At 41.9% G+C, this 72089-nt stretch overlaps 1 protein-coding gene across 1 annotated transcript; it reads right to left on the reverse strand.

Moving 5' to 3' along the window:
• Positions 1-10442: 10442 nt before the first annotated feature.
• On the reverse strand, positions 10443-30221 carry TXN (thioredoxin). The gene is made up of 5 exons (XM_081238444.1): positions 30072-30221; positions 19399-19503; positions 18892-18951; positions 11193-11258; positions 10443-10711 (listed from the first exon to the last, which is right to left on the reverse strand). Exons 1-5 carry the CDS (start codon positions 30093-30095, stop codon positions 10649-10651), a joined length of 318 nt encoding a protein of 105 aa, XP_081094570.1. The 5' UTR covers positions 30096-30221; the 3' UTR covers positions 10443-10648.
• Between the last annotated feature and the right edge of the window lie 41868 nt (positions 30222-72089).

Raw genomic sequence — 72089 nt, forward strand, 5'->3', positions numbered from 1 at the left:
TAGAGCTGCAATGAACATTTTGGTACATGACTCCTTTTGAACTATAGTTTTCTCAGGGTATATGCCCAGTAGTGGGATTACTGGGTCACATGGCAGTTTTATTTGTAGTTTTTTAAGGAACCTCCATACTGTTCTCCATAGTGGCTGTACCAATTCACATTCCCACCAGCAGTGCAAGAGTGTTCCTTTTTCTCCACACCCTCTCCAGCATTTATTGTTTCTAGATTTTTTGATGATGGCCATTCTGACTGGTGTGAGATGATATCTCATTGTAGTTTTTTTTTTTTTTTTTTTTGCGGTACACGGGCCTCTCACTGTTGTGGCCTCTCCAGTTGCGGAGCACAGGCTCCGGATGCGCAGGCTTAGCAGCCATGGCTCACGGGCCCAGCCGCTCCGTGGCATGTGGGATCTTCCCGGACTGGGGCACGAACCCGTGTCCCCTGCATCGGCAGGCGGACTCTCAACCACTGCGCTACCAGGGAAGCCCAATTTTTTTTTTTTTTCCGGTACGCGGGCCTCTCATTGTTGTGCCCTTTCCCGTTGCGGAGAACAGGCTCCGGACGCGCAGGCTCAGCGGCCATGGCTCATGGGCCCAGCCGCTCCGCAGCATGTGGGATTCTCCCAGACCGGACCGGGGCACGAACCCGCGTTCCCTGCATCGGCAGGCAGACTCTCAACCACTGCGCCACCAGGGAAGCCCCTCATTGTAGTTTTGATTTGCATTTATCTAATGATTAATGATGTTGAGCATTCTTTCATGTGTTTGTTGGCAGTCTGTATATCTTCTTTGGAGAAATGTCTATTTAGGTCTTCTGCCCATTTTTGGATTGGGTTGTTTGTTTTTTTGTTATTGAGTTGCATGAGCTGCTTATAAACTTTGGAGATTAATCCTTTGTCAGTTGCTTCATTTGCAAATATTTTCTCCCATTCTGAGGGTTGTCTTTTGGTCTTGTTTATGGTTTCCTTTGCTGGGCAAAAGCTTTGAAGTTTCATTAGGTTCCTTTGTTGATTTTTGTTTTTATTTCCATTTCTCTAGGAGGTGTGTCATAGAGTGTTCTGCCTATGTTTTATGTCATAGCGTGTTCTGCCTATGTTTTCCTCTAAGAGTTTGATAGTTTCTGGCCTTACATTTAGGTCTTTGATCCATTTTGAGCTTATTTTTGTGTATGGTGTTAGGGAGTGATCTAATCTCATACTTTTACATGTAGCTGTCCAGTTTTCCCAGCACTACTTATTGAAGAGGCTGTCTTTTCTCCACTGTACATTCCTGCCTCCTCTATCAAAGATAAGGTGATATGTGCATGGATTTATCTCTGGGCTTTCTGTCCTGTTCCATTGATCTATATTTCTGTTTTTCTGCCACTACCATACTATCTTGATTACTGTAGCTTTGTAGGGTATAGTCTGAAGTCAGGGAGCCTGATTCCTCCAGCTCCATTTTTCGTTCTCAAGATTGCTTTGGCTATTCGGGGTCTTTTGTGTTTCCATACAAATTGTGAAATTTTTTGTTCTAGTTCTGTGAAAAATGCCAGTGGTAGTTTGATAGGGATTGCATTGAATCTGTAGATTGCTTTGGGTAGTAGAGTCATTTTCAAAATGTTGATTCCTCCAATCCAAGAACATGGTATATCTCTCCATCTGTTTGTATCATCTTTAATTTCTTTCATCATTGTTATAGTTTCCTGCATACAGGTCTTTTGTCTCCTTAGGTATGTTTATTCCTAGATATTTTATTCTTTTTGTTGCAAGGGTAAATGGGAGTGTTTTCTTGATTTCACTTTCAGATTTTTCATCATTAGTATATAGGAATGAAAGGGATTTGTGTGCATTAATTTTGTATCCTGCTACTTTACCAAATTCATTGATTAGCTCTAGTAGTTTTCTGGTAGCATCTTTAGGATTCTCTATGTATAGTGTCATGTCATCTGCAAACAGTGACGGCTTTACTTCTTCTTTTCCAATTTGGATTCCTTTTATTTCCTTTTCTTCTCTGATTGCTGTGGCTAAAACTTCCAAATCTATGTTGAATAAGAGTGGTGAGAGTGGGCAACCTTGTCTTGTTCCTGATCTTAGTGGAAACGGTTTCAGTTTTTCACCATTGAGGATGATGTTGGTTGTGGGTTTGTCATACATGGCCTTTATTATGTTGAGGAAAGTTCCCTCTATTGCTACTTTCTGCAGGGTTTTTATCATAAATGGGTGTTGAATTTTGTCGAAAGCTTTCTCTGCATCTATTGAGATGATCATATGGTTTTTCTCCTTCAATTTGTTAATATGGTGTATCACATTGATTGATTTGCATATATTGAAGAATCCTTGCATTCCTGGAATAAACCCCGCTTGATCATGGTGTATGATCCTTTTAATGTGCTGTTGGATTCTGTTTGCTAGTATTTTGTTGAGGATTTTTGCGTCTATGTTCATCAGTGATATTGACCTGTCATTTTCTTTCTTTGTGACATCCTTGTCTGGTTTTGGTATCAAGGTGATGGTGACCTCGTAGAATGAGTTTGGGAGTGTTCCTCCCTCTGCTATATATATATATATATATATATATATATATATATATATTTTTTTTTTTTTTTGCGGTATGTGGGCCTCTCACTGTTGTGGCCTCTCCCGTTGCGGACCACAGGCTCCGGACGCACAGGCCCAGCGGCCATGGCTCACGGGCCCAGCCACTCCGCGGCATGTGGGATCTTCCCAGACCGGGGCACGAACCCGTTTCCCCTGCATCGGCAGGCAGACTCTCAACCACTGCACCACCAGGGAATCCCCTCTCTGCTATATTTTGGAAGAGTTTGAGAAGGATAGGTGTTAGCTCTTCTCTACATGTTTGATAGAATTTGCATGTGATGCTATCTGGTCCTGGGCTTTTGTTTGTTGGAAGATTTTTAATCACAGTTTCAATTTCAGTGCTTGGGCTTGGTCTGTTCATATTTTCTATTTCTTCCTGATTCAGTCTTGGCAGGCTGTGCATTTCTAAGAATTTGTCCATTTCTTCCAGGTTGCCCATTTTATTGGCATAGAGTTGCTTGTAGTAATCTCTCATGATCCTTTGTATTTCTGCAGTGTCAGTTGTTACTTCTTTTTCATTTCTAATTCTATTGATTTGAGTCTTCTCCCTTTTTTTCTTGATGAGTCTGGCTAATGGTTTATCAATTTTGTTTATCTTCTCAAAGAACCAGCTTTTAGTTTTATTGATCTTTGTTATCATTTCCTTCATTTCTTTTTCATTTATTTCTGATCTGATTTTTATGATTTCTTTCCTTCTGCTAACTTTGGGGTTTTTTTGTTCTTCTTTCTCTAATTGCTTTAGGTGCAATGTTAGGTTGTTTATTTGACATGTTTCCTGTTTCTTAAGGTAGGATTGTATTGCTATAAACTTCCCTCTTAGAACTGCTTTTAATGCATCTCATAGGTTTTGGGTCGTCGTTTCTCCATTGTCATTTGTTTCTAGGTATTTTTTGATTCCCTCTTTGATTTCTTCAGTGATCACTTCGTTATTAAGTAGTGTATTGTTTAGCCTCCATGTGTTTGTATTTTTTACAGATCTTTTCCTGTAATTGATATCTAGTCTCATAGCATTGTGGTAGGAAAAGATACTTGATACAATTTCAATTTTCTTAAATTTACCAAGGCTTAATTTGTGACCCAAGATATGATCTATCCTGGAGAATGTTCCATGAGCACTTGAGAAAAGTGTGTAATCTGTTGTTTTTGGATGGAATGTCCTATAAATATCAATTAAGTCCATCTTATTTAATGTATCATTTAAAGTTTGTGTTTCCTTATTTATTTTCATTTTGGATGATCTGTCCATTGGTGAAAGTGGGGTGTTAAAGTCCCCTACTATGAATGTGTTACTGTCGATTTCCCCTTTTATGGCTGTTAGTATTTGCCTTATGTATTGAGGTGCTCCTCCTTATGTTGGGTGCATAAATATTTACAATTGTTATATTTTCTTCTTGGATCGATCCCTTTATCATTATGTAGTGTCCTTCTTTGTCTCTTCTAGTAGTCTTTATTTTAAAGTCTATTTTGTCTGATATGAGAATTGCTACTCCAGCTTTCTTTTGATTTCCATTTGCATGGAATATCTTTTTCCATCCCCTTACTTTCAATCTGTATGTGTCTCTAGGTCTGAAGTGGGTCTCTTGTAGACAGCATATATATGGTTCTTGTTTTTGTATCCATTCAGCCAGTCAATGCATTTAATCCATTTACATTTAAGGTAATTATGGATATGTATGTTCCTATTCCCATTTTCTTAATTGTTTTGGGTTTGTTATTGTAGGTCTTTCCCTTCTCTTGTGTTTCTTGCCTAGAGAAGATCCTTTAGCATTTGTTGTAAAGCTGGTTTGGTGGTGCTGAACTCTCTCAGCTTTTCCTTGTCTGTAAAGGTTTTAATTTCTCCATCAAATCTGAATGAGATCCTTGCTGGGTAGAGTAATATTGGTTGTAGGTTTTTCTCCTTCATCACTTTAAATATGTCCTGCCACTCCCTTCTGGCTTGCAGAGTTTCTGCTGAAAGATCAGCTCTTAGCCTTATGGGGGTTCCCTTGTGTGTTATATGTTGTTTTTCCCTTGCTGCTTTTAATATGTTTTCTTTATATTTAATTTTTGACATTTTGATTAATATGTGTCTTGGAATGTTTCTCCTTGGATTTATCCTGTATGGGACTCTCTGTGCTTCCTGGACTTGATTAACTATTTCCTTTCCCATATTAGGGAAGTTTTCAACTATAATCTTTTCAAATATTTTCTCAGAACCTTTCTTTTTCTCTTCTTCTTCTGGAACCCCTATAATTCGAATGTTGGTGCATTTAATGTTTTCCCAGAGGTCTCTGAGACTGTCCTCAATTCTTTTCATTCTTTTTTCTTTATTCTGCTCTGCAGTAGTTATTTCCACTCTTTTATCTTCCAGGTCACTTATCCGTTCTTCTGCCTCAGTTATTCTGCTATTGATCCCTTCTAGAGTATTTTTAATTTCATTTATTGTGTTGTTCATCATTGATTGTTTCATCTTTAGTTCTTCTAGGTCCTTGTTAAATGTTTCTTGCATTTTCTCTATTCTATTTCCAAGATTTTGGATCATCTTTACTATCATTATTCTGAATACTTTTTCAGGTAGACTGCCTATTTCCTCTTCATTTGTGAGGTCTGGTGGGTTTTTATCTTGCTCCTTCATCTGCTGTGTGTTTTTCTGTCTTCTCATTTTGCTTTTCTTACTGTGTTTGGGGTTTCCTTTTTGCAGGCTGCAGGTTTGTAGTTCCTGATGTTTTTGGTATCTGTCCCCAGTGGCTAAAGTTAGTTCAGTGGGTTGTGTAGGCTTCCTGGTGGAGGGGACTAGTTCCTGTGTTCTGGTGGATGAGACTGTATCTTGTCTTTCTGGTGGGCAGGTCCACATCTGGTGGTGTGTTTTGGGGTGTCTGTGGAGTTGATTTTAGGCAGCCTCTCTGCTAATGGGTGGGGTTGTGTTCCTGTCTTGCTAATTGTTTGGCGTAGGGTGTCCAGCACTGTAGCTTGCTGGTCGTTGAGTGAAGCTGGGTGTTGGTGTTGAGATGGAGATCTCTGGGAAATGTTCGCCATTTGATATTACGTGGAGCTGGGAGGTCTCTTGTGGACCAGTGTCCTGAAGTTGGCTGTCCCACCTCAGAGGCACAGCACTGACTCCTGGCTGCAGCACCAAGAGCCTTTCATCCACACTGCTCAGAATAAAAGGGAGAAAAAGTAGAAAGAATGAAGGAGGATAAAAGAAAATAAAATAAAGATAAAAGAAAATAAAGTTATTAAAATAAAAAATATTAAGAAAAAAGTTTTTAAAGTAAAAATAAAACACAAAACCAAACCAAAAAAAAAAAAAAGGACGGGTAGAACCCTAGGACAAATGGTGAAAGCAAAGCTATACAGACAAAATCTCACACAGAAGCATACACATACAGACTCACAAAAAGAGGAAAATGGGAAAAAATAATAAATCGTGCTCTCAAAGTCCACCTCCTCATTTTGGGATGATTGGTTGTCTATTCAGGTATTCCACAGATGCAGGGTACATCAAGTTGATTGTGGAGATTTAATCCACTGCTCCTGAGGCTGCTGGGAGAGATTTCCCTTTCTCTTCTTTGTTCGCTCAGCTCCCGGGGCTCAGCTTTGGATTTGGCCCCGCCTCTGCATGTAGGTCGCCGGAGGGCGTCTGTTCTTCACTCAGACAGGACGGGGTTAAAGGAGCTGCTGATTTGGGGGCTCTGGCTCACTCAGGCCGGGGGAGGGAGGGGCACGATGAGGTGCGAGCCTGCAGTGGCAGAGGCCGGAGTGACGTTGCACCAGCCTGAAGCGCGCCCGTGTGTTCTCCTGGGGAAGCTGTCCCTGGATCCTGGGACTCTGGCAGTGGCGGGCTGCACAGGCTCCCGGGAGGGGAGGTGTGGTTAGTGACCTATGCTCGCACACAGGCCTCTTGGTGGCGGCAGCAGCAGCCTTAGCGTCTCATGCGCATCTCTGGGGTCCGCGCTTTCAGCCGCGGCTCGCGCCCATCTCTGGAGCTCCTTTAAGTGGCGCTCTGAATCCCCTCTCCTCGCGCACCAGGAAACAAAGAGGGAAGAAAAAGTCTCTTGCCTCTTCGGCAGGTCCAGACTTTTCCCCGGACTCCCTCCCGGGGCTAGCCGTGGTGCACTAACCCCTTCAGGCTGTGTTCACGCCGCCAACCCCAGTCCTCTCCCTGCACTCTGATGGAAGCCCGAGCCTCAGCTCCGAGCCCCGCCCGCCCCGGCGGCCGAGCAGACAAGCCTCTCGGGCTGGTGAGTGCCAGTCGGCACCGATCCTCTGTGCGGGAATCTCCGCTTTGCCCTCCGCACCCGTTGCTATGCTCTCCTCCGCAGCTCTGAAGCTTCTTCCCCCCTCCACCACCCGCAGTCTCCGCCCTTGAAGGGGCTTCCTAGTGTGTGGAAACCTTTCCTCCTTCAAAGATCCCTCCCACTGGTGCAGGTCCCGTCCCTATTCTTTTTGTCTCTGTTTATTCTTTTCTTTTGCCCTACCCAGGTACGTGGGGAGTTTCTTGCCTTTTGGGAGGTCTGAGGTCTTCTGCCAGCGTTCAGTAGGTGTTCTGTAGTTGTTCCATGTGCAGGTGTATTTCTGATGTATCTGCGGGGTGGAAGGTGGTCTCCGCGTCTTACTTTTCCGCCATCTTCCCCCTCTCCTCAACAGCTGATCTTTTCCCCCTTTCTTTCTTGACTACACAAAGAATTCCTTTTCAGGAATCCTTTTTCCCACAAAATTGATCTCTATTTCTGTATCATTTCCATTTGTATGCTAGCAAACCCACTTATACAGAAAATGTCTATTAATTGTATCTCTCAGCTCTAGAGAAATTTTTGCACGAGTTTTACAGACCCTGCTTCCCCGTCTTTACAATCTATTAAATTTTTTTACCTTGTAAGTAATGCATGAGTACATTTTTGTTATGAAAAATCCGAACATTTATGGATAAAACTGAATCAATCTCTACGTACCCTCCTCTCCATAAGTCACTGCTCTGGTTAGAAATGTTTCCTTTAAGATCTTCTCATGTTAATTTACACGCATATTTACCTACTGAGGTATCTAGCATGTCTTGTGTTTTACACAAATAAAATTGTACTGTTCTGTATTGTTCACATTCTGTAACTTTTTTCACTCAGTGACTTTGAAATTTTCCTATTTCTGTATTAATAACTCTTTATTCTTGATGAAAAATTAATCAATTTAAGAAACAACTGGAAAATTTTATTCCAGTTAAATTTGAGGATTATAACCCAGGAAGAGCATCTCAGAAAGCTCTGAGAACTCTTCCACCCGTTAGAAGTCAAGACAGTTTATTTATGTTTTTTTAGACAGAGGGCTGTACATTAAATGGTGCATTAATGACAGTTTACATAATCCAGATTTAAGTGCCATTGCGGTAGGTCATGTGACCCTTTACAAGATCAAGAAGAAATATTATCTTTTAAGAAGTTGTCTTACTGATGCTAGGTGAATGTTGCTGTTTACGGTTGAGCAGGTATTCCCGCTGATGGGGGAGGTTTGGTCAATGCATCATGTGGATACACAATGCACAATGAGGGGAAAGGGGAGGCCAAAGGGCAGAGAAGAACTTTTATGTTTAGATTTTTCTTGTCTTGCCATAAATATGAATTTTATTTCACATTCTATATTTCACATTCTATATTACCTAGAAAGGATTTATCATATTGGATTCAACTATTTCTCTATTGATGGAGATCCAATTTCATGCTGCCATAAACAATGCTGCAACAATCATCCTTGGACATTTTTCTTTCCAAATGATACTTTGTTTAGGATGGATATGAAAAGTGTGATTTCTGGGTCATTTCTGATCACTCACTCTTCAGTTCTCACCAACCTGGCTTCCATCCCTATCCTTCCATAAGAATTTTGTCACAATCACTCTCCACTTTGTTTTCCTGTCATCTTAGTCTCAAAACAGCATTTGATAATTGACACACCTTCCTTTTTGAAATTTTTTTTTTGCTTTTGGGATAAAACCCTCTTGGTTTTCCTCCTTCCCCTCTGGCTTCCATTATGTCTCTTTTGTTGGTTCCCGCTCTACTTGGTCTCTAAATGTTGGGAGCTCATCAAGCTGTCTTGAGCCCTCTTTACTCTGGATTCTCTTCCTGGGTGATCTCACACATTTAAGAGCCATCTACATTACATCTTTCAAATTCCTATTCCAGTCCAGGCTAGTACCCAACAGTCTGCATAACATCATCTTAAATGTACACCACCAAAGCATGTCTTAACATGTCTCAAGAGAACCTGGGCCCGCCCCCCATCCTTAGCTTACTCATTACATGGCACCCCAACCACCCATTTGCTCAAGTCAAAAACCTGGTACTTAAGCTAGAATCCTACTCCTACACGTCCCTCGGATTGTCTTTCCTAAATGTTGAGTCCATACTCACTTTGTTCCCTCTCTCCCACCATCAACCAATCACAGGCATCATCATCTCTGGCCTAGGTAAATGCCAAAGCTTAAATGATTTTCTAGTTCTTTGCCTCCTTCTCCAACCCATTTTCAATACAGCTGCCAAAATGAACTCTTAATATCCAAGCATGTTACTTCAGGCTTACCTTTCAATGTCTTCCCTTTGCACCTAGAACAAGCCTTGGATGACTGGGTGCTGCCACCATCTGCCTCTATTTCATGCATCTCTGCTGGGTCTACAATGTACCAAGTTCTCTGACTCGGTCTTGCTGCATGCTGTTCTCTCTGCTGGGAAGTAGAGTGCCTGGCTCTTTGCTGGCCAGTCTTTTTTCACCATCAGGTCTCAGCTTAGTCTCTTGTCAGAACCATTCCATCCCAAGCAGGTCCCCCTATTAGTCTCAATTACTGTGCCCATTTGTTTTGGCCTCATAGTATATTCCACAGTCTGTTATTCATTAGTTTGCCTCCCTTTCTAGAATGTAAGCTCTATGAGAAGGGTGTCCTATTCACAGCTATATCCCTAGCCTAGCACAGTGCCTGGTACATAATAAGCATTCAATTAATATTTTGAAAGTTCATCTAAGTTCAGTATCCTGATTTTCAGATGAGGAAAGAAACCCAGCTAAGGGCCCATCATTTTACCTAGTTATTACATTGTTACACTGAGCAGCAGTGTAATAGTTGAGCATGCACTCAGGCTCCAGACTCACTTGGTTTGACTCACGTATCCTCCACTGACTAATGTGATGCTGGGGATATTACTTAACCTCTTTGCCAGTTTCCTCACTGGGAAGTGGGGATTACAGTGCCTACTTCATAGGATTGTTGCAAAGATTAAATTAATATTAGGATGGTGAGGGGCATATGATTTAATTCTGATTTTTTACTGTACAAATTTAGAAACTATTTCTGCAAGCATTCCTCCAGCCCTTTGGGTCTAGAACACAAGAAACAATGTTCTTTGAATGAAATTAACAGTAATGTCCACACTCTTTACTGCTTAGGTTGGAAAGTCTATCTGGCCTATAAAACCAGTTTCTTAGATACTTGAGAGAATCAAATTCCCACAGTAATGTTTGTGGGAACTCCCTTGTGAGCCACCTATGAAGAATTCCTAACAGATAACAGAACTCCTTTACCATTAGCAAAATTGGCACCTCACTGTAACCTTTGGGACAGGAATCTGAAACCAGAGATAAACAATTCCTTCATGGGCAGACATCAATTTTGGTCATGAGGACCATTCAGAGAGCATAGGAGATCTGCTTGCTAGAACAAAAAATACTTTCTCTGTGCATAAGGTCAAAAATAATAACAGAATTTTAACATATTACTCTATTATCTGTGCATTGCCTCCAACAAGATTTCCTAGAAGTACATGAAAAATCTTCAATCATCAGTGGCCTACAAGGTTAAAAAAAAAAAGTGATCAAGAACATATGAAAATAACTAGGACATTACATATCATCAAATGGCCAGTTTTCATTTATTTTGAAAACTATGCAAAGACACCAGACAGTTTTAAAAAGGGTACAGTTAATATTTTATTGTCACTTATCAGATGGCAGTTAGGTATATAGTCTTCACACTTGATCCTTCCTTTTTGTAAATAAAAAAAATTACAAGTTTTAAACAGCCAAAGGCTGGTCATGTCTTCAGAAAACATGATTAGATTAATTCATTAATGGTGGCTTCAAGTTTTTCCTTATTAGCTCCAGAAAATTCACCCACCTGTTGAGAGAATATTGAATTGCCATTAGAAGTAGCATTGCATCCCTATTTTGTATATCAGATAGGACCACAGAATGGGCCTGGGGAGGAGAGGAAGTACAAGCTTATTTAAAATTTACATCCATGGATAACACCCAGTTTTTTAAAGTTAAAAACAAAAACAAAAACCCCTCAAAAGTCAAGATTCAGTTTTTTTTACACAAATACCTCTGAACAAAGATAAATGCACTGTGATATAAATATGAAGCACCAATCACAGGGATTAATCACCAAATCCCTGTGATTTTAGTTTTAGCAAAGATCAATTATCAATGAGATGTCACATTATGTACTTAATGAAGAATGACATATTTAAATATTCTTAAAAGGAAAAAATGGGGATGTGCTTCCCATGTGAAGGGTAAGTCACTTCTGTTTCTTCTTTTATACACCATGCTTTCCTATTACCCAGCTGGTTGTCTTCCAGGTCAGATGTACCTACCTTCTGTCCCTTTTTAAAAAACTGGAAGGTTGGCATGCATTTGACTTCACACTCTGAAGCAACATCCTGGGGAGAAGGGAGATATAGAAAGAAGATAAAAATAAGACCATGAGGAGTGTTGAGCCCTGGTACCCGTGATCTAGAACCAGATTCTTTTTCCTGTTATGTACCCAGAACTCAGCATTAGGACTTTGTGCCAATTTTTATATGCTTAAACAAGGACTACAGTGGCAGCACAAAAGCCAAATTGGTTATATTCTCAATTACAATTCTAATGAATATGTACTTTCGTCGTTGAGAGATACTAGAATCAGATACTATACAGTGACTCAAATTGTTTAATCGAATTACTCCCAGTTGTACTGGAGTGAGGTACATAGATGATGATCATATAGGCGAGAGTTTAGAGTTAGGGAGAGGAACAACTTATACAAAGGACCTGTTCAAGAATAAAGTCATGGTGATCGACAGGGACAGCTCCACACTGGTTTTTCGGTTATTGTTTTATAACCCCTACCTGTCAACACCTTGTTCACACCAGGTTTGGGGCGGGGGGAATGCCATGAAAATGGTTTGGTTTGGACAAGAGTTTCAAGTGAACAGGTACATTAGGGATCAAGTACATCAGCTTGGCACTGCAAAGAGGATCAGGAGAGAAGTGAAGAAAGAACCACACAGCCCTAACTGAGCAGCAAAAGCTGTGGAGGACACCAACCATGGAGGCAGAACTCCGAGAAGCAGACCACGGAAACCAAAGAACTTTCACAGGAAAGGAAGGAAGGTCAGCTAAAAACACTGTGGTGACTTCCAGTTGGGGATTCGGGAGTAAGGGGCATGGGAATTAAAAATGGAGTGGTCCTAGCACTTCCCTGGCAGTCCAGTGGTTAAGACTTCGAGCTTCCACTGCAGGGGGCGTGGGTTCGATCCCTGGTTGGGGAACTAAGATCCCATATGCCAGGCTGCATGGCCCCCCCGCAAAAAAAGGAGTGGTTCCTAGATTGAGCCACCAGTCATGGTAGCACACCAGCCTAACCACCTGTTCCTCTGACGGGAAGAAAAGTGTGGTTTTATGTCTTTATGAAATTGCATGTGTCCTGTTGCCAGTTTGGGCAGGAAGGGTGGTGGACACTGCTGTTTCCAGATAACCTTTACTTTTTCTTTAAATGATGGGCAACAAAAAGCACAAGGGCAGTAATGGCTGCAATAAAATGGCTAGTATGTACTGAATGTCTACTACATTCCAGGCACTAAGTACTCACTGAAAGCAACAGCCATGAGGAAATTACCAGGAACCTGTGATAAGACCATCCAAATGAAGATCATAACATTTTAATTGTACCAATGTACAATTCCAGAAATTCCCTTGTAGTATGAGAATCCAGGATGGAAAATGGGGTGGAGAGTTGACAGGAAGACGATGAGCTGCACATGTCAAGGTTCTGGACCTTGAGGATGAGTAATCGGGAAACCAGAAGAAGACAAGTTAGAAGGGTAGAAGGACTGGTTTAGCTAAAAGGTTGGAAACTGGTTGTCTAGGGGGCTGAAGCTGGTCTAGATATGTTACTTGGTTCATGTAAACGCTTAAAAAAAAAATCTCTGAATTGCTTGAATATTTGGGAACACGGGGCCGGCCCCTCCCAGCACTTGGAGAGCAGCAGTTCAGTGCAGTCTCTTTCTGACACTTGTAAGCAGCCAGTTGGATACCATCTTTCATGCAGGCAGCGGGCAGAAGCCTCAAAAGAGGTAGGTGTCAGTTTTGTTTTTATAATACCCACAGTGGGAGGGCAGTGGTCTGGAAAGTGTGAGCCACCCTTTCCACCACTTCTAATCATAGCAACATACAGGGGGTGCAACTGACCCGCATCACATATGAAAGCATGCAAAACAGGACCTGGAGATAAGTAAGGAAGAAGGAGTACAAGGACCTTGAGCTCACCTCCTTGCTCGAGCACACCAACATCACAACACTGATCACAACCTTTAGATGAAAAAGCTAATCCCAAAGCTTTATCAGCAGAAAATACAGGGTCCCAATCAATGGAAATGATAGTCTAATTGCTGTTCTCAGATTCTGGATGCCTTATACCTCTCCTAGGCAGAGCTTAGCATTCCTGCATTGGTACAACTGCCTAACTTACAATAAAATAAGACAAAAAACTAGAAACAAGATAAATGCTCAGAAGTGGTGTCAATGCTTTGAGAAAGACTTGAAGTGTTTTTTAAGTCATGTTCATACATTTTATGTCTTAAAATTGCAGTCAAGGGCTTCCCTGCTGGCACAGTGGTTAAGAATCCACCTGCCAATGCAGGGGACTCGGGTTCGAGCCCTGGTCCGGAAAGATCCCACATGCCGTGGAGCAACTAAGCCCGTGCACCACAACTACTGAGCCTGTGCTCTAGAGCCCATGCTCCGCAACAAGAGAAACCACAGCAACGAGAAGCCCGCGCACCACAAAGAAGAGTAGCCCCTGCTCACTGCAACTAGAGAAAGCCCACGCACAGCAACAAAGACCCAGCACAGCCAAAAATAAATAAATTAAAAAAAATTGCAGTCAAGTCTTTACATGGTAAATTTTTAGTTAAAGCATTAAGAATTCTCTCTCATTGGGTATGAAAGTGATTTTTTTTTAAAGGTGACGCAGGATTCTGTACCATAATTGAATCCACCACACTGGGCTTTTAGGTTATGCACATTCTTGTGAATAAGTTCAGATGCGTCCCACGGCAAAAAACCTTAAAGTTGCTCGGTTTAAGAAGATCATTTTCAATTTTAATTATTTAGATAAGTATAATCTCACCTTTTATGGTCCGAAAGCTGTCACTGTATGGATGGATCATTTTAACGCATCTGCTGGTCGATATGTAAAAGGCTCAGATTTTGCCTAAGCATCTCTACACTATGGGTCCATCCCCACCCAAGAAAGTAAGCATTGCTAAGGTAATGAAAATATTCACTTTAAAGGCTCTGGATACACATGATTAAACCACCTCCTAATTTGAATGTGTCAGTGTATCAGTATGTATCATGATTTTTGACATCCAGTTTAAGACTTTTCATGTAACAGGATCCATCTGCCCTTCCCTACGCCAGTCACTGAAAGCCTGTGCTTTATTGGATTTAGAAAGAGACTCCAGTTCGGTGAGTGAACTGTTCAGGCCCATTTCTGCAACGGCCACAGAGAAAAACAGTTAATCAAATTCTTAAGAATATAAGAAATGGGGCAGTTAATGTGCTTGACAGTGTATCTCTCTTCTACGTGTTCAGTATTTTCTAGAATTTTTATGTTTGGATTTCTTCTAGATTGTATCTGGGGGTAAAGAATGAGGTAGAGATGCAACATCTTAACCCCAAATGGTTAATTGTTAATACATGGTTTAATAGATTTGATTCTACTTTTTTGGACTTTTTAGTCTGGTCCATGGAGCTACATACCTACTCTGGTTACAAGACCACACTGTTTTAATTATTGCTGCTAATGTACTTTATGGGGCCTGCCCTTTCCCATCCTCTATGACTTCCCTCCTAATTAGTTTTTTAAAATACTTTCCAGGAGTTTCCTGACTACATTATTTCAGAACGTCATGATCAATTTCCCGAAAATGTTGGATGAATCTAAGAGTACTAACTAGCATTTTAATAATACCGAGTCAACATCCTGCAAGACAGTATACCCATCTATTAAAATCTTTTATGGACCTCAGCAAAGGTTAGTAGTTCTATAACTAATATTTGATCTCTACTGCCTCTGTTCCTGTTTTTTTTTTTTCTTTAGTTTTCTATTACTTGTTCTATGGACCAATTTGCCCATTCCTGTAGTGATTTGAAAGGCATGCACAGTTTAGTAGTTACCTTTGAGGTTTTAAAAACATTCTTGATCTCAAGTTTATCACTTCCCTCATTTAAAAACAGAAAGCTAGCCACTCTCTAATGACAGACCCAGGTCCTGCCATTTTTTAAAAAATAAACAATCTGGAACTTGTGTAGTCATATAAACATTGCCATAATCAGGATGCAGAACACTTCCCTCATTCCCATAAAACTTCCTCAGTAGCTTCTCTGTGGTCAAACACTCCCCCTTAGCCCCCACCCCGCCCAATCTGTTCTCCATCCCTATAGTTTTGGCCCATCTCAGATTTTTATTAGTTTTTATTAGTAAGTGTAACGAGGCTACATTTTACCTTATAAACTTTTGTTTCATTGGTTTCTAGTTCAGCACTCTGTACAGCCAAAATAACTTTAAATCTGCTGTTGTCACCTGTTATTAACTCATTCCTGGCTGTTGTCATCATAATGGAAACACATGGCATCCTAAAAGGTTGCAAAACTATCAGGCCTAAGTTACTTTGTTTCTTTTGATCTTATAAGTATCATACTCTGTAGAGGTGGGAGTAGAGTCTGCTGTTAAGGAAATAAGGTCAGTCTATCATTTTCAAAAGTAGTATTCGCACTTCGCTATGCATACAGAGTTGTTGTGTGTGTGTACCACATTATATGTCCATGCCTCCTAACTGTCCATTTGAATCTATTACACCTAAAAGATAATCTCTTCCAGCCCAAGTGTTTAGAGATTTTTCTATTAAAACTAGGTGCTATTTGCCCCAAAGATACTATAAACATTAAGTACCCTGAGTCTGCATGGACAGGAATTATCTGCATAAAAAATATAAGAACAAGTTCAGTCCTAAGATATTCCATCTATTTAATGATATGATCTAATACTCAAAATAATGAATTGATGTCATTTTTATCCCTCATCTGATGCTTTTCGAGCCAAAATCAGGGGATGGTTTTACCTACAGCGTTCCAAAGCAACAAAAAGAAGATCCACTCATATAATTCATAAATTCCATGGGGGAAAAACAACTCATGGATTGATAATGAACTCCTTTTTGTTTGAATCACCTGCCCTGCTAACTCTGCTGAATGGCCAGGTAAGTAGGAACTGACAGACTATTGCTATGTGTATGGGGTGACCAAAGGGTTCTGGAATTCAATTTTTTTTTGTTTGTTTGTTTTTTTGCGGTACGCAGGCCTCTCACTGTTGTGGCCTCTCCCGCTGTGGAGCACAGGCTCCGGATGCGCAGGCCCAGCGGCCATGGCTCACGGGCCGAGCCGCTCCGCGGCACGTGGGATCTTCCTGGACCGGGGCACGAACCCGTGTCCCCTGCATTGGCAGGCGGACTCTCAACCACTGCGCCACCGGGGAAGCCCCTGGAATTCAATTTTTAATGCTGCAAAAGGTTGATAATGCTATTTAGATGGTGTAAAAGTTGTCATTAAGAGTATTAAAACACACACACACAAAATCATATGTTGCTCAAAGTGAAAGGTCCCCAACTTATGAGGAGGTCACTTCAAGGTCTAGAGGTCTACATACTTTCAAGGTGATGATGAGGATGACAACCACATCTAAAGGAGGGGCTGTCATATTGAAGTCTGGGCCTGCTCTGCACACCTACTTCCCAAAGGTTTTGGATTGAGGCAGAAAGCATTGGTCCTGGGCCCAGCACCGTACAGGGGCCAAATCCACAGGCTCTGCCTCAAGCGACCTTTTTTTTTTTGTTGTTTTTTGTTTTTGCAGTACGCGGGCCTCTCACTGTTGTGGCCTCTCCCGTTGCGGAGCACAGGCTCTGGACGCGCAGGCTCAGCGGCCATGGCTCATGGGCCCAGCCGCTCTGCAGCATGTGGGATCCTCCCGGACCGGGGCATGAACCCGTGTCCCCTGCATCGGCAGGCGGACTCTCAACCACTGTGCCACTAGGGAAGCCCTCAATCGACCTTTTACCCTTCTGTGTTGCAGTCCCATTATCTGTTTAGGGGGATGCTGATAAAAATAGTTCTCATGGTCACTGCCTGGATGAAATGATACAATGTAGGCAGAGGGCTTAGTGCAGGATCTAGCATATGTTAGTACTTCCAAATAAAAATGTATTCACTCGCTGTCTGATAGGGTCAGTACCAGTTTCTTTAGTCCCTTCCAGGTGCCATTTTCACCTGGCTAAGGTGACGAGATTTTAAAAAATAAGTTAGGTTAAAATAGGGAGCAAGAGTTTTTTCACAAACACATGCTGTCTACTCTTACCTAAAACAAAAACCCAGGGCTTCCCTGGTGGTGCAGTGGTTGAGAGTCCGCCTGCCAATGCAGGGGACACAGGTTCGTGCCCTGATCCGGGAAGATCCTATGTGCCGTGGAGTGGCTGGGCCCGTGAGCCATGGCCACGGAGCCTGTGCTCCGCAACGGGAGGGGCCACAACAGTGAGAGGCCTGCGTACTGTGGAAAAAAAAAAAAACCAAAAACAAAAACCCAGGGCACATCAGAATAACTTTAGTTGACAACCATACCAATTCATTCATTCTTCACCTACCACAGGTCAGACAGGTGTGCTGATAAAGAGGAAACAAAGGCGAATAAGACAGGGTCCCTGATCCCAAGAAACTGACAGACTAATGCAGGACAGACACAAAGATCATTATAGTAATAGCTAAGCTTACTGAATGCTTATCATGTGCCAGGCACTGCTCTAAGCACTTCACAGGTCTTATCTCTCATGATCCTGACAAGTGCCTTATGATGCTGGATTAACACTGCCATTTAACAGAGGCTCAACCTGAGGCACAGAACAGATAACTTCACCAAACCCACAGAGCTAATAAGGGACACGATCCTCCCACTGGACAACCATCAATCCAGGAAAAAGCGGGCAGAGGACACCAGGGGGACACAGAGGAAGGGAACTAACCTAGCCTGGGCGTACAAGGGAGTAACTAGAGGAGAATTCCTGGAGAGGATGTGAAGCTTAAGTCAAGGAGCTTGTCCGGCAAGAAAGAAAGATGAGAAAGGTGCTGGGAATAAGCCATGTGGTACTGGGAGGTGCCCACAGGCTTAGAAAATACTGCCCTACGTTCCCCACCCCACTCTTTTTATAGACCCTTCTGGACCTTTAGCAGGATTTCCATGTTTGCTCAATGAATAATCAACCTTACAAGGTTGGTGGGGGCAGGTATTAAGATCTGGTCATAGAAGAACCAAGGCTCAAGGGATACGAGAATGAGCCTAAAGCAGAAGTCACTGGGCCAGGACTAGAAGCCAGGTCTAGCACCTCTGTTGCCACTTCATACCCTAACCCACTCCTGCCCTGCTGGGGCTAAGCAAACCTGCCCACACACATTTAAATCCCTGCTCTGCTACTTACTACCTGTAACTCCATGGTCAACCTGGGCATGATGACAGGACAAAGGATTAAATGAATCCATACTTGTTAACGCACAAAGAACAGTGCGCCTGGTCCAAAGTGCTAAACAAGCATTTGTTAAATTAAACCAATCTTGAAATGTTCCCCCCAATTCTTCTCTCGGCTCTCTATCAGGCATCTTGGCGTTTGGTCGCTTCAATTTCTGATTGTTGAGCATCTCAGAATGTTAGGTAGATTACTTGGGCTTTTAGAAAGACAGGTGACTAGTAAAGATGGGTAACGGATGCCTTAACCATTTTATTTTAGGATGTGATGTACTTAGCTCCTGACATCTAGGATTAAGCTCATAATTGGCACACTTACTCGTTCTTCTGAAATAAACTTTTTAACTAGGGTTGTAATTCTAGTGTTTGTTTTACTTATATATGAGAACAAGCAATGTGTAATTCAGAGAAAAAGGCCAATGCAAAAAGCTCAACATTATTCCAAATTTCCAGCCACGTACCTGACAGTCATCCACATCTACTTCGAGGAACACTACGTTGGAATACTTCTCAGAGAGAGACTAGAAAATTAGAAAAAAAAAAAAAATCCACAAAGATTTAGCAGTGGGTAAATGGCAGCCAACACACTCAAGCTTCTTAAATGGAAACTTAAAAGTAGGGACTAAAGATCCAAATATTTAGGGACAGGTAAGCATAAAAGACATTCTCCCTGAATCAAACTCTCCTTTTGGTATAAAATAATTTGAAACATCAACTCTGATTCCTGAACTTCAAATAGGTCCCATGTTTCATTGTGAAGAAAAACAAAACCACTTAAGCCAACCAAATGAACTTCTGAAAGTTGTCTGCAATAGGCTGTATGTGTCAAACCTAAATTGTTATGATTTTTAGACCAAAGATCCAACAACAACAAAACCTCTAACTGTCCTTCTTTCCTAGCTGTGTGACCACCAACCCCCACCACACAAACAGTTTACAAAAGCAGAAGTTGGCTAATAAATACTTACATGAAAGAAAGGTTTGATCATTTTGCAAGGCCCACACCACGTGGCTGAGAAGTCGACTACTACGAGTTTCTCTCCTGCACTGTTCAAGGCTTCCTGAAAAGCATACTAAGGGAAAGAGAAAAGCAGATGTTAAGTTACGTTTATTTCCAAAAGCCCTGATAAAATGCGACACAAAACAATTTGGAGGTCCTGCTTTCAGGGCCTATTTTTTTTAATAAAAAATGGAAAACAAAGCAAATAAACTGAAGAAATCCTACTAATGTATAATGTTATTTGATAAGATGAAACAAGTATGATATATACAGTGTATCAATATTCATGTCTTCATAAATATAAAATATTAATTGGTTAATCCACCACCAAACTAAGTAAATGAAAGGAAAATAGACATTTGTATTAAAAATGTTTCCACATCTGGACTTCCCTGGTGGCACAGTGGTTGAGAGTCCGCCTGCCGATGCAGGGGACATGGGTTTGTGCCCCGGTCCAGGAAGATCCCACATGCTGTGGAGCGGCTAGGCCCGTGAGCCATGGCCTCTGAGCCTGCGCGTCCGGAGCCTGTGCTCCGCAATGGGAGAGGCCACAACAGTGAGAGGCCCACGTACCGCAAAAAAAAAAAAGATTTGTATTAAAAATGTTTCCACATCTGGACTTCCCTGGTGGCGCAGTGGTTAAGAATCCACCTGCCAATGCAGGGGACACAGGTTTGAGCCCCAGTCTGGGAAGATCCCACATGCTGTGGAGCAACTAAGCCTGTGCGCCACAACTACTGAGCCTGCATGCCACAACTACTGAAGCCCATGTGCCTAGAGCCCATGCTCTGCAACAAGAGAAACCACTGCAATAAGAAGCCCGCACACCGCAAGGAAGAGTAGCCCCCACTTGCCACAACGAGAAAGCCTGCGAGCAGCAATGAAGACACAACGCAGCCAAAAAAAAAAAAAAAACATAAAATTTATAAAAAAAAAGTTTCCACATCAAATCTAGGTATAATATATGGTAGACATTCACTAAATGCTCATTGATTGATCCAAGGAATCACACTTCAATTGAATAAGTCACAAAGGCACAGAATCTTGCAACTAAAACACCACAAGTTATTTTAAAACCTAAAACTTTTTGATTAAGCTAATATTGTCTATGGTAGAACATCCAAAAGGTCAAAAAAATAAATATCAAGGAAAAGAACCTTCTCCACATCCTTACACTCACTGTTGACATTAAGCATATGTCCTTATACTCTTTTTAGTGGAGTTTCCAGAATTGAGATCATACATACTATCATTGATTTCTGCCTTCATTGTTGACCAAATGAAAAAGTTTTAGTCTCTTATGAAGGGAATTTTCTTTGTTATTTTCCGTAAGCAATGCTTGTTGAATAAAATTCCACTAGTAGAAATGATCAAGAAATCCCTTACCACCAACCTCCCTGAATAATTTACCAATGGTTTTGATACTGTAACCCTAGCAACCTAACCTTCTAGTTAACAAGGGGCGACTCTTTTTTAACCACAGTCAGCTGGTGCTGACCAAAACCAAGGCCATGAAGAGAAATCAAAACACAAACATCTATATCTGAAGTCTCGGTTTTCTTCAAGGGGAAAATTATGCCAGTCACATTGGTTTAATTAAAAACCAACACCACCGCCCCCCTCCTTTGAAAGCTAAGAATCAGATCAAATTTGGTCCAAGTAAAGAAGAAAGTAAATAAAGCACCGTTAACAAAGAAAAAAAAAAAAAACTAAAGTGAATTCCTCTCAAGTTACTTCTCTAGATTTCTAATTTCTGCCTCATGTTTATCGGGGAAAACAATTCACAAATGGTGTTTCCTGGAATGGTAGGTCATGACTTCTGTACCCTTTTCAGTTATGCAGGTACAAACCTGCATACAAATAAACACACCACACCTTTGGGTGTGAGGAGGTGTGTGTGTGTAGTGGAGGGTGCACACAGTAAGAAGTACAGATATTATTTTCCCAAACCATCACCGATTTTTTCCAGATGAATTTCCTTCAAAGCCTTCCCTAATGTGATTTTTTTTTTAGGTCAAACCAGCCATTCTTTACTGCAAGATCCAGGTAAGACAGGGAAATAAAGATTGACAATGTCTGGTCAGATGAATACATGGTTTTGTGAACATGGTTGGCCCTCAGTAAATACTGGTGAGGTTACTCTCAACCTAGAATATTTTTCAGCAATAACTTTTGGCTTCACTGAACATGAGTCACAGAGCCAGGTATATGTAAGACTTCATGACAAGTTCTATTCTCTGGTTACTAAAGTTTGCCTAAAACAGACATCAGTGTGAAAATGATTCACTACTATCTGACTAAGAAGCAAACCATAATTTCTAGCTCCCAGAAACTAGCAGTGAGGATTGATAAAGGTCCCCATCACTAACACAAACATTCTGAAAACAATGTATTTGGGGCAGATAAATAAGAGCAGCATCTAGCATCTCTTTTCCTAAACACACCCATTCCGAAGGTAATCAACTGGCATAAGAGTGGTTTGTAAAGCATTTAGCAAAGTGCCTGTCTGTTAAAGTTGGGAGTTCAAGAAAAGGCAGCAGGAACTTCCCTGGTGGCGCAGTGGTTAAGAATCCGCCTGCCAATGTAGGGTACATGGGTTCAAGCCCTGGTCCAGGAAGATCCCACATGCCAAGGAGCAAATAAGCCCACGCACCACAACTACTGAGCTGGCACTCTAGAGCCCGCAAGCCACAACTACTGAGCCCAAGTGCCACAACTACTGAAGCCCGTGTGCCTAGAGCCCATGCTCTGCAACAAGAGAAGCCACTGCAATGAGAAGCCTGCACACCGCAACGAAGAGTAGCCACTGCTCGCCACAACTAGAGAAAGCCTGCGCACAGCAACAAAGACCCAACAGACAAAACTAATAAATAAATTAAAAATATGTATATATAAAATGAATAACAATCCTGCAGCCTGTGGAACAAAAACCACATTTGCAGAAAGATAGACAAGATGAAAAGGAAGAGGGCTATGTACCAGATGAAGGAAAAAGATAAAACCCCAGAAAAACAACTAAATGAAGTGGAGATAGGCAACCTTCCAGAAAAAGAATTCAGAATGAAGATAGTGAAGATGATACAGGACCTTGGAAAAAGAATGGAGGCAAAGATGGAGAAGATGCAAGAAATGTTTAACAAAGACCTAGACAAATTAAAGAACAAACAAACAGAGATGAACAATACAATAACTGAAATGAAAAATACACTAGAAGTAATCATTAGCAGAATAACTGAGGCAGAAGAACAGATAAGTGAACTGAAAGACAGAAAGGTGGAATTCACTGCTGCAGAACAGAATATAGAAAAAAGAATCTAAAGAAATGAAGACAGCCTAAGAGACCTCTGGGACAACATTAAACACAACAACATTTGCATTATAGGGGTCCCAGAAGGAGAAGAGAGAGAGAAAGGACCAGAGAAAATATCTGAAGAGATTATAGTCAAAAACTTCCCTAACATGGGAAAGGAAATAGCTACCCAAGTCCAGGAAGTGCAGCAAGTCCCATACAGGATAAACCCAAGGAGAAACATGCTGAGACACATAGTAATCAAATTGGCAAAAAGTAAAGACAAGGAAAACTTATTGAAAGCAGCAAGGGAAAAATGATAAATAACATACAAGGGAACTCCCATAAGGTTAACAGCTGATTTGTCAGCAGAAACTCTACTAGCCAGAAGGGAGTGGCATGATATACTTAAAGTGATGAAAGGGAAGAACCTACAACCAAGATTACTCTACCGGGCAAGGATCTCATTCAGATTCAATGGAGAAATCAAAAGCTTTACAGACAAGCAAAAGCTAAGAGAATTCAGCACCACCAAACCAGCTCTACAACAAATGCTAAAGGAACTTCTCTAAATGGGAAACACAGGAGAAGAAAAGGACCTACAAAAACAAACCCAAAACAATTAAGAAAATGGTCATAGGAACATATATATCGATAATTACCTTAAATGTGAATGGATTAAATGCTCCAACCAAAAGACACAGGCCTGCTGAATGGATACAAAAACAAGAACCATATATATGCTGTCTACAAGAGACCCACTTCAGACCTAGGGACACATAGAGACTGAAAATGAGGGGATGGAAAAAGATATTCCATGCAAATGGAAATCAAAAGAAAGCTGGAGTAGCAATACTCATATCAGATAAAATAGACTTTAAAATAAAGAATGTTACAAGAGACAAGGAAGGACACTACACAATGATCAAGGGATCAATCCAAAAAGATATAACAATTATAAATATATATGCACCCAACATAGGAGCACCTCAATACATAAGGCAACTGCTAACAGCCATAAAACAGGAAATCGACATTAACACAATAATAGTGGGGGACTTTAACACCTCACTTACACCAATGGACTGATAATCCAAAATGAAAATAAATAAGGAAACAGAAGCTTTAAATGACACAGTAGACCAGATAGATTTAACTGATATTTATAGGACATTTCATCCAAAAACAGCAGATTACACTTTCAAGTGTGCATGGAACATTCTCCAGGATAGATCACATCTTGGGTCACAAATCAAGACTCAGTAAATTTAAGAAAATTGAAATCATATCAAGCAACTTTTCTGACCACAACACTATGAGATTAGAAATGAATTACAGGGGGAAAAAACGTAAAAAACACAAACACATGGAGGCTAAACACTATGTTACTAAATAACCAAGAGATCACTGAAGAAATCAAAGAGGAAATCAAAAAATACCTAGAGACAAATGACAATGAAAACACGAAGATCCAAAACCTATGGGATGCAGCAACAGCAGTTCTAAGAGGGAAGTTTATAGCTATACAAGCCTACCTAAAGAAACAAGAAAAATCTCAAATAAACAATCTAACCTTACACCTGAAGGAACTAGAGAAAGAACAAACAAAACCCAAAGTTAGCAGAAGGAAAGAAATCATAAAGATCAGAGCAGAAATAAATGAAATAGAAACAAAGAAAACAATAGCAAAGATTGATAAAACTAAAAGCTGGTTCTTTGAGAAGTTAAACAAAATTGATAAATCATTAGCCAGACTCATCAAGAAAAAGAGGGAGAGGACTCAATTCAATAAAATTAGAAACGAAAAAGGAGAAGTTACAACAGACACTGCAGAAATACAAAGCATCCTAAAAGACTACTACAAGCAACTCTATGCCAATATAATGGACAACCTGGAAGAAATGGACAAATTCTTAGAAAGGTATAAGCTTCCAAGACTGAACGAGGAAGAAATAGAAAATATGAACAGACCAATCATAAGTAATGAAATTGAAACTCTGATTAAATATCTTCCAACAAACAAAAGTCCAGGACCAGATGGCTTCACGGGTGAATTCTATCAAACATTTAGAGAAGAGCTAACACCCATCCTTCTCATACTCTTCCAAAAAACTGCAGAGGAAGGAACACTCTCAAACTCATTCTATGAGGCCATCATCACCCTGATACCAAAACCAGACAAAGATACTACAAAAAAAGAAAATTACAGACCAGTATCACTGATGAATATAGATGCAAAAATCCTCAACAAAATACTAGCAAACAGAATCCAACAACACGTTAAAAGGATCATACACCATGATCAAGTGAGATTTATCCCAGGGATGCAAGGATTCTTCAATATACGTAAATCAATCAATGTGATACACCATATTAACAAATTGAAGGAGAAAAACCATATGATCATCTCAATAGATGCAGAAAAAGCTTTTGACAAAATTCAACACCCATTTATGATAAAAACTCTCCAGAATGTGGGCAGAGTGGGAACCTACCTCAACATAATAAAGGCCATATATGACAAACCCCCAGCAAACATCATTCTCAATGGTGAAAAACTGAAAGCATTTCCTCTAAGATCAGGAACAAGACAAGGATGTCCACTCTCACCACTATTATTCAACATAGTTTTGGAAGTCCTAGCCACAGCAACCAGAGAAGAAAAAGAAATGAATACAAATTGGAAAAGAAGAAGTAAAACTGTCACTGTTTGCAGATGACATGATACTATATATAGAGAATTCTAAAAATGCCACCAGAAAACTACTAGAGCTAATTAATGAATTTGGTAAAGTTGCAGGATACAAAATTAATGCCCAGAAATCCCTTGCATTCCTATACACTAATGATGAAAAATGTAAAAGAGAAATTAAGGAAACACTCCCATTTACCATTGCAACAAAAAGAATAAAATACCTAGGAATAAACCTGCCTAAGGAGACAGAAGACCTGTATGCAGAAAACTATAAGACACTGATGGAAAAAATTAAGGATGATACCAAAAGATGGAGAGATATACCATGTTCTTGGATTGGAAGAATCAACATTGTGAAAATGACGATACTGCCCAAAGCAATCTACAGATTCAATGCAATCCCTATCAAATTACCAATGGCATTTTTTTATAGAACTAGAACAAAAAATCTTAAAATTTGTATGGAGACACAAAAGACCCCGAATAGCCAAAGCAGTCTTGAGGGAAAAAAACGGAGCTGAAGGAATCAGACTCCCTGACTTCAAACTATACTACAAAGCTACAGTAATCAAGACAATATGGTAGTGGCACAAAAACAGAAACATAAATCAATGGAACAAGATAGAAAGCCCAGAGATAAACCCACGCACCTATGTCAACTAATCTATGACAAAGGAGGCAAGGATATACAATGGAGAAAAGACAGTCTCTTCCATACGTGGTGCTGGGAAAACTGGACAGCTACATGTAAAAGAAGGAAATTAGAACACTCCCTAACACCATACACAAAAATAAACTCAAAATGGATTCGAGACCTAAATGTAAGACTGGACACTATAAAACTCTTAAAGGAAAACATAGGAAGAACACTCTTTGACATAAATCACAGCAAGATCTTTTTTGATCCACTTCCTAGAGTAATGGGAATAAAAACAAAAATCAACAAACGGGACCTAATGAAACTTAAAAGCTTTTGCACAGCAAAGGAAACCATAAACAAGACGAAAAGACAACCCTCAGAATGGGAGAAAGTATTTGCAAACGAATCAACGGACAAAGGATTAATCTCCAAAATATATAAACAGCTCATGCAGCTCAATATTAAAGAAACAAACAACCCAATCCAAAAATGGGCAAAAGACCTAAATAGACATTTCTCCAAAGAAGACATACAGATGGCCAAGAAGCACATGAAAAGCTGCTCAACATCACTAATTATTAGAGAAATGGAAATCAAAACTACAATGAGGTATCACCTCACACAGGTTAGAATGGGCTTCATCAGAAAATCTACAAACAACAAATGCTGGAGAGGGTGTGGAGAAAAGGAAACCCCTTGCACTGTTGGTGGGAATGTAAACTGATACAGCCACTATGGAGAACAGTATGGAGGTTCCTAAGAAACTAAAAATAGAATTACCATATGATCCAGCAATCCCACTACTTGGGCATACACCCAGAGAAAACCATAATTCAAAAAGACACATGCACCCCATTGTTCACTGCAGCACTATTTACAATAGCCAGGTCATGGAAGCAACCTAAATGCCCATCGACAGACGAATGGGTAAAGAAGGTGTGGTACATATATACAATGGAATATTACTCAGCCATAAAAAGGAATGAAATTGAGTCATTTGTTGAGACGTGGATGGATCTAGAGACTGTCATACTGAGTGAAGTAAGTCAGAAAGAGAAAAACAAATATCGTGTATTAGCACATGTATGTGGAACCTAGAAAAATGGTACAGATGAACCGGTTTGCAGGGCAGTTCAGACACAGATGTAGAGAACAAATGTATGGACACCAATGGGGGAAAACCGCAGGGGGGTGGGGATGGTGGTCTGCTGAATTGGGCGATTGGAATTGACATGTATACACTGATGTGTATAAAACTGATGACTAAGAACCTGCTGGGGCTTCCCTGGTGGCACAGTGGTTGAGAGTCCGCCTGCCGATGCTGGGGACACGGGTTTGTGCCCCGGTCCGGGAGGATCCCACGTGCCGTGGAGCGGCTGGGCCCGTGAGCCATGGCCACTGGGCCTGAGCGTCCGGAGCCTGTGCCCCGCAACAGGAGAGGCCACGGCAGTGAGACGCCCGCGTAACACACACACACAAAAAAAAAAAAAAAAAAAAGAACAAAATACTATTTAAAAAAGAAGAAGAAAAGAAATAGTAGTGGCCATTCTTCAAAAAACTTTATTTCTTCCTCCTCACTTTTATAGTCCATTAACCCACTTGGAGCTGAAATGGATCCCAGTGGCTCTAAACTACCAAAACCTCAGAGTTGTCTTGGATGGCCCATGGCACGATGTCCATCAGGATGAAAAGCTAAAGTGTACTCAATATTTATAAGAAACATTAGCTTAGCTTTTGATTGACTCTGGATCATAGTTTTGAAGATCAACTGATTATCAGGGGCTTTGGGCCTCAGGCCATAGTGTTTTTCTGGGTAATGAATTTCCTGTCACCCTTGTACCTCTTGGTATTGATGAGGGGAGGAAGGTGCCACAGTTATGAGAACTAAAATAGGGAAAGACTGAAATGTGCTCCAGGAACCAATTTTAGGCTTGTAGTGTTTGGATTCTGAGACAAATTCATATAAACCAAAGATTTCTCACTCCTTTCATAGGTTTTCAGATGTTCTACTGATGAGGTCACCAGACTCCGCAGAAGACCACCCGCTCCTCCCCTCATAGACTGTTGTCACTCAGTAGACACTGAATAAAAATGTGTGGAAAAAACTCAATATTAAGGCTCTCTCTTTTCTTTTCTTTTTTTTTTTAAATAAATTTATTTATTTTGGGCTGCGTTGGCTCTTCGTTGCTGCACACGGGCTTCTCTCTAGTTGCGGCGAGCTGGGGCTCCTTTTCGTTGTGGTACACAGGCTTCTCACTATGGTGGCTTCTCTTGTTGCAGAGCATGGGCTCTAGGCGCACGGGCTTCAGTAGTTGTGGCATGCGGGCTCAGTAGTTGTGGTTCGTGGGCTCTACAGCACAGGCTCAGTAGTTGTGGCACACAAGCTTAGTTGCTCTGTGGCATGTGGGATCTTCCCGGACCAGGGCTCGAACCTGTGTCTCCTGCACTGGCAGGCGGATTCTCAACCACTGCGCCACTAGGGAAGCCCAAGGCACTCTCTTTTCAACCAATGAAAAGGTTGTTAGTAAGTCATAAAAGGTTCACATCCCTTGACCCTGCACTCAAGACCCTAACCTGAACTCTGTATAAAGCCTTATGAACAGAAACATTCACTGAAGCGTGGAAAACTGCCCAAATGTCCAGCAATGTCTTCAGATATTGAAATGATTACAAAAAGTTTCTAATTACACGGAAAGTGTTCAGCCTAAATTAGACGACAAACACACAGCTCAGAAATAAAAACAACCTCAACTATTTTGTGGCTAGGAAATAGCAGATCTCTCTTCCCAAACTTTCTACAACGATCTTTATGTTTTCTGGTTGTAAAAGGAACAAAAAGATAAGGAACCATTAACAGACAAACTTCCATTTCCAAAGCTAACCCCAGCACCTAAACCAGGTCGGGTCACCCGCCTTTCCCCTGCTTTACTGGGGTGGGCGGCATCGCAGGGTAAACGGTTTCGTCCCACTGTTTGAGCAACATCAGTTTTCTCCCACTCAGTTTTGTGCCTCTGCATTTAACATCCACTTCTTGAGGGGCCACAGTACACCAGACAGTTAGGCTCTGAGTTTTCCAAGCAGGAGGGTATTAAGTTTGCAATAACTCTCGACATGGAACACTTTTTGTCTTGGGCATTCACTAAAAGGACAGAACAGCCGTCTGGGTACCCGAAAGCCGACGAGCACACAGCGGGGCGCGGCCGCTCTCAGGGGCACTCCTGGCTCCAGCGAAACCCACCGACCACGAAATTCACCGTGGGTGAATCACAAATGGGTAGGGCAGTGAAGGTCCCTGGGCCCAGACTTGGGGACTGAGTCATTCCAAAGCCAGAGCTGCCGGAAACACGCCCTGCGCCGCAGGAGGAGGAGTCCCGAGGGCGCGGCCCGGACTTCACCTCCTTGACGCCACCTGGGGCCCTAGGGCCGCACTTGTACAAGCGAAGGGGTTCGGGGGGTGTCTCCAGCCCGGAATCGCTCCCTTTGCGCGGATGCAGCACGCGTCAGCTCTGCGGCCGGGCAGTGCTGGAGGCAGCCGGGGGTGTCCGGCCTAGATCCACTCCCCAGGGAGCTCACTGCACCCAGCGCGGGTGGATCACGCCGCTCCCCGGGGAGAGAGTGGCAGCCAGCAAGCCCCGGCTTTCTCCAAGGAGCCCTCCACCTCCTTGCACGGGCCCGTGTCCGGATACAAATGGGGGCCAAAGGCAGACTCCCTCCATCCTTTACCCAATCGCGGTTTCCCGGCTGGGGTGGGGAGGGGGCGGAGTTTCAATGGAGGACTCCAGGGCGCTCCCCACGCGCGTGCATCCCCCGGGCGCATAGGTTACCCGGACCTAGCCCTCCAGGGCACGCTCCACCGCCCCGGGAGCGCCCAGGCCCGGGCTTCTCGCAGTCCCAGGCCGAGTCGCCGCGTCCCCTTCCTCCAGGGATGCGAAGGGGCGGCCTGCCCACCTCCGGCCCACCGCCTACCCCACCTGCCGGGGCTGCGCGCCGCGCCCTGGCCAGCCCCGGAACGCTTACCTTGCTCTCAATCTGCTTCACCATCTTGGCTGCTGGGGTCTGACTAGCGACCTTACACCGGAATATACGGAAGTGGATCCAAGGCGCCGGACGAAGCTTGGAGAGCGTGCAGCCCGGTTTCCCTTTATAGCAACGGTGGGCGGGGCGCGCGCGCCCGCGCGCGTAAGTGTGGCGGGGGCGCGCCCGCTGGGGCCTCCCGGGCCCGCCAAGGCGTCTGGGCTACGCCCCGCCTCCCGGATGCGGCCGGCATGGGTCGAGACCGCCGGCAGGGGCGGGGCCGGAGGGGCAGGGCTGGGGCGGGCGTGGGGCGGAGCTCCTGGGAGTCCTCTGGGCTGGAGACCTTCGGCACCTCCCACCTGTACCCCACCTGGGAGTGGGGATGCGTGACGTAAAGGGCGCCTGCACTCTGCATGGCGGGCGGAGGCCACTCCCAGAGCTACAGGGTCACCTGGGAAGGGGCCAGCCAGGCCTTAATCGGACGCGCCCAGGCTCGAGGCCACCTACGATCCCTCCGAAAGTCCTGTCGCACCCCTGCCCGCCAGCCCCGCGAACCCCACAAAATGCTGAGTAACGATCACCAGGAAGTGTTTCTGCGTGTGCACCTCCGCCTCCTTTCCGGAGTTTATCGCGAAGGTTCTCTTCTCTTCCCTCCTTCCTGTTTTTTTCACGTTAACGGGGAACCTGCTGCTCCAGCGTGACACAGCATTTTAGTGCGGTAGTGACGGCCGGGAAGTGGCTGGGATCCTGCGAAGCAGACAGCTAATGCGGGTTGAAAGTCCCGCCAGAGTGACGCAGTTGTGACCCTGAGCAGGCGTTGACCTCCCGGTGCCTCAGTTTTCCTTTCTGTAAAATGAGAATCATGATGGTCCCTAACTCCTAGCGGTGGTGTTTTGAGGATTAAATAAAGTGCTTGTAAAGTGATTAGGAGAGTGCTTAGCACATGGTAGGCACTCAAAAAGTAGTTATAATTAAAGCTGTTGTGAGCACTAATTAGTCGTGCTTGGTGTCATGTGTTGGCAGGACTGGGGATTGTGGAAGGCGAGTATGTTAGGTGGCATTGTGAAGCCAGGAGGGAAGCTGGAAGTGGAAATGGGCAAGTTGTTGAGCTGGAATGAGAGCTAGGAGGCTGGAAAGGAGTGGGATTCTGTTGGGGTAAGAGGGCGGAGCATGATTTTTCAGGTGGAGGCACTCTGGATGCAGCTTATCTAGGTGTGATTGGCTGGGATAGTGAAACTGCTCCCTGGCTTCCTTCTGTCTGCTCTTCCAAACAGAGAGGAGGGAAGGAAAACAGGTTTTGAACCTCTTGTGCAAAGTTTCTAGAAGGTTGAGGAACACAGTCCATGGGTAAGGATATAGACAAGGGACACATTCTAAAGACAGTCCTAGACAGAGGGAGGATGGGCTGGCCTGAATGCAGCAAACTTCCCGTAGAGAATAAGGACTAGTGGGGCAGAGAAGAGGCCTTACGGGGTACCAGGAGCACAATACAAAATTTGCTTTGCTTCTGCTGTGTCTTCAGCCCAACTTACATCCCAGCTTCTGGACCTATTAGTTGGTACATTTACATGGGAGATGACAATAAATATTTGAGCTGTAGGAAGTGGAGGTACAGATCTCCATTGGCCATCCAAACCACCCTCAGCTGACATCTCCTCTTCAAGGACCTTCCAAATGTCCAGGACCAATGTAGAGGGGGGATTATGGGGGATGCTACAATTACAAGGAACAGGGAACTGGCAGGCGAGCATGTGTATTAAGAGCCTGGACTCTGCAATTAGATTCCCTGTCCTCATACCCACTCTACCACTTAGTGTCTGGGTAGCTCTAGACAAGTCTAAACAGCCTTCCTATGCCTCAGTTTCCACACCTATAAAATGGGGATAATACCCTGTGCTACTAGAAGGGTCAAGTGAGCTAAAATATATGTAAAGTGCTTAGAACCATGCCTGGTACACAGTAAGTGCTACATAAACTATGTTTACAGGCTATTAATAGGATGGTGACATTCCTCTGGAATGATGAAGGAGGTGGAAGGGGAGACTGTAAAACAGGTGTCAAAGTCCTAAGTGAATTAAGTTATCAGGAAATTCGTAAAGAACAGTGAGCTTGGTAACATGAATCTCAAAGGAAAAGGATTTTTTTTCCCCCTCAGAGGGTGAAAGAAAAGTAGGCTAGACTTGGCCCTATCCAAAGAGGACGGTCCCCTGCTTACAGGGACATGGGAAACTCAAGTCCTTAGGATTTCAGTCGGGGCAAGGAGGTAACATTCTGTGGGGAGAGTGAGATGCAGGGGAATCGCTGGGATAGCCCAGTGAGGGAGGATCTGTTTGTGCAGAAAGGTAGGGGTGAGAAGAGCGAGAGAGGGGGGGGTGATATAAAGGCCTTTCTTTGGGGGGTTGCTTCTGTGTATTAGCCAGAACTCTCAGTTGTAAGGAGAAATTCCGGCTCAAACGGACTTAAACCAAAAAGAATTAGTAACTCATACAAGTAGGAGCTCCAGGGGCCTAAAGCTGTCACAGGAGCACCATAGTTATTGTTTCATTCTCAGTGGGTTCTCCACCTAATGCAAGACTAGCCCCTCCAGGCTTAGGTCCCTACCATTTTAGTATCCCCGAAGAAAGGGCACGCTTCTCCCCTGCTCTAGTAAGTGCCCTGGAGGCTGACCTTCACTGACTTGAGTTGGGGGTAGAGGAGGTAATCAGCCTTGCTTGAACCACTTATTTCAACTAGGAGTGAGCAAATTCCAGGGGGTTACCAGAGAAAGGGGAAATGCATTTTGGACAGACTAAAACGGTATTTCTATGTTGTCAAGAAAAGCAGAAATGAGGAGCTTGGGTGATGAGCTTGCTTCAAGTTTCTGGGTCAGCTCAGTCTGAGGCTCCCTGAGGGACCGGAAAACTAGGTTTGCTGTCTTTGTTCAGGTTCGAATTTGAAGAAGATGCAGCTCTAGGGCTTCTGAGCAAGCTTCTCTCAGATCACACCTCTCTCTAAGTATGAACCCTGACCGCCTCATTCAGCATAGCTGAAGGTATGTGATGATACCACAGACTCCTGGACCACACCCAGGATCACAATCTTTTGAGGTATATCCCTGGACTCTACATTTTAAAGCAGCATCCCAGGTGATTAGGTACACTAAGATTAGATAAACTTGGCCTTGGGATCTCCAAAGGGAGGCCAACAATTAGTGAAGCTTAAAGATTGTCTAGCAAGAGAGTTGAGATGAAGACACAAAAGTGAACATGTAAGTGATATGAAGTTGGGAGCTCAAAATACAATGGTAAAGAAGGAAAAGGAACAAGTACAAGTGTCGAACAGTCATTCAGTGCCAGGCCTGGAGCTGGGTATATTGCATCATTCTTCTCAACATCCCCTAGGAGATAGATTTAATTCTCATTCTACAGAGAGAATGAAGGGGAGAAAGTGCCAGCACAGTTTTCAAGCCAGCCCATCTACATGTCTTGAATTTCCTCATGCCACCAGTGACAAATATCTAACATTCCTTATACTAATTTATGAACTCTATCTATAAGGATATTTGAATAGCTTGCAGAAACTCCCTCTAGAACATCAGTTCCTATTTGGGGATTTTCAGATGCTGATTTAAACACCCCTGGAGTAGACTCCTGATTAGGTACTTAAACTGTTAACTGTTTAGATTTTAAAAACTAATATACATATAAATACATTCCACAATTTCAATGCTAAGTTTTTTTTTTGTGTTTTTTTTTTTTGCAGTACGCGGGCCTCTCACTGTTGTGGCCTCTCCCGTTGCGGAGCACAGGCTCCGGACGCGCAGGCTCAGCAGCCATGGCTCACGGGCCCAGCCGCCCCGCGGCATGTGGGATCTTCCCGGACCGGGGCACAAACCCGTGTCCCCTGCATCAGCAGGAGGACCCTCAACCACTGCGCCACCAGGGAAGCCCAATGCTAAGTATTTTAATGTAAGCTTCAGTATAATAACCCCTATGAGTAGCCTGCACACCACTGCTCTTTACATCCCTTCATCTGGTGCAATCGCCCCCCTCCCTGCCCTCTCAAACCCTTTCACTGTGTACCTTGCTGAAACTAGCTGGATTCAGCAGCACCGATATATTGTTAGCCTCTTTTACCTTACTTGAAACTTCTGTTCTTCTCAAGTGTGGGCTCCATGTACACCAGGGCCCAGGAAGTCAGGCAAACCCCTCCTCTTGCTGCTTCCAGATTCCTTCTCCTTTTCCAAGAAGCCCATGGATGGCTCTATTTAAAAAAAAAAAAAAAAAAGGTAAGAAGGAAGAAACTTGACCCTCACCTCACACCATACAACAAAATAACTCAAAATTTACTATACAACTTCTAGAAGAAGATGTTGGAAATAAACCTTTGCAACCTTGGGGCAAATATTTCTTAGGCAGGACACTAAAATCGCTAACTATAAAAGAAAAACCTAATAAATTTCACTTCATTAAAATTTGAAACCTCTACTCTTTGAAAAACAATGTTAAACAGCTGGTAAAAACATGGCAATAACTGGAACACACACTTCTCAAAAGAAGATATCTGAGTGACCAATAAGTATGCAAACAGAAAAATGCTCAACATCATTAGGCATCAGGGAATTTCAAAACTGAAGTGAGATACCACTTTGTACCCACTAGACTGGTAAAATTAAAAAGACTGGTAACACCAAATGGTGGTGAGATTGTAGATTGCCTGGAAGTAATTTTGATACATTGCTGATAGGAGTGTAAAACTGGAAAACAATTTGGTAAATTTGTTTTGTTTTCCTTTTTTTCTTTTTTTTTAAAGTAAAGTTAAACATACATTTAACATATGGTCCAGTAATTCCACTTCTAGATATTTACCCAAAGGAAATTAAAACACAAATCCACACAAAGACTTGCATATGAATGTTCATAGCAACTTTATTCACAGTAGCCCCAAACTAAACCCAAATGTTCATCAACAGGTGAAAACTATTACTAATACCACTAATGGAAGTGATATATCCAGATGATAGAATGCTTCTGAGCAGCAAAGAAAACTACTATATATACAATAAAATGGATGAATATCAAAAATACTGTGCTGAGTTGGAAGAAACCACACAGAAAAGACTACATACTGCAAAAATCTATTCATATGAAGTTCTAGAACAGGTAAGACTAATCTATAGCGACAGAAAGCAAATCAGCAGTTTCATGATGCTGGGGTGGGGGGATTGCCGAGAGGCATAGGGAAACTTTTTGGTGATTATATAGATCTACACATTTTTTACAACTCATGGAACCATGCACTAAAGATGGGTACATTTTATTTATTATGGGTGCAAACTATATCTGCAATAAAGTTGATTTAAACAGCTAAACTGTAGTCTCTGAATAATCCTTTCTGGTCACAGAAGCCATCCTTAAGAGATTAAAATACTCACAAAGCAATAGAGATAGGATAAATTGAAGCATTTAGGCAGTGCTCTAATTTGGACCACGTAAGTTGTAAGCATGGCTAACCAAGACAGTGCATGCAAAAGTAGATATCCTTTTATATGAAGTAGGCTTCATATAGGATATAAGATGTTAAACATATACAATCTAATTGGTGTGACATACCCTACTTACTCTAAATCCAGAGACATGGAGAACCACTGAGGGAAAAATACAAGTAAAACCTGGTGGACTCTTTATAAAGGGCCACCTTGGGAGAGTCTGAGCCATCCACAGTGAAGAAAGCACATAGTTAAGAAAGGTAGGGTAAGACTCCTCACACCCCCAAATGAGGTAAAAAACAAGGATGTCCACTCTCACCACATCTAGTCACCATAGTACTGCAGGTTCTAGCCGGAGCAATTAGGCAAGAAAAAAAAAAAAAGCATCCAGATTGGAAAGGAAGAACTAAAGCTATCTCTATTTGCAAATGACATGATCTTGTATACAGAAAATCCTAAAGATCCTAAAAACTATTAGAATAAGCAAGTTCAGCAAGGATTCAGGATATAGGCTCAGTATATAAAATTTAAAAAGAATGAATTACTTGGACATAATTTAATAAGAAGTGTGACACTTGTACAGTGAAAACTGCAAGACCTCATTGAAAGAAATTAAAGAGTTAAACAAATGAAAAGACATCCCATGTTCATGGATTGGAAGACAATATTATTAAGATGTCAATACTTCCCAATTGATCTACAGATTCAGTACAATCCCTATCAAAATTCCAACTGCGCTTTTTGGCTGAAGTTGACAAGCTGATCCTAAAATTTATATGGAAATGCAAAGGAAACACAGAATAGTTAAAAGAATCTTGAAAAACAAGAGCAAAGTTGGAGGACTCACACTTTCTAATTATAAAACTTACTACAAAAGCTACAGTATTCAAAACAGTGTGGTACTAGCATAAGGACAGACATATAGATCAGTAGGACAAAATTGAGAGTCCAGAAATAAACCCATAAATGTATGGTCAACTGACTTTCAACAAGGGTGCAAGACCATTATGGGGAAAGGACAGTATCTTCAGCAAATGGTGCTGGGACAATTGGATATCCACATGCAAAAGAATGAGATTGGACCCATACCTTATACCATTGACAAAAATGAACTCAAAATGGATCAGAGACCTAAATGTAAGAGCTAAAACTATTAAACTCTTAGAGGAAAACATAGGTATACATTTCTGTGACCTTGGAGTAGGCAATGATTTCTTAGAGTGGGGTGGGGCAGCAGTGAGGCTCAGATATTGGGGGAGAAAAAAAAAGATAAATGCCTACCCTATTTTCTTTTTAACATACATTCCTTCTTTTTCTCATCTAGTGGCCTGTGAGTTGGGAACCAGGCATGATAATATAATTCCCTTTGCCAGTTTGACTGGTTCAAGAACCCAGGTCTAAGCCAGTTAGCAGAGGGAATCTGCTTGACCACCAGGGTCGTTTCAGGATTGGGAATGTGACCCAATCTGGGCTAAGGAGATGAGAGGAAAGTTTGCTAGAAGATTCTGGGGAAAGTTACATTATTCCTGAGATCTGCATTAAGCAATGATCTCATTTTCCCTCCAGATACTGTTTTTTGTAGTCTTGAGGCCTGGAAATACTGAGCCATCTTGCTTCCAGCCTGAGATGAAGAACATGGGGAGAAAACAGGGCAGAAAGCATCATGGTAACTGCTGAGGAGAGGGCTAGAACCACTGGATGAAATCCCTCCCCACCACCGACACCTCTCCTGCATCTGGACATTCAGTCATGTGCATCAATACATTTTTGTCTGGCTTAAGCAACTTCAAGTTGGATGTCTAGCACTTATAGCCAAAAACAACCCAACTGGGGAAAAGATTCATGAATATGTGAGCCGTTTTTGTAAGCTTATCATCTGCTGAATTCTGAGAGTTTAGTATAATGTGGTCTTTTCTTTCTTTTTTTTTAGTATAATGTGTTTTGATTGAACTAGGAATTGTTGCTCTTATGAAATTGTGAGGCAAAGATGAGATTTAAATTAATGCAACATAAACAACTAGAGATCTGCTTCATTAGGCCAGGGAAAGAAGTAGTTTATGATTATTGCCAGATTCTTGCTCTTTCTGCATGAATGCCCCGAGAGGATGAGCCAGCCTCTCAGGGAGAGAGATACATTTAAATTCCTGGAAAGGCCTCCGGGACAAACATAAATAGTATTTTAGAAAACATTACCCTCCCTCCTTCTTCTTTCTTCATGGAGGAGACATCTGCTGCTTTGGCCTGCCTAGCAACCCTCCCCATTTCTTTGGGTAATGACACCCTGCTCTTCCTCTGGATAACTCTCTCTCATTCATTCCCTGTAATCCTGTTAGGACCTGCCCCTACCACTAGGCCCAAGGGTGCCAGCTGACTTCAGGCCAATCAAACTCTCTTAGAAGAGCTCAGCTCTCAAGGGGAGTGATGCAAAAGGGAAAATCACTGGAGTCATTCCTAAAGGGATTCCCCTTGGGTCCCTCCTCCTGAGATCCCTGGAAATGCCTGACTCCTGTCCTTCTTGAGGCTTGATTCTGGAGGCCTCCCCATTTGCTTAAGGTAGCCAGTGTGAATCTCTCTGGCAGGCTGACCCTCTCCACCCAATCAATCCTTGAACACAACCCAGCCTTCGTTTAGGAGTTACCCTTTTAATTTTTATGAGGCATGGGTAAATATAAGCCTGTTTATAACAACTTCGATCATATGCCTAAATTATCAGGTAATCAATTATTAACAAAATCTTTACTGGGAACTAAAGTATTAGAAATTCAAGTAGTTTTATGATTAAAGGAACATATATAGCACTTACTGTGTCCAAGGCGTTATCTGTTTAATCGTCATTATAATCAAGTGATGTAAATACCATCATTATCGCCATTTTACAGGTTTTGAAACTGGAGCACAGAAAATTTAAGTAATGTGCTCAAGGTTACACAGCTAGTAAATGTAGAACTGCAATTCAAACTCTAACAGTCTGACTCCAGTCCGTCCACTGTGTAAACTCTGGCATCAATAGAATGCTGAGACTTTAACTACAAAATCAACCTCTAATGAATAACATTAGTAATATGCAAAAGCATCTTAATGCTAGAATGTCTTCCAGTCCAGAAGCAAGAGAGAGAAACAGAGTTGGCTGAAGCCCCTAGGTTCCGACTCTCAATTTTGGAGCCAAATGAAAACTGCTTAGGGTTTCCAGGGAAAAAAATCCTCATCTAATTAGTTAGCAAGCACAAACTAAGTCCAAACACCTGCTACTGTTTTTCTTTCATTGTTGCCAGGTGCTCCATAAGCAGCCTTGGATCAATAAGTAATTATAACAGAAGCTAAGTATAACTAATTACATAACTTTAACTTATTAAGTTTATCTCCATTAAAATGCCCCATAAAACTGGGATATTTTAAAGGCTGTTATAGAAAAGGGGAGACTATATGATTAAAGCCTGTTTCACATTTGACTCAGCTGTGAGTCATCTCTTCCCCAGTGTGAATTCTCTCATCTCACTATTATTAACTCTTGTAAATATCTGTGGTTATTCACACAATCTTTCAACTAACTGTTGAGCACCTGCTAGGTGCCCAGCACTGTCCCAGACACTGGCATCATGGTGGTGAGCAAGCAGACGAAAATCCTTGCCCTCATGATATTGGTGTTCTAGTGGGAGTTGTAATTTTCCAGCTGCACCGTTGAAAAAGCCTGAATTTCTCCCAGCTCCTGACTGTTTCCATCACTATAATGAATGAATGAGTTCATCTGAGGGCTGTGCCTAGTCTGTGCAACGTCAGCTGGCCTGGTCCTTCCAGAGGTGTCCAAGGAAGGACACTGAGGCTAAAGGCTGCCTGGCAGAGGCAGTCATATCTGCCAGGAGATAATGATGATTCATTATCGTGCGCCCAGGATTTTAGATGAATAAACCATGCACTTTGAATTTTTTTTTTTTTTTTTGCGGTACGCGGGCCTCTCACTGTTGTGGCCTCTCCCGCTGTGGAGCGCAGGCTCAGCAGCCATGGCTCACAGGCCCAGCCGCTCCACAGCATGTGGGATCTTCCCGGACCGGGGCACGAACCCGCGTTCCCTGCATCGGCAGGCGGACTCTCAACCACTGCGCCACCAGGGAAGCCCCCACTTTGAATTTTTGAACACAGTTCTCACAACAACCTAAGATCTAAACATAGTAGCATTTAGACTGCTGCCTTAGGCTCATGCTCTCTTCTTTTGGCCCGCTTCCCTTCACCCCACATCTTGGACGTGAACTTCTTGCCTGAGGACTGTGAAGACTAACTCGTCTGAAAACGGAAAACCAAGAACCAACAGATTCTTCCCAAATACCAAAACAGCCTGTTATTTCAGAGGAGTTAATTTCAGAAGGACAACAGATCAAGCTTAAAAAAACTTACATGGATCCTACTGGTAAAATAGGCACTTGGGAGACTGTGAAGCAGACAGCCAGGAAAGGACAGTCGCAGTTTTCCCTGAGCTGCAAAGAAGTCTTCATTATAAGTGCATTGTCCTGGCGAAGGAAGCAGTTCCGACGACCAATGGGAGGCTAATGCCCAGAATTGTCTGCAGGTGTCGCAGATGGTAATGAAAGCCCAGAAGCAGCTGCTCTTCGGGAGCTTGAGGTAGAAACTGGCTCTAAAGGTGATGGAGTGTTACTCAGCCATAGAAAAGAATGAAATAATGCCATTTGCAGCAACATGGATGGACCTAGAGATTATCATACTAAGTGATGTAAGTCAGACAGAGAAAGACAAATATCAATATGATATCACTTATATGTGGAATCTAAAGAAAAATGATACAAATGAACTTATTTACAAAACAGAAACAGACACACAGACTGAAAACAAACTTGTGCTTACCAAAGGGGAAACATGGTGGGGGAAGAGGGATAAATTAGGAGTTTGGGAATAACATATACACACTACTATATATAAAATAGGTAATCAACAAGGACCAACTGTATAGCACAGGGAACTCTACTCAATATTCTGTAATAACCTATATGGGACAGAATCTGAAAAAGAATAGATATATGCATAACTGAATCACTTAGCTGTATACCTGAAACTAACACAACACTGTAAATCAACTATACTCCAATATAAAATAAAAGTTAAATTAAAAAGACTTCCACAGACTGGGTAGCTTGTAAACAACAGAAATTTCTTTCTCATAGTTCTGGAGGCTGGAAGTCCAAGATCAGGGTGCAGACACAGTCGGGTGAGGGACCTCTTCTGGGCTGCAGACTTCTTTGTGTCCTCACGTGGCAGAAGAAAGCTCTGTGAGATCTCTTTTTATTAGACCATTAATCCCTTTGATGAGGGCCCCACCATCAGGACACAATCACCCCCCAAAGGCCCTATCTCCTAATAACATTACCTTTGGGGGTTAGGATTTCAACATATGAACTGGGGGGGGGGGCCGGAGCAGACATTCAGACCACAGCAATGGCTCTCTAGATTTGTAAATCATTATGTATAAAGATAGTTGAAACAAAGTTTATTTGCCTTTATATAAACATGTGGCATAGAGAGATGTATGCAATGGAGCGAGATCATACATATTAAACATACCTTAATTAACTCAAAGATGCATATTTTTTTCACTGAAATTAGTGTATGTCTTAGAACTGAAGCATATCCCATACTAAGTGTCAGCATTTTTTTCTTTCTTGGTGATACATAATAACCTTACCATTGGTAGTGTCTCAGAATCAATGAAGTAAAGGGCACAAGTTCCTAGACAGGTATTGGGGTTTATACAATTTATTGAGGGTGCTCTATTCAAAAAATCCTGTAAGGGAGGGACTCAAGCATGAGAGGGACAGGGACAGAGCCAAACAAAATCCTAGGTCAGGACTAGCCTCTGGCGGATCCCTAGGAAGTGGGCTCCAGAGTGCAAGCCCCACCACAGTTTTACTCCCAAATTACTTATTGACTATGGGTTGCCTTTAGAGGGGTCATAACCACCTGGGCAAAGGGCTCCCATCAGCCAAGGATAATTCTCAGGAGAAGTGGGGCAGCTGGTAGCCATTATCAGCCAATAACCACAACAACTGGGGTTTGGGGACCTCCACTTGGTGTAGGGGGTCTGGGGAGACATTACAACATCCGCTATAGGACTCCTGCTCAGTTTCATGGTTCATAGGGCCCAGAGAGTAAAAACCAGCTTCTCTCAAGAAGAATAATCATTCTCCTGTTACAGAGTGATTTTATAGGTTCTCAATAATATCCTCAGAGTAGACTCCTCACCAAAGGTCCTAGGGCTGTTTCTGCCAAGTCTCCTGAGGACAGGGCAACCAGATGCTATCAGAAGCCACACATGCCACAGGCACAGAGCTCTTCTGATGTATGTGTGACAGACCCAGCTCCCAAGGGACTCCACAAACTGTTGATATCTGGGGTGGAGGAGGGGCAGTAGCCCAGAGGAGAAACCATGAAGTGGGGCATATCTTCTCTGTCCCCTGCCCCACCTTTCTAGAATCTTGTCTCCCATCTTAGCATCCTTTCATCTTACCCACTTCACCAGCACTCTTCCTCTAGCTGATCTCTAACTTTAAACTGTTCTCAGGATGTTTCTTTTTATCCCCCCAAAGAACTTACCTTAAAAAAAGTGTTAGGGGGCTTCCCTGGTGGCGCAGTGGTTGAGAGTCTGCCTGCCGATGCAGGGGACACAGGTTCGTGCCCCGGTCCGGGAAGGTCCCACATGCCGCGGAGCAGCTGGGCCCGTGAGCCACGGCCGCTGGGCCTGCGCGTCTGGAGCCTGTGCTCCGCAACGGGAGAGGCCACAACAGTGAGAGGCCCGCGTACCGCAAAAAAAAAAAAAAAAAGTGTTAGGAATTTGATGTCTTACCACCTGGGTATATCCACATTTTAAAGACCACTGGGAGAGGATACTGTTTACGATAAGGACATGAATAACTATTGGTGTGACTGAAGGCATCTGGAGTCCTTTAAATCATTCAATATGGACAAGTTCCTCATACAAACTACACACATGGGGTGACTGAATAAGAAAACAGAAAAGTTGGGAAATATCGAATTCTGCTCTCATCAGGCTAGGCTGTTACCCTTAGCTGATTCTTCCTCTCCTTTCCTGTATCTTGGCTTTCTCTGCACAAAAGAGCAGCTGGGTGGGCATTCCCATGCTCAGTCAAGGGCATAGACAAGGATGGAATAATTCCAATATATTAATTTTCCCCATTGCAGTGATAACAACAGTAACAGCAATGACACAATCAACAATTACTATATGTTTCCTAGGTGTCAGGCCCCTTTCAATCTCCAAGCCTTGTGAAAGAAGTTGTCAGTGGACTTCCTGGTTAATAAGAGGTAAACGTTAATCTTGGGATCCTTTGTTACCTGGATCAGCTTGAGTACACATTAGAGCTGATCTAGAAATGAATGTGAAAATGATGAGAAAAAAATAATTTGATCAATACATCCCTTCATAGACTTAGACTCAGCATGGGGGGGTGGGGGGGTGGGACTCCGGATCAACTAAAGGAGATGCAGTGACAAAACAGAAGGCTAGGATCCTAAGGATACAGAGCTAAAAGGGAGCTTAGAGACCACACCATTCCAACTTTCTCATTGTACAGGTGAAAAAATTCTATCCCAGGTAAACTGTTCAAAGCCACAGAGTTCCAAGGAGGTGATTGTGTGTGTGTGTGTGTGTGTGTGTGTGTGAGAGAGACATGCTTATAAAGGCAGGTGTCAATGAGGAATTTGCTATGTTTAAGTGAAGGTATCTTAATATGGAAATACAAATTTAATGATAGCTGTAGTTAAATGAAGCTAGGAATGAGTAAGAATTAAGATTGGAGAAGGCATGGAGAAAAGTATGGAGGGTCCTTAAAAAACTAAAAATAGAACTACCATATGATCCAGCAATCCCACTACTGGGCATATACCCTGAGAAAACCATAATTCAAAAAGACACATGCACCCCAATGTTCACTGCAGCACTATTTACAACAGCCAGGTCATGGAAGCAACCTAGATGCCCATCAACAGACAAATGGATAAAGAAGATGTGGCACATATATACAATGGAATATTACTCTGCCATAAAAAGGAATGAAACTGGGTCATTTGTAGAGACGTGGATGGACCTAGAATCTGTCATACAGAGTGAAGTAAGAAAGAGAAAAACAAATACCGTATGCTAACACATATATATGGAATCTAAAAAAAAATGGTTCTGAAGAACCTAGGGGCAGGACAGGAATAAAGAGGCAGACGTAGAGAATGGACTTGAGGACATGGGGAGGGGGAAGGGTAAGCTGGGACGAAGTGAGAGAGTGGCATGGACATATATACACTAGCAAATGTAAAACAGATGGCTAGTGGGAAGCAGCCGCATAGCACAGGGAGATCAGCTCGGTGCTTTGTGACCACCTAGAGGGTGGGATAGGGAGGGTGGGAGGGAGACCCAAGAGAGAGGAGATATGGGGATATATGTATACGTACAGATGATTCACTCTGTTATACAGCAGCAACTAACACAGCATTGTAAATCAATTATACTCCAATAAAGATGTTAAAAAAAAAGAAAACAAAAAAGATTGGAGATGGCCTTCTAAATGGTAAGTATTCATTTGCTGAGAGTAGATTATCGATCATTCTGAGCTCATTTTCTTGAGCAGCTGGTGAGAAGGGCAAGCATCACCTCATGGAGGTGTGTTCCAGATGGCGGGTACCTGTAATTAGGGCACACATCCAATAGAACATCTTGGCAGGAAATGTGAGAATGGCAGTTTTTATGCCAAAACTGTTCTTTACTATTTTCAGAAGGATGTGCCTACTTCTTTATTTCTCTAGTTTTTCTTATCTGCCCAGACTTAGTCTATCAAGGATTTATGAAAGACGATGAGCAGTCCACGAGTCACCTACAAAGGTTAATTTTTGGCCCTACCCTACCCTACTGTGGTTAAATACTGTCAGATTTCTGAAAGGCCCTAAAACACTGAACATTTTTAAAACTTTGGTCTCTTTTGACGTCTCTAGGATGAAAAATCTTTATTGCATATGGTACTAGAGGCTGTTGGACCATACAAAAAAAAAGTGAAAATAAATAAATCAGTTCATATGTTCAAAGAGATTCCATTCTGGCTGGAACAGTAGAAATAAAAACATCATCATCCTTATCCCCATCCTCACTGGAACACTTGCTGTGAACAGGTCCCATACAATTGCTTCATGGACACTATTCCATTTAATATTCACCTCGACCTTTTGGAGGTATCCATGATAGCCCAGTTTACAGATGAGAAAACTGAGCCCCAGAGAGGCCTCTGGCCCGGCAGTGGCTGAGTCATAACTGCAAATCCAGGTTTATCTGACTTTAGAGCCTGTGATTTCTTCCATCACCACACACTGCCCTCACAGCAAGGCTTGAAAGCAAAACATGGTGATTCATCGCCTACCTGAATAATAGGGACAGAACTGGCCCTAACGTGGAGTAGATTTGTTCTTGGCTGTGGCTACTATTTATCATGCCTGGCTTTGGATTCAGTAGACCAAGTTCTCACCCTCATAATGTGATCTGTGTGGGAGCCAACTATAGACTTGTAAAGGCTACAGAAACCAGGCAGTCTGTGACTTGTTATTATATGTGTTGAAGACAAGCTAGAGAACAATGTAGACAGCTTTGCTCCTTCTAGTTTGTAGATTATGAATGTATTAGATTTGAGCACATTATCTTTCCCTCTTCCAAACCTGCATTTCTAGGCAGGAATAGAAATGTATTCCTGGCCTTATTTGCAATCTTAGGGTTTCTTGTGTGAGTTTGGGCAGAAGTCATTCATGCCACCATTTCTCGATCTAATAGTTACCAAGCTCCTACTAAGTGCTTGGTAATGTCCTTGGTACTGCATGCACAGGGATGGAAAGCTACCACCCGTTTCCTAGGAAGCTAAGTCTCATGGGAGACAAACACACGATTGCTAGGTTTAGCAAATAAAAAACACAGGACACCCAGTTAAATACTACATGGAACATACTTATACTAAAAATTATCCTGTGTTTACCTGAAAGTCAAATTTTACTAGGCACCATGTATTTCATCTGGTACCCTAGGCAGATGTAAAAATCCACCACACCCCACAAAAGGTGGTGGCTCTAATGGTTGTGCACACACAGCTCCACAGACACCCAAGAGAAGGAACGCTCTCCCCATCTGGGATAGCCGAGGGAGGCTTCATATGACTGTGTGGGCCCATTTGAAGGAATGGTGTGTGTGCTGGGTGATCTTGAAGAAGATTTGACAGGCAGAGATGTGGGAAGGAAATTCCAGATGCAGGGAAGAGTACAGAGCTTGACATAATGATAATGCCTGGGGTCTGCGGGCAATGGGAGGAGGGCAAACATGAACATGAGGGCCAAATCACCAAGGGCTTTGGCAGAAAGATGAATGATTCACAACTTCATTCTGCCATCAGTAGGAAACCATCCCATCTCTACTTTTTCTTCTTATTTTTTCATATAATCAGACTTTGGCTACATTTTCACAAAATGGAAGCCATGGACCCATGTGACCATGAGAGGTAATTTCAGGTAGTAATTTCTGATGATTTGGGGTAGTATGGGGAATGCAGCATTAAATAGCCTTGACTCATTCTTCAGGGAGAATGTTAGTTCTTTTTGTTGTTGTTCAATTTAAAACTCTTATTTTTACGAGTACACTTAAAAAAATTAATAGGCTTTTTTTCTTAGAGTTTTAGGTTTAAGAGATATTGAGCAGAAAGTACACGGAGTTTCCATATACCCCCTCTTGATACCTTTTTTATTCTCTTTCAATACTGATCACTCAAGAAGAAGGTCTTAATTTGGTGCTATTCTATCTTTAACACCTCTCTAGTAGTTGTTCATCCTGTTGGAAGAGAGAAAGAAAAGAGAGGAGGAGAGGGGAGGGGAGGGGAGAGTAAGCACTCAGCCTTTGAGTCTGACTGGCCACATACCAAATTTCATCATTGAATGATTTTGTTTCAATGTATTCGCTTATTAAGTTTTTTTTTTTGTTTTTTGTTTTTTACTTCTGAGAACAATACTGGTCTTCTATTTAAGGTATGTTGACATTGACAGATGGATAAAAAATGGATAATGGATAAAGAAGATGTGGTATGTAATACATAATGGAATACTACTCAGCCATAAAAAAGAAGGAAATTTTGCCATTTGCAGCAACATGGATGGACCTAGAGATGATCATACCAAGTTAAGTAAATCAGACAGAGAAAGACGAATACCATATGATATCACTTATATGTGGAATCTAAAAAAATGATACAAATGAAGTTATTTACAAAATGGAAATAGACTCACAGACATAGAAAACAAACTTATGGTTACCAAAGGGAAAAGGGCGGGGGAGGGATAAATTAGGAGTTTGGGATTAAAATATACACACACACACATATATATATATACAGATATATAATAGATAACCCACAAGGACCTACTGTACAGCACAGGGAGCTATACTCAATATCTTGTAATAAATAACGTATAATGGAAAAGAATCTAAAAACGAATATGTGTGTGTGTGTGTGTGTGTGTGTGTATCTGAGTCACTGTGCTGTATACCTGAAACTAATATAAATCAACTATTTTGCAATAATAATTTTAGAAAGAGGTGTGTTGATAAAAAGATTTGTTGCAAAATAAATGTATTCATATACAACTAGTGAATAGGAGAAGTAAATAATAATAAAATTGGCAGGCAAATGACAAAAGCTTGGAAAATTTAGGGCTAAGGAATCCTGGCTGAGGTTGCATTCTTACCTGGTGACAAGTTCCCACCCAGCCTTTTCAACATTGATGGAGGAGTTTTCTGGAGAAAAGCCCCATTGTCTTTAGGAGAATGAATAAGGCTCACCTGGGGGAGCAGTGGCTTTATAGAAATCCAGTACAGTCGGCCCTTCATATTCATGGGTTCTGCATCTGCAGATAAAACCAGATGCATATAGAAAATATTAAAAAAAAATTCCATAAAGTTCCAAACAGCAAAACTTGAATTTGCTGCATGAAAGCAACTATTTACACAGCATTTATATTGTATTTACATCTATTTATATAATTTACATTGTTTTAGGTAATATAAGTAATCTAGACATGATCTAAAGTATCCAGGAGAATGTCTGCAGGTTATATACAAAGTCCATGGCATTTTATATAAGGGACTTGAGCATCCATGGATTTTGGTATCTGAGGGAGGTGTTGGAATTAATCCTCCATGGATACCAAGGGGGCTGTTACTGATATCATAGGTTTGCTTGAGGATTAAGTGAGATAGTGTGTGAAATTAATAAGCCTCATTATTGATCATAGGAGTTGCAAATTGTTTTTGTCATTCCTCTTTGGTTCTAATGCCTCTCTGATGGTTTGTTTGTTTTTAGTGTTTCCTTGCTTTATTTAAAAACCATCATAGCAGGAACTTCCCTTGTGGTCCAGTGGTTAAGAATCTACCTTCTAATGTAAAGGACGCAGGTTTGATCCCTGGTCGGGGAACTAAGATCCCACATGCCATGGGATAACTATGCTCGCGCTCCACAACTAGAGAGCCCAGACACCATGACTAGAGAGAAGCCCGCACACTGCAACTAAGATCTGACGCAGCCAAATAAATAAATATTAAAAAAAAAACCCATCACAGCAAACAAACAACAGGCTCAATATCCTTTGGTTCTACAGTGACCATGGGTTTCCATTGAAATGCAGTTTAAATTTAGCAAAGTCATTTTGGTGTCCATCAGGTTAAAACAGAATTTCACAGTTATCTTACAAACTTGCTTTAAGGCTTAATTTGCATTTATAAAAAAAGTTTTAAAGCTTCCCATGAATGTTTGTGAAGTGATAAGAATTCTATTTAACAAGATATTGTTGCCCACTTGGTACTGCATGGTTTTGCTTAGCTTAATATTCAGAATCAATTAAAACCAAATTATTATCCAAGCAGGGACAATCCTAGATTTTTCAGAGAGAAAAACGAGGATAAAAACATCAGCCTTCTCTGCCTCACAAGGTTATTTTTGGAAAGAAATGAAGTAATGCTGTGAACGGCTGCACAAAAACATTACTGTGCTGTACGAAGTTTGACTATTACCCTCACTGTAGAGTTGGGCCTCACTCATGTTTGTAAAACAATCCTTTGATGGACTTTATCAGTGGTGCTCAAATGTGAGTGTTCATCAGAATAATCTGGATTCCTCAGTCTACCAACGAGGCGGGAAGGCCTAGGCAAGATGCAGAGGAGTCAACATAAGTAACTCAGTGTCATTTCAAGGGTGCTGCTTCAAGGTGGGGATTTGCCTTCTGGGCTAAGAACAGGACTGCAGATTAGTGCTGGTCTCCATGGTCAATGAGGTTAGCTAAATGTGATGTATTCAGTATGTGTACACCTTCTTGCAACAGCTAGTTAATTAAATACAAAGTAGAAAATAAAAAGAAGAATCTGGGTTCCTCCCATGACCGCCCCCCAACCTCACCCAGCTTTTGATTCAGGGTACCTAGAGGCAGGTGAGGGGTGTCTGAGAATGTGCATTTCTACCAAGTTCCCAGGTGATGCTCCTGGTCCCAGAACCTCACTTTGAGAACCCCTATACCTAGTCATCCCTGACAAAGATGAAACCCTTAGAGCAATGGCTTTCAGTCATGACTCGCCAGAACCCATGGTGAGAAATATATTTTACATTGTGACCCTAGTATAAACATACACATAACTAAACGTGTTTCATGAAATAATACTCACCGTTAATGCAGTAAATGTACTCTGCTATTTTTTGTTTGGTTTTAAGAAAATGCCTACTACACTGCATTTTATGAACCATCATTGGGTCCTATCTCAGCTAGAAAACACTGTTAGTGCTTGATAAATAAATATGGCACTGGTAAAAATGCACAATGCAGCATTAGACAACGTGGCAGAAATTAAGTGATGTCCCATTCTCTATTCCTCTCAAAACAGAAAGGTCATTATCAAAGTATGGACCCTTCTTCTACTTTTTTTTTTTTGCGGTACGCGGGCCTCTCACTGTTGTGGCCTCCCCCATTGCGGAGCACAGGCTCCGGACGTGCAGGCTCAGCGGCCATGGCTCACAGGCCTAGCCGCTCCACGGCATGTGGGATCTTCCCGGACCGGGGCACGAACCCGGGTCCCCTAAATCGGCAGGCGGACTCTCAACCACTGCGCCCCCAGGGAAGCCCCTTTCTTCTACTCTTAAGCAAGAGAAATTATGTTGAGACCTTGGCTGCTGAAAGTGAGATGGAGAAGACTTTGGTTTCCAGGGAATTCTCTGGGACTCTGACATGTGTCCTCTTTCACTGCTGACATGGAAGGCAGGACTGAAATAACAATGAAGAAAATGAAACGTCTTCTTGCTCCATCACGTAGAGAGATGCTACAGAATGTAAAATGCTGGAGGCTGTCTGGGTGATTCCATCCATGGCACATCTGGGCATGGAATTCATTCTCCATCCTTCATTCTCCAAAGACAATTTTGGGGGTGCTCTTTCCAGAGGCCAGTGACTTGCACAAGTTGACTGGTTACAGGTGGTCCTTGACTTTCGTGGCTCCAACGTACACACATTCCATGTTCATGCACAGAACTCCATTTTTCCATTGCCACCAGCCATATAATGATTTCCCAGCCATCTTTCCTACAGTAGCCTGTGCTCTGAGGATGGGTGGAGGCCTTAGCCAAGGTGATGGGAATGAGATAGGCTGGGACCTGGGACCTTTTACTGGAGAGCTTGCACCTGGATAAATCTCTCCTTGAGCAACAAAATACAAAGAAACTATAAATAATTGCATGCATGCGCAGTTGGGGTCATTATGAACAATAAGGTACAGAAAGGCCACAAACCAACTGCCATTTCTGAGGTGCGGAGAACAAAAGCAGGGTACTTCGCATCATGCCTGCACACAGCACCACCATGGAGGCAGGCAGACCGCCCAAGCTACCCCTCCTGCCCAACCCACCTTTCTGCCCCTACCCTCACTCCATTTAAGGAACCAGCTTCGTTTGCTACCCACTCCCAAGGGCACTTGTTTCTTATTTTTGCTCCCTCATGCTGCAGCATGAGTCCCAGTAAAACCTTGCCTGAATTTCTCATCTGGCCTCATCAATTTCTATTGATTAAAGAGTCCAAGGACCCAGGTCGGTAACAGGAATATTCACTCTCCTGTACTAATGCCAGTGCTGGTCTAGGCCCAAGGGCCTCAGTCTGGCCCATAGCTCCCTGGCCACACTCTTTGACCTTCCAGCAGTCTGGCCCTTTAGAGCGGGATAGCTCCAAGCTGAGATCCCTGGCATGGAAATCTCATCCAGCCCAGCCTCTGTCTAAGTCTTACTCACCTATCACCTGGGCTCCATAGAATGGCATGTCTGGGGAATGCGGGAGAGTGACAGCTTCAGGCCCCACCAGGCTCTTGCTTTGGTGGAGAGAGGAACTCTTTCCTTTGTCCTGGTATATCTGGGCCCAGAGATTTAAAGATTAGGAACCATAAAACCTTCATCCTCGCCCTGGTGATGAGGTCAGGCTAGTGGGAAACAGAAATGCCAGGCTTGATTTTATTCAGGCAGACAAGCAGTGAGACCTGCCCGCAACCTCAAACAAGCCTTCAAGCCTTCATGAAGGCTTCCATCGGCCCCACTGAGGCGGGGTCTGGGCTGGAAAGTGGCGGCATTGTTACCAAAACAACTGGGTTAGCTGCCAAGAGACACAACCAAATGAAAGAGCAGAAGGAAGGATTTCTTGCTTGAAGCAAGTCAGGAGAACACTGGGGATCCTTCCCAAAGCAGTGTCTCCCCAACTGCAAAATTGGGAAAGTTTTAAGCTAAGGGTACATGCATATTTATGAAGGGCCTTGAGCTGAAGAGAATTCAACATAGAATTGGGGCAAAGGTTGACAGAGTCCAAGCTTTAGTTGAGTGAAGTCAGGAGGGTCAGCAGAGGTCACCACCATCTTTCCTTAGGCCGCAACCAATCTGGGTTCTCAGCATAGTTACATCCTCCACCTGGGTAGGGGTCTTAATTCCTGCAGAACTCAAAGATCTGTATCAGATTGTGATGTATGTCCCTTGAGGAGGAACTAGGACTTTATCTCTGAACTATTGTTTCTTGACTGCTTTTCATTCCTTTGTTCCCTTAAGATCATTAATTACTGAGATCTGGTCAAGGGCAAGCATTATCGCCAGGCTTAGATCACAAAATGGTTTAGGCCTAAAATGGCTTCTCTTATGTCAAAAAGCTGTATCTGTATACTGTATCTCCCTACTGTATTGCACAGGGAACTAGATTCAATATCCTGTGACAAACCATAATGGAAAAGAACATGAAAAAGAATGTATATATATGTATAACTGAATTACTTTGCTTGTACAGCAGAAATTACACAACATTGTAAATGAGCTATACTTCAATAAATCAAAAAAAAGCTATATCTGGTTCTTTTCCTTTGGGGGCGCCCTACTCTGCCTAAGGCATCACTAGCAATAATTAAGATTTTTTAGTAAAAAAGAAAAAAAAACTTTCTTGGAATCAAAACAATCTTCTAATATCCAAGTCCCAGGCTTTTTAACTTTGCAACCTGTGATTTTCATAAAACACCTCCTCATTTTTAAGACATCAGGTCAACAGTCATTTCATAGGAAAGCACTCCCTAACTTCCAGCCTAGGTCAAATCATGGTCAAGTAGGGATAACATGTGCTCACAAAACACTAGTGCTTCTCCCCTATAGCCATGTTAGGGAGGCATCTTAAAAAATAAATTTTATATTTTGGAATAATTTTGGATTTACAGAAAAGTTGCAGAGAGGGTAAAGAGAGTTCCCATATACCTCGTACCCAGTCCCCTGATGTTAATAAATTATCATAGTGTATGTCAAAACTAAGAAACCAACACTGGTATGTTACTGAGGACTAAACACCAGATTTTACTTGCACTTCACCATTTTTTTCCACTTATGCCCCTTTCTGCTCTAGGTTCCCATTCAGGGTTCCATATTGAATTTAGTTTCGTGTCTTCTGGATCTCCTCTGGTCTGTGCATTGGGCTGAATACCAGCAAATCAGAGATGAGAAAGAGAACGTGCTCCCATCCTGTAAGAGTGTTTCAGCTTAAACATCCTAAGGGTCAAGATAAGCAACTCAAGGTTAAAGAAAGGTCAAGAGGCCTTCCCTGGTGGCGCAGTGGTTGAGAGTCCGCCTGCCGATGCAGGGGACACGGGTTTGTGCCCCGGTCCGGGAAGATCCCACATGCTGCGGAGCGGCTGGGCCCGTGAGCCATGGCCGCTAAGCCTGCGTGTCCGGAGCCTATGCTCCGCAACGGGAGAAGCCACAACAGTGAGAGGCCCACATACCGCAAAAACAAACAAACAAACAAAAACAATAGTGCGGCCTCGGGACGAGGTCCCGGTTCCCCCTCAAGGGACATATATAACAATATCTATGAGCTGTTTTTCAGATACAGTAAGTCCCCTACATACGAATGAGTTCCATTCCGAGAGTGTGTTCCTAAGTTCACTTTTGTTCATAAGTCCAACAAAGTTAGCCTTGGTACCCAACTAACACAATTGGCTTTAGAATACTGTACTGTAATAGGTTTATAATACTTTTCACACAAATAATACATAACAAACAAACACAAAAATAAAGAAAACATTTAATCTTACAGTACAGTACCTTGAAAATTACAGTAGCACCAGCTGCATCACCGCTGCTTTTATGCTTGCTTCTGGACATCCTGGGCTTGAAATAAAGATACTATATTACTGTACTCTATACAGTACTGTAAAGTACACAAAAGCACAACCACTTGTAGAGGATGCACGCATGTGACAATGTACGCCAGACACGTGAACTAATTTACGTGATTGGACATGCGAACTCATGTTTGCATCTCTGAAAGTTCACAACTTGAAGGTTCGTATGTAAGGGACTTACTGTACTGAAACCGCCACCAGGTGGAAGAAGTTTACTGTATGCTGCCCACAAGCATGTAGACCCCAGAGCAGTTGGAATCAGAAGGTTGATGATACTGGCTCCCAGTTACCTCACCACCAACCAGTCAAAGAATGTCCACGAGCTGATCGTGCCCTCCTCTTTGAACCATTTACTATAAAACTCCTCACTACCCGCTCCAGGTCAGGACACACAGTTTTGAGGGCATTAGCCCACTATGGCCCCCTTTGCCCAGCAAAGTGGTAAAGCAATTCTTTTCTACTTCATCCAAAACTGTCTCCAAGATTCCATTCAGTATCAGCATACAGAGGCTGAATTTCAGCTATAGGCTTGGCATATTGCCTAGCATGTAATAAGTTTTTATATACGTAAGCATAGCTGTTTATATGTGCTTTTATCCAATGACACATTTCTAATATAAGGTGATACACTGGAGAAGAATTTTGTACTACAAACAATGACTCAATTGGGAAGAGGCCTCTATGTATTTGGAGTGCACCAGGCCAATAAGACATTTATTTGTTTCTTGACTGCTGCGTTGGATCCCATCTTCCACAGTCTCTGGAAAACTTTCTCACTGAGCTGGTATTACTTAGCTGTGCAGGGCCTCTGCTGTGAAGGACACTGCCTAAGGAATGTGCTCAGAGTAAGTGCAAAGGCCAAGTGAGAGAATGCAAATGACACGATCTCTGATAGCACAAGAGTTCCAACAATTTTTGCAGTGAGATCGCAATATGGAATTCAACCTGTAAAGCATTAGGAGAGAGATCAATAGAACACCACAGTGTTTGCTGGGAATAAAAACACAAACACATTCACGGTGGCCTTTTAAAACGTTGCAAGTATATTTTGTCTTGGAGATCAGCTTACATCAGTTCTCGAATATTTTCTTCCAGTTTTTTAGCATCAGTTCCACAAAGTTCAAAAATCTGTTCACAGATACACAAAGGTGAAATATTTATTGGTTCAAATATGGCAAAGATGAAGCTTTGAGGAATTTTGTTCCTTTTTATAAACTTATCCTCTACTCATTTCCATCGTCTGCAAGATACTTTAAACATACATTAAACACATTAAATTTCTGATGTTTTAATTATTTGGCACCTTTTCAAAACTGTTTATGCTAATATTTTGCCAGATTTATATAATTCTCCACGATGTTCCTCTAAACTAAGATCTAAAACATACCACGTTGCTGGAAATGAGGAAACCCACTCACTGAAACTTCTCAGAGCGTTTATACACTGATCTTGAGGGCTTGTTAATTCATATACATGATCCCCTGAAATCAAATGGCTTGTGATTTCCCATGCCCTGACTTTAGCCCAGGTAATAGTAGTTTAATTAATTGATTCATAGGAGCACATTTTCTTTTCAAATTCTCACATCTCTGAATCAGGATGCATTTCACAGGGGATGGTATATTTTATTTGGAACACTTTTCAGTGGGAGATAAAATAATGGTGCATCTGTCATTGCGCATCTTATGTTTGATGAAGTATGGAAGTTAGAGACCCTTAACTATTCATGATCAGTTTAGTACCAGTTGTATGAGGTGGGTGGAGAGAAGGAAGAGTGGGTAAAATGAGGCTGAGAGGGACTTCCCTGGTGGCACAGTGGATAGGACTCTGAGCTCCCAATGCAGGGGGCCTGGGTTCAATCCCTGGTCAGGGAACTAGATCCCACGTGCATGCTGCAATTAAGACCTGGCACAACCAAATAAACAAATAAATATTTTTTAAAAACCTTTAAAAAAAATGAGGCTGAGATTGGGTGAAGACTTGAGTTTCCAGTGAGGGAGGTTTCAGCAGCCAGAAATGGTGTTAGGACTTTGGGGGCAGGGGTTAGAAAAGTCTAGAACTAACTTCAGTGCTCAGTGTGCAGCAGAGAAGAAACTATGTCCACATCTAATGATTCTGCTTCCCCTATAGCAGCATGGTGCCTGTGGGCATCATGGTTTATTCTATTCCTTGAAAGTAAACCCCACTCTTGTGCCTCTGTCTTGATCCCGTTTCACTTACCGGCTTGCTCAGGGATCCACTTCTACAACAGCAAACTGCTCTTTTGATTCTTGAGTATAGGGTTACCTAAGTGTGGGTGCAGAATTTCATGATTAATCTGGGTTGTCTGGTTTGTAGCCATCTCCTCTAGAAATAGTTCTCTTGGCCTTGGCCACCAGGGGAGGAAGGTGTCAGAAAGGATCTGCAAAAGGCTCTTTCTTAAGAGTCAGTGGCAACTGGATGGTGCCTCTAGGGCATGAAGGGAGTTTCATACTCCTCTCAGGCTAGAGCAGGTACCAAGACAAGAAGTCCTGGCAATAACATAGGGCAGGGCTTGGCCACCTGAAGGACCAGACTTGGCTGGGGACAAGAAAAGGATGCTAAGCTTAGCCAACTGACCAAAGTACTGAACCCATTGCCAGGAAACTCCTGACCAAGGTGAGGCAAAGGAAGACTTGGCATCCTCCATGAGGCTGGAGGTTGGGAGCTTGGGCATACTTTTTTTTTTTTTTTTTTTTAGCGGTATGCGGGTCTCTCACTGCTGTGGCCTCTCCCATTGTGGAGCACAGGCTCCGGACGCGCAGGCTCAGTGGCCATGGCTCACGGGCCTAGCCGCTCCGCGGCATGTGGGATCTTCCCGGACCGGGGCACAAACTCGTGTCCCCTGCAGTGGCAGGCGGACTCTCAACCACTGCGCCACCAGGGAAGCCCTTGGGCATACTTTTTTCACTTGGGGGTATTAGGACTTTCTAGACAGCTCAGTCTGGTTGGAAAGGAAATTTGTGCCTTGTCTCTAACCAATGCTGGGGTGGAATGCAGGATGGGAGAGGCTTGGGGTTCACCCCAGTCTCAGTCTTTCTCCATGGGAGCTGGAAAGGTACTATGTTTGCAGTGGCTCCCACTTGTCCTTCCTTGCGCCCTCTGTCCAAGATCCCTCCTGAGTCTCCATCCTCTACTCTGCTTCAGGAGTGGCTTGACTCCAGTGAAGGGTACACGTGAGCAGAAGAAAGGCACTGGCAAAGCAGGGATGAGAAGTTCCCAAGGTGTGTCTGCTCCCCACGACCACCGCCATGTAATTCTAGACAGTCCCCCACACCCCCAGTGGTCTAGAAGATGACATTTTTGTCATTCTTATGGCAATAACTCTAGTGGATCTGATTATGACTCCTTATCTTAGGATCTCCCCCACTGCCAAAAAGCAGTGTGGAGGCAAAGAGAGTTTGGGGGCCCCTAAAGATGGGCCTCTCTTCTTGGAGGACACTGCCCTGCATGGAGGGGTGGACAATCTATAAGTGTATTAGAAATAGGAAGGCACAGGCCTGAAGGGAGATTTCCAGGGAGGGGTGATTTCCATGACCATGGGGATGTGGCATGCCTGTGCTTGGCTACTGTTGAGTGTGACTCCTCTTCCTTTTAGATACATTGAGCCTAGTGCAGGGCACCATCACCCACCCTCGTACCTGAGCCAGGAAACTGAGGTCACTTAAAACATTCATATATATTCAGAACACTGCACACATGTCAGCATACAGTTTGGGGAGTTATTACAAAAGAGAGCCCACTTGTGTAACCATGTCCAGATCAAGATGCAGATATAGCTTTAGGCCCTCGGTCCCAATCATTACCCTGTGCCCAAAGCCAAACACTATTCTGGATTTTTCACCATAAATGAGCTTAGTCTGTTTTTGAACTTTTATACATGGAATTCTACAGTATGTTGTGTGTATTCTTCTGTGTCTGGCTTCTTTCACTCAGCATGATGTTTCTGAGATTTATCTGTGTAATGGCCACACATTCATTTTTCAGTATTGTTTTTTAGCATTCTATTGCACGACTATAACACAGTTTATCCATTTTGGCTATGACCAAGAGTGCTGCTAGGAACATCCTTTTCCACAACTTTGTGGGGACATCTCTGGGGGCAAATGAACACCCATTCTTGTTGGGTTCTGTTGTCTACCTGAAAGGGGGGTTACTGAGTTCACCTTTAGTAGGAGATACCCAACAGTTTTTCCAAGTGATTGCATCAATGTACACTCCACCAGCAGGGGATGAGGGTTCTGGTTGTTCCACATGCTTGACAACAGCTGGTATTGCCAGTCTTTTTCATGCTAGGCATTCGGGTGGCTTTAGGTGACATTAAATTTGTCTCCGAATTCCATGGATTTTACCCCATCAACTTCCCTCTGGGTTTTAGTAACAGCTTACAGATTGGTTTCTCTTTCTCTGGTCTGTGCCCCTGAGGTCTCTTCTCCCCCTTGAAGCTCAAAAACACACATCCCATCATGCTTTCTCTGTGAAATTCTTGAGTGTTTCTCCATCATCATAAAATCCAAGCTTTTTACCAGAATTCCTCGACCTTGTCCTTTCTAGCTCCACTGTCACTCTCTACCATAAACTCTGGACTCTAGCAACACTTTATAGTTGGATTTATTTATTCATTTAATAAATACTTAGTGAGTGACTACCATGAGCCAGACATATGGTGGACAAAACAAGACAAAAGCCCCTCACAGAGCTCACATTCTAGTGATAATTTTACTATTTTATACTACTGGTGTATGATTATCAAATAATTCCTGACCCGTACCTGTGACATTTTTTTAACTCTCTGCTTCTTCCCAGCTTTAAATCACTTGCTAATCTTAAGCATCCTTTAAGAGTTAACTCATGAAGACTTCCCTGAAGTCTTTCTCTGTCATCTCATAGTATCCACTATTCTAGTGCATTCCACAATTAAAGAGTTGATTTTGTTATCTGTCTTCCCCACTAGACCAAGGATGGGGACTGTACTTTATTTTCCCGCCCATAGTTTTAGTATCTAGCCCAGAACCTTACCCAGAGTAGGTGCTCTATTAATGGTGTTAGGCCTGAAATGAGTTGAACTATGCTGATTTCTGGTCACTGAGGTCCGGGTCCAAGATTCTGTGTTAAGTTTCGGGGATTAGGTGTTATCTATTTTATTCTTTCTTTGCCCAATTTGCCAAAGACATTTTTTTTTTTTTACAAATGGTAGTTTCTTTTTTCTTTTTTTAAATTAATTAATTAATTAATTAATTTTTGGCTGTGTTGGGTCTTCGTTTCTGTGCAAGGGCTTTCTCTAGTTGTGGCAAGTGGGGGTCACTCTTCATTGCGGTGCGCAGGCTTCTCACTATCGTGGCCTCTCTTGTTGCAGAGCACAGGCTCCAGACGCGCAAGCTCAGCAGCTGTGGCGTACGGGCCCAGTTGGTCTGAGGTATGTGGGATCTTCCCAGACCAGGGCTCGAACCCATGTCCCCTGCATTGGCAGGCAGACTCTCAACCACTGCGCCACCAGGGAAGCCCAAAGACAAATTTTATATTTGTGTCTCCCTGTCTAGCATGGGCCTTTGCATATAGGAGTTTAATAAAAGTAGTTAATAAATGAGGAGCAGCTTACTGATAAGAGCTTATTTTATAAGTAACTTTCTTTTGAAAGGATATATATGCAAAGCCATTAACATATAATTTCTGCTCAAAATATTTTCTCATTTTAACCTGAATGTTTGGCTGTACCTCTCAAGAGCATGCTCCACTCTGAAGCATTAGGAAGCAGTGTTTACCTTGTTCTTCTCAATGACTTCATTTTTCATGTATGGCTGCCACCCTAGCAATGACTGCTAATGAAAATTACAAGCTCCAGTTTGCAAAGACCTGGCTGTTCCTGCATTAGAGAACCAACTATAGCCAACAATCAGTTAAAAAAAAAAAACCCTGAAGTTTTATTATGGACATTTTCAAACATACACAAAAACAGAATAATAAAGTGAACACCATCCTCTCATTACCCACCACCCAGGTGCAACCAGAGGCAGTTCTGTATGCCAAAGACATTCAATCATCTACAAAGAGTTTATTCCTGCTGCTGGGAAAATGCAAAGGGGCTGGAGAGGCAGTGACTTCTGAGAACATAAATTAAGGAGTCTGGCTAGTGAGGTCCTCATAGAATAACTACAAAATGCATTGGCCAGTTGACATGCAATTTAGTTGAGTCAACACTGAAGTTATATTTGGACCAGCTGTATGAAAGCTCAACAATTTTCAGCCCTCTGTAGTGAGTTAAAAACAACAACAACAGCAACAAAATTCTCCAAGCAACAGCAACCATCACAACACGAACCAAAAAGCCCAACAACCAACCCACACCTGTACACGAGATACTTCTTGGAGAATGGCTGTGGAAGTATTTGTATGTACAAGTTTATAATTTGAAACAGTATGATGTTCTTTTTCTTTAGGAAGGGTTTATTAAGACATTAAAACTGATGAATAAGATGAAAAGGAGATGTCCAACAAGAGAACGTTTAGAAGTACCTCAACCTTCTGCTGAGAGGTGGACAGTGTTAATTACCGTCTGTTCCTATCTTGGCTTCCTTCTCTGACTCCACCCACACCCCTTCCTTCCCTAGAACCATCTGCATCACATGGCAGGTATTTGTACACCTCCTCTTTGACTTTCCCAACACCCAGGGAAGACTCTGCAGATGCAAGGAGGTCAGTTAAGGTTTTTGGAGTTGAGCAAAATCCAACCAAGATGACACAGTCCCTTCGAAATAGTCTGTTTCAAACAGCTTGAATTTGTATGTACTTGCATTCAAGAAAAGAGCATATAAAGCAATCTGTTCACTCACTTTTCCCTAATCTGTGCTGGCCTTTTTCTCAACTTGTTCCAGTTGTGAGATTTCAGTAACATACTAATTCACTTTCATTTTCCTGTAGCAGATTTAGAAACTGCCTATGCATCTGTTTCTTAGCACACTGGTGGCATAAATAATGACTAAAGTGCTTTTTTCTCCTATGTTAGGAGTTGACAAACTTTTTTTGTAAGGGGCCTGATAATACCCACTTTAGGTTTTGTAGGCCATATCGTTTCTGTCAAAACTACTCAAATCAACTCTCTGTACTATCTGCAACTTTTATGTAAATCTAAATTTTTTCTATATAAGTCTATAAATTATATAATAATATTAAGAATATAGTCCATTTTTTATAATGATAATGCAGCCATAAACTTCCTTTTATATTAAAAAAAAAAAGGCTACCTGAGTTGTTAGGGGAACCACTGACCAAAACCGTCCGTCCTGGCCAGGCACGACAGTAACCACTTGCATAAGTTATCTTACAACAGGAGGTCCTGGTAAGGAACGTGGAACTAACAAGCTACCACCAACTGGAAGAATTCGGGAAAGGTCGAAAGGAGAGAGGAGACGCCAGTCCATATGTGCTACCAACCTTCCAGAATCCTTCTCACTGGAATCCATCTTGGCTGAGCGATGTGCGCATCACCAGGAAGGACCCTGAGTCAGAATGATTGGCCAGAGACAACCCGGAAACTAACCCCATCACCATAAAGCCTGAGACTGAGCCACGTGGCAGAGCAGTTCTCCTGGGGTCCCTTACCCTGCCGCTCTCCACCCGGGCTCCCCTTCCCAATAAAGTCTCTTGCTTTGTCAGCACGTGTGTCTCCTTGGACAATTCATTTCTGAGTGTTAGACAAGAACCCACTCTCGGGCCCTGGAAGGGGTTCCCGTTCCTGCAACAAAATCAGCTATTGTAGTGCGAAGGCAGCTGCAGGTAATTAGTTAAACAAATGGGCATGGCTGTGTCCCAGTAAAGCTGAGGGTCAGATTTGGCCCCGGGGCCATAGTTTGCCAACCCTTATTCTATGCCATCAACTGAAGCTGCCTGAGAGTTAGTCACTCAGGACGATGTGGCTTTCTGTTGAAGGGAATAAGAGGCATGAGTCTAATGTTGTGGGAATTCATCTCAAGCTACACTGAGAATAGGACAAGTGATTTTGGACTCTGGCCAGGTTAGATGTCATCCTGCCCATTACTGGAAGTGTGGGATGGAATTTTGTTCTTCGGGATAAAAATACTTTTGGAGCCATTCCTTTCAATGGCATATACTCTAGTTCTCATGTTTCCATTAGACCATCTGCTCAACTGTCTATTATTGGGAAAATATACCTGTTTCCTATATCCCTTCACTTCTCCCCAGGTTCAAAGGCGAGCTTGTCAGCTGAGCCTAGACAAAGGCATGAGCTCATGCCTATCCTCCTCTCCCTTTTTGGGAGTGTTTGCTCAAGGGACAGGTCTGTTCTTCTGGAAAGCACATTTGAAGTGAGCCTAACATCTGCTTTCTAAAGATAGCTCTGGAAAGCTATCACCCTCTGTCCTCCCTTTTAGGGGCTAAATAGTTATGAAAAGCAGCAGTAAAAGGGGATAAATAATTATGAATAGCAGCAGTATCTCCTCCACCTGGGTGGGGAAGTTTGTCTTCTGCAGCCCCAGATTCTACTGTAGAGGGGGGGTCATCTCAAGGTCTAGGCTACAAGTGGGAAATCTTTTGACATGGATCCAAGCCATGCTCTTCAATTACCACAATTTAGCACCACTGCTACTTTTTTTTTTTTTTTTTGCGGTACGCGGGCCTCTCACTGTTGTGGCCTCTCCCGTTGTGGAGAACAGGCTCCGGACACGCAGGCTCAGTGGCCATGGCTCACGGGCCCAGCCGCTCCGTGGCATGTGGGATCTTCCCGGACCGGGGCACGACTCCATGTCCCCTGCATTGGCAGGCGGACTCTCAACCACTGCGCCACCAGGGAAGCCCTACTCCTACTTTTAATAAAGGTGACATTTTGATTTTCCACATGAATCCATGTGAGAAAAAAGTTAATGTAGCAGGTCTGGTTGCTTGCTCCTGGCATGTCTCCAAGAGAACCATGATTGATCCTTCACCAACCCCTGGGTAATGTGGTCCTCCAGTGTTCCTCGTGTTAGTGATGGATGATTTTGTTATATGTATCTGGAGCAACGGACTATGCCATTGCTGGCTTGTCAAGTTGTTTTGCATAAACGTCAATAATGATGATGTGCACCTAGTTTTATTGTTGGGGTCCTGAGTTTCCATTGTCATGGCTGGTTGTGTAGCTATGGTTGCTTAGCAAGATATGTCTATGTGACCAGTCCCCACATAAAAAAAACTCAGACCCAGAGAATCAAAAAGGCATCCCTAGGCAGAGACATTCCACACATGTCCCTGAAGTTCACTGCTAGGGAGAACACTCTCCTAAGTATCCCTGGACAAGGAAGAACATCAGAATTCTGTGCTGGACCTCTCTGGACTCCAACAACACCCTTCTTTTTTCCCTGCTGCTTTAACTCTGTGTTCATTGCTGTAATAAATCTTAGCTATGAATATAACATGTTGTTAAGTCTTGTTGATCCTTCTGTGAATCACTGAATGAAACACACCTGTACTTCAACAATTTAAAATTCAGAGAAGAACAGGGATGGGTCTAGGGTGGAAAATTTAAGGGATGCCAAAAACTTAGTAATTAAGATAAATAATATCTTAATAAATATTTTTAAAAGTATTAAAATTTAATGCAAAAAACCCATGATAAAGGAAACATCAAAAATTCAAATAAAGACAGGTTTCCACCCTACACCTGCAATATCTTGCCTCACTTGCCTCACCCAAATCCCTGCCCTGGAGAAAAGAGGTAAACAAGTAATTACTGCCTTTACGTTGCTAAAGCTGAGAGCTGCATCTTTAGCAATGGTGCTGAAGGTTGTTAAATGGTGATAGTTGCTGTACTTCTCTGACTTTCCCTTCATGTCACTTAGTTCTTGCCTCCTCCAGTCAATTAATCTCTGATAATGTATCAGCTGCTTATGGGGCTGATATGTAACCCCTTTTAGGGATCTGCACCCCTCAGAGCCCTGAAGACTATATGAGAATTCTTTTCTTTTCCTCCTCATGCAGAAGCCCTCTGTAACTAAAACAATCCATTAAGGTTGAATACCATTGGTAGGTAACTCCTGAATGCTAAGATAACTTAGCTTAAAAGCATACTATAGTTACTCAAAAGAGCTTTAGAGGTCTCTGGTAACCTTCACTTCTAAATTTCTATTGACCCATACATTTTCAGGAAGATAGGTGCACAGTTAGATCCTGGGGCTCTAATAATAGCTACATTTTATAGTATGTACAAAGACTAGTGCTGGGCACTTTATTTACATTATCACAAATTTTTATGACAATAGTTCAAAGACACATGATACTGTCTCTATTTCACAAAGAATGAAACTGAGCCTTAAGGTGGTTAAGACACATTCCCAAGGTCCCCCACTAATAAGAAGCAGACCTGGAATTCAACCTACAACCATCTGACTCCAGAGATGGCAAAAGCCAGCTGCAGACACTCTTTTGCGGGAGTGTGTGTGTGTGTGTGTGTGTGTGTGTGAAACACTGTTTTTTATGCACTTGAACAATGAGCATTTGGGAGGGTGATTCTCCAGGGACCACCACACTCCTCACTTCCTACTGTGTCACCTATTGTCCCTGCCTGGCCCTTGAAGACACTGCATATGGGACCTCTGCTTACAAGCCTATCCTCTTTCTAGCACTTGATGGTGCCACCTACTTTGGATTCTTTTTATCTCTGTACCAACTTCAAGGAGGGTGCTTGCTGGAAATGACCTCGGCTGGAGCCCTGCGATTCACACACATAAGGGCAAGAGCTTCTCCTCACTCCATATGAGAGCTCAGTTCTTCTGAATTACTGATTTGTGAATAACTCATTTATTAGCATCTATGTACTCATATCCCATCATTCCCATCTTTCCTAACTGCTTTAGTAAACCATCTTACTCTCATATCAAAAAATGAAAAGAGGGAGGCAACTTTTGAGAGTTGGCCCATATTTAAGCAGTTGGCCAAGACTTGCTAAATCTTTTGTAGTCTTCCTTTCCTCTACACAGACATACCAACTTTAGCTAGAAGCAATGTAATGCACAGAGGATCTGCTGATGGGCTTCAGAGGCTCATTGAATACCCTAGGCATTACATGCACATTTCAGTTTATACGTATATTTTTCTGGAGAGTTTATAGTCTCCACTGGATTTTAAGAGGGTCTACAGATTTTGAGAGGGTCTATAAACCAAATTTATGAACTACTAATAATAGCATATAGTGTATTATCCTGGTTACAAAAATCAGCCAAGGTTTTGGATGCCCCATCTGACAGACACCACAGGAATGCACATTTTGTTTTCTTTTTCTTTTGTTTTCTTTTTTTAACCACAATGAATCTTACTGGAACATGCTGTGATGTCCTAGATGAAAACACTAAGGAATACAGCAGGAAGGAACAAACCCACCTTATTTATTACCTAGAATTTGTTTTGGCTGTCCTTTGCCCTAAAACTGTGAAATAATTATAGCTGTTGTTTATAGCACATCCCAGCCAGATGTTCATCTAACCTCTGCATGAAAACTTCCAGCATCAGGGAAGGCCCATCATCCACCATGACCCTAGGTCATGATTATGTAGCTTCATTCGTTTTAGGTTTTTAATGTTTTATTTCATTTATAGTCTATTTATTTTGTGAATATTTGAAATGAGCTAGACTCAAGGCCAAGATTAAATAACAGAACCATTAAAGGATGATCCAGTGTGGAGATGGCAGTTAGGAAATGCCAGGAAACTGCAGGTAAGGGGGGCTATTGTATTTGAGTAGAGGAGGTAACCCTGAGATTTTTGGCAGCGATGGAAACAGAAACCCAAGGGATTCCCTAAGTCTTCTGATCTAATGAGAGGAAGCTGGTCATATTTTCAAGGGAGGCAAACATTCTCCTAACTCTATGTCCTATAAGGAATTATCATAAGGCTTTTTATACAGTGTACATTTTAAAAGGCATTAATGGACCGTGGCTTGTTGCCAGATGTTTTACCATAAATGTAAAGACATTTCTTATAACATTACTTCATAGAAGCTAGATTCTAGGGGTTTTTTAAATACTAGATAAATAGTATTTAACTGCTTCAATAAGCCAATTTTCAGTTGTGCCATCCCAGAAGAAAGAGAGGAGCACATTTATAGAAGTGGTCTCAAAGAAGTATATTTAATTTTTCTCTATCCCCAGGGAAAGAGTGAACGTCACTGGCAGCCTTCATAGTCAATTCCATTGAGAGAGGAGGGAAATTCACAGGGACTAGTCTTTTTGCCTGGCCACCCCAAACTTCCTCTGGTTGCAATGATTTTCCAGTGCAGACCACTAATAGGTAGAGCCTGAGGGGAATTTCACAGGTCTCATAGTTTGCCTGCAGCTCTGGATGTAATGGTTAGAAATGGGGACCTTGCAGAAGCCCTACAGGGCTGTTCAGTTACCCAGTGCTGGGGGTGGAGTCCAAAGAGGTAAAAGATTTGTAATACTGTGTCTTTATTACCTTTCCCACCTCCTTTTTTTGTGCCTTTGTCTTTTGCACTGAAGATTGATATTCTTTGTCAAATGGAACAACCATTACAAATATTTTCCACAGGTTTTCAAATGATATCTAAATTGATCCAGGTATGAATCCTTCTGGAGATATGATTACAGATAACTACAAATGAAATTTAGAAGTAGACTCATTTGATATTGTGACATAAATAATCTCAAGTTGTCTTTAAAAAAAAAAACTCTATAACCGCCGTGCTAAGTTAAAGCTATTCAATGAAAAATTCCATTCTCAAGAAAATTTCTTGGGATATGGATATCCATGTTATAGTTAGAGGCTTGCTGGATGACTCTGGAATTAGACTATAGGGAGGTAGATCAGTTTAATGGACACTGTCATCAATTCAGTTGATTTTATTTTCCATTAGCTAGTTGGCATAAAATTCACATTTGAGATCCTTAATGATCCCTAGAATACAGGCATTTTGTTCCATTAATTCAAAAGGATCCATACCCTGTAGACACGAGTTAAGAAATACTTGATTATAGGAGGTCTCTCCACCTACAAGTGAGGGCTCTTACACCTCCAGAGAGAACTGAGACTAAGCAGGGCCAAGCCTTATCTCAAAAGCATAGCTATGGATTTGCTCGAGAGCCTAGACACATAATCAACTGAGAACACAAAGTTTTCTTTCATAAAACAGAGAACAACCTTTGAGCCATTAAGCAGTATCTTCGGCAGAAAGGATGAAACCAGAAAGCTATTCTGAGCTGGACAGAAACTTCCTCTGAGCCAAAATCAGAAGGGGAGGCAAAGCTGGTGGGGGGATGCAGGGGAAAGACAGCAGGCTTCACTTGTTTGCTCATTCGTTCACTCCCTCATCAGTCAAACACAAAATAAATATTTTCTATTGATGGGGGATTCTCCTAGGCCCTGGGGTTTCAAATCAGACATGAATAACTCCAAGTGCTTAGAAGAATATGAGAAAACTACATGAAGTTAAGATCTGAGTCAAACAAAAATGGGCTTGGAAAGGTAGATTGGATCAAAATTAGGGAGAAATTTTATAGTCAGACTTGAATACAAGGGTCTAGTCTTGATTCTGAAGGCAATGGAGGGGGAGGGGTATCAACTTTTAAATAAGGGAATGACATACATGGAGCAAGGATCTATTTGGAAAAGAGAATAGAGCTTTGGCATGAACTTGGAGGTGAGGAGGGCTATTGTTTAAGTTAAATGTATTCACAGCTAGAACTAGAAGTGGGGGTGAAATTACTAAGGGAGAGAAGTAGAATGGAAAAAAGACAGAGCCTTGGGAAACACTTATATTTGAGAACAGCAGGAGACAAAGAAGCCAGAGGAGAACTTGGGGATGAATCAGCAATAGAACCCAAAAAAGGAGGAAGTTTCCAGAATATAGAAGCTGATTAGTTAATGACACTTGTGTAATCAAGGAATAGCAGGATTGAGAAACAGCTATTTAAACTAGGTGCTGGAAGATTCTTGGTGACTTTCAAGAGTGGGTGAGGGAATGAGTAGAAAATGAGAATTGGAAGCAGTAAATATATCCAATTCTTTCACGAATTAGACCATAAAATAAAAGAGAGCAGTCTGAGAGAACACCAGATATATTCATTAGAAATATTTTGGTTGCAACAAGCCTCTTAGATAGCCTCATCCACCAGAGGACAGACAGCAGAAGCAAGAAGAACAAGAGTCCTGCAGCCTGTGGAACAAAAACCACATTCACAGAAAGATAGACAAGATGAAAAGGCAGAGGGCTATGTTCCATATGAAGGAACAAGATAAAACCCCAGAAAAACAACCAAATGAAGTGGAGATAGGAAACCTTCCAGAAAAAGAATTTAGAATAATGATAGTGAAGATGATCCAGAGCCTCAGAAAAACAATGGAGGCAAAGATGGAGAAGATGCAAGAAATGTTTAACAAAGACCTAGAAGAATTAAAGAACAAACAGAGATGAACAATACAATAACTGAAATGAAAACTACACTAGAAGGAATCAATAGCAGAATAACTGAGGCAGAAGAACGAATAAGTGATCTGGAAGACAGAATGGTGGAATTCACTGCTGCAGAACAGAATAAAGAAAAAAGAATGAAAAGAAATGAAGACAGACTAAAAGACCTCTGGGACAACATTAAACGCAACAACATTCGCATTATAGGGGTCCCAGAAGGAGAAGAGAGAGAGAAAGGACCCAAGAAAATATCTGAAGAGATTATACTCGAAAACTTTCCTAACATGGGAAAGGAAATGGCCACCTAAGGCGAGGAAGCGCAGCGAGTCCCATACAGGATAAACCCAAGGAGAAACACGCCAAGACACATAGTAATCAAATTGGCAATGATTAAAGACAAAGAAAAATTATTGAAAGCAGCAAGGGAAAAATGACAAATAACATACAAGGGAACTCCCATAAGGTTAACAGTTGATTTCTCAGCAGAAACTCTACAAGCCAGAAGGGAGTGGCATGATATACTTAAAGAGATGAAAGGGAAGAACCTACAACCAAGATTACTCTACCGGGCAAGGATCTCATTCGGATTCGATGGGAGAAGTCAAAAGCTTTATAGACAAGCAAAAGCTAAGAGAATTCAGCACCACCAAATTTGCTCTACAACAAATGCTAAAGGAAACTCTCTAAGTGGGAAACACAAGAGAAGAAAAGGACCTACAAAAACAAACCCAAAACAATTAAGAAAATGGTCTTAGGAACATACATATCGATAACTACCTTAAACGTGAACGGATTAAATGCTCCAACCAAAAGACACAGGCCTGCTGAATGGATACGAGAACAAGACCCATATATATGCTGTCTACAAGAGACCCACTTCAGACCTAGGGACACATAGAGACTGAAAGTGAGGGGATGGAGAAAGATATTCCATGCAAATGGAAATCAAAAGAAAGCTGGAGTCGCAATACTAATATCAGATAAAATAGACTTTAAAATAAAGAATGTTACAAGAGACAAGGAAGGACACTACATAATGATCAAGGGATCAATCCAAAAAGAAGATATAACAATTATAAACATATATGCACCCAACATAGGAACACCTCAATACATAAGGCAACTGCTAACAGCTGTAAAAGAGGAAATTGACAGTAGAACAATAATAGTGGGGAACTTTAACACCTCACTTATACCAATGGACTAATCATCCAAAATGAAAATAAATAAGGAAATAGAAGCTTTAAATGACACAGTAGACCAGATAGATTTAATTATTTTTATAGGACATTTCATCCAAAAACAGCAGATTACACTTTCTTCTCAAGTGCGCAAGGAACATTCTCCAGGACAGATCACATCTTGGGCCACAAATCAAGCCTCAGTAAATTTAAGAAAACTGAAATCATATCAAGCATCTTTTCTGACCACAACACTATGAGATTAGAAATGAATTACAGGGGAAAAAAGTAAAAAATACAAACACATGGAGGCTAAACACTACATTACTAAATAACCAAGAGATCACTGAAGAAATCAAAGAGGAAATCAAAAAATACCTAGAGACAAATGACAATGAAAACACGTCAATCCAAAACCTATGGGATGCAGCAAAAGCAGTTCTAAGAGGGAAGTTTATACCTATACAAGCCTACATCAAGAAACAAGAAAAATCTCAAATAAATAATCTAACCGTACACCTGAAGGAACAAGAGAAAGAAGAACAAACAAAACCCAAAGTTAGCAGAAGGAAAGAAATCATAAAGATCAGAGAAGAAATAAATGAAATAGAAACAAAGAAAACAATAGCAAACATTGATAAAACTAAAAGCTGGTTCTTTGAGAAGATAAACAAAATTCTTAGAAGAAGAATTTTATTCTTAGAAGATAAACCATTAGCCAGACTCATCAAGAAAAAGAGGGAGAAGACTAAAATCAATAAAATTAGAAATGAAAAAGAAGTTACAACAGACACCTCAGATATACAAAGCATCCTAAGAGACTACTACAAGCAACTCTATGCCAATAAAATGGACAACCTGGAAGAAATGGACAAATTCTTAGAAAGGTATAACCTTCCAAGACTGAACCAGGAAGAAATAGAAAATATGAACAGACCAATCACAAGTAATGAATTTGAAACTATGATTAAAAATCTTCCAACAAACAAAAGTCCAGGACCAGATGGCTTCACAGGTGAATTCTATCAAATATTTAGAGAAGAGCTAACAAACACCCTTCTCATACTCTTCCAAAAAATTGCGGAGGAAGGAACACTCCCAAACTCATTCTATGAGGCCATCAACACCCTGATACCAAAACCAGACAAAGATACTACAAAAAAAGAAAATTACAGACCAATATCACTGATGAATGTAGATGCAAAAATCTTCAACAAAATACTAGCAAACAGAATTCAACAACACATTAAAAGGATCATACACCATGATCAAGTGGGATTTATCCCAGGGATGCAAGGATTCTTCAATATATGCAAATCAATCAATGTGATACACCATATTAACAAATTGAAGGAGAAAAACTATATGATCATCTCAATAGATGCAGAAAATACTTTTGACAAAATTCAACACCCATGTATGATAAAAACTCTCCAGAAAGTGGGCATAGAGGAAACCTACCTCAACATAATAAAGGCCATATATGACAAACCCACAGGAAACATCATTCTCAATGGTGAAAAACTGAAACCATTTCCTCTAAATCAGGAAAAGACAAGGATGTCCACTCTCACCACTATTATTCAACATAGTTTTGGAAGCCCTAGCCATGGCAATCAGAGAAGAAAAAGAAATAAAAGGAATACAAATTGGAAAAGAAGAAGTAAAACGGTCACTGTTTGCAGATGACATGATACTATATATAGAGAATTCTAAAAATGCCACCAGAAAACTACTAGAGCTAATTAATGAATTTGGTAAAGTTGCAGGATACAAAATTAATGCACAGAAATCTCTTGCATTCCTATACACTAATGATGAAATATCTGAAAGAGAAATTAAGGAAACACTCCCATTTACCATTGCAACAAAAAGAATACAATACCTAGGAATAAACCTACCTAGGGAGATAAAAGACCTGTATGCAGAAAACTATAAGACACTGATGAAAGAAATTAAAGATGATACCAACAGATGGAGAGATATATCATTTTCTTGGATTGGAAGAATCAATACTGTGAAAATGACTATACTACTGAAAGCAATCTACAGATTGAACACAATCCCTATCAAATTACCAATGGCATTTTTTAATGGAACTAGAACAAAAAATCTTAAAATTTGTATGGAGACACAAAAGACCCCAAATAGCCAAAGCAGTCTTGAGGGAAAAAAATGGAGCTGGAGGAATCAGACTCCCTGACTTCAGACTATACTACAAAGCTACAGTAATCAAGACAATACGGTAGTGGCACAAAAACAGAAACATAGATCAATGGAACAAGATAGAAAGCCCAGAGATAAACCCATGCACCTATGGTCAACTAATCTATGGCAAAGGAGGCAAGGATATACAATGGAGAAAAGACAGTCTCTTCAATAAGTGGTGCTGGGAAAACTGGACAGCTACATGTAAAAGGAGGAAATTAGAACACTCCCTAACACCATACACAAAAATAAAATCAAAATGGATTCGAGATGTAAATGGAAGACTGGGCACTATAAAACTCTTAGAGGAAAACATAGGAAGAACACTCTTTGACATAAATCACAGCAAGATCTTTTTTGATCCACCTCCTAGAGTAATGGAAATAAAAACAAAAATAAACAAATGGAACCTAATGAAACTTAAAAGCTTTTGCACAGCAAAGGAAACCATAAACAAGATGAAAAGACAACCCTCAGAATGGGAGAAAATATTTGCAAACAAATCAATGGACAAAGGATTAATCTCCGAAATATATAAACAGCTCATGCAGCTCGATATTCAAAGAACAAACAACCCAACCCAAAAATGGGCAGAAGACCTAAATAGACATTTCTCCAAAGAAGATATACAGATGGCCAAGAAGCACATGAAAAGCTGCTCAACATCACTAATTGTTAGAGAAATGGAAATCAAAACTACAATGAGGTATCACCTCACACCGGTTAGAATGGGCTTCATCAGAAAATCTACAAACAGCAAATGCTGGAGAGGGTGTGGAGAAAAGGAAACCCCTTGCACTGTTGGTGGGAATGTAAACTGATGCAGCCACTATGGAGAACAGTATGGAGGTTCCTTAAAAAACTAAAAATAGAATTACCATATGATCCAGCAATCCCACTACTTGGGCATATACCCAGAGAAAACCACAATTCAAAAAGACACATACACTCCAGTGTTCACTGCGGCTCTATTTACAATA

The sequence above is a fragment of the Mesoplodon bidens genome, assembly GCF_964165515.1.
Source record: "Mesoplodon bidens genome assembly, chromosome: 6".
In the NCBI taxonomy this organism is placed as follows: Eukaryota; Metazoa; Chordata; class Mammalia; order Artiodactyla; family Ziphiidae; genus Mesoplodon; species Mesoplodon bidens.

Excerpts from the sequence above, each read along its gene's own strand:
- TXN (XM_081238444.1), bottom strand. The coding sequence starts at position 30,095 with ATGGTGAAGCAGATTGAGAGCAAG. Across the intron at positions 11,259-18,891 it reads TAGATGTGGATGACTGTCAG|GATGTTGCTTCAGAGTGTGA; the intron begins GTACGTGGCTGG and ends CCTTCTCCCCAG. Across the intron at positions 10,712-11,192 it reads TTTTTAAAAAGGGACAGAAG|GTGGGTGAATTTTCTGGAGC; the intron begins GTAGGTACATCT and ends TTCTCTCAACAG.